Source organism: Rana temporaria, chromosome 3 (genome assembly GCF_905171775.1).
Source record: "Rana temporaria chromosome 3, aRanTem1.1, whole genome shotgun sequence".
Classification (NCBI taxonomy): Eukaryota; Metazoa; Chordata; class Amphibia; order Anura; family Ranidae; genus Rana; species Rana temporaria.
The window spans coordinates 462,091,890-462,152,837 of NC_053491.1; the positions used below are offsets into that span (position 1 = coordinate 462,091,890).

The 60,948-nt window shown below is 48.9% G+C and overlaps 1 protein-coding gene and 8 non-coding genes across 10 annotated transcripts; 3 read left to right on the forward strand and 6 right to left on the reverse strand.

Annotated features, from left to right (window-relative positions):
- Window positions 1-7,513: 7,513 nt before the first annotated feature.
- Window positions 7,514-7,595, reverse strand: TRNAL-AAG. The gene has a single exon. It is a non-coding gene; the product is annotated as a tRNA-Leu (tRNA).
- A 3,832-nt stretch (window positions 7,596-11,427) lies between these two features.
- Window positions 11,428-11,509, reverse strand: TRNAL-AAG. The gene has a single exon. It is a non-coding gene; the product is annotated as a tRNA-Leu (tRNA).
- A 210-nt stretch (window positions 11,510-11,719) lies between these two features.
- On the reverse strand, window positions 11,720-11,801 carry TRNAL-UAG. Its single transcript has one exon. It is a non-coding gene; the product is annotated as a tRNA-Leu (tRNA).
- A 1,425-nt stretch (window positions 11,802-13,226) lies between these two features.
- On the reverse strand, window positions 13,227-13,308 carry TRNAL-UAG. The gene has a single exon. It is a non-coding gene; the product is annotated as a tRNA-Leu (tRNA).
- Window positions 13,309-14,704: 1,396 nt separating this feature from the next.
- Window positions 14,705-14,786, reverse strand: TRNAL-AAG. Its single transcript has one exon. It is a non-coding gene; the product is annotated as a tRNA-Leu (tRNA).
- Window positions 14,787-15,186: 400 nt separating this feature from the next.
- TRNAL-AAG lies at window positions 15,187-15,268 on the reverse strand. The gene has a single exon. It is a non-coding gene; the product is annotated as a tRNA-Leu (tRNA).
- An 11,066-nt stretch (window positions 15,269-26,334) lies between these two features.
- Window positions 26,335-51,766, forward strand: TRAPPC1 (trafficking protein particle complex subunit 1). Of its 2 annotated transcripts, none has more exons than XM_040346787.1 (5): window positions 26,335-26,390; window positions 29,094-29,192; window positions 32,599-32,669; window positions 35,208-35,346; window positions 51,075-51,766. In XM_040346787.1, exons 2-5 carry the CDS (start codon window positions 29,094-29,096, stop codon window positions 51,201-51,203), a joined length of 438 nt encoding a protein of 145 aa, XP_040202721.1. In that variant the 5' UTR covers window positions 26,335-26,390; the 3' UTR covers window positions 51,204-51,766. The 2 variants fall into 2 exon arrangements, with proteins under 2 accessions (XP_040202721.1, XP_040202722.1); XM_040346788.1 differs by having other exon boundaries at window positions 26,368-26,401.
- On the forward strand, window positions 39,465-39,546 carry TRNAL-UAG. The gene has a single exon. It is a non-coding gene; the product is annotated as a tRNA-Leu (tRNA).
- On the forward strand, window positions 41,286-41,359 carry TRNAT-AGU. Its single transcript has one exon. It is a non-coding gene; the product is annotated as a tRNA-Thr (tRNA).
- Window positions 51,767-60,948: the final 9,182 nt, after the last annotated feature.

Below are 60,948 nucleotides of genomic sequence, written 5' to 3' on the forward strand. Positions count from 1 at the left end.
TTTAAAATCTTCATAGGCGACGTTTAAAAAAATTCTACAGGTTGCATAATTTAAGTTACAGAGGAGGTCTAGGGCTAGAATTATTGCTCTAACGATCACGGTGATAAATCACATGTGTGGTTTGAAGACCGTTTACATATGTGGGCGCTACTCACGTATGTGTTCGCTTCTGCGCGTGAGCTTCTGGCTCCTAACTTTTTTAGCTGGCTCCTAGATTCCAAGCAAATTTGTCAAACCCTGCCTTAGGTCCCTTTCACACTTGTACAACTTCAAAGTCGTGGGAATCTGCCGCGATTTTACCGCGATTTCGCATCAGTACTACTTTGCCACAACTTTGGCATTAACCAACGAAAACATACATGGTGTGAGGCAATTCCTTTTCCCGCCTAAGTTGTTTCCAGTTCTTGTTTGCTTCCTGCTTGTTGTGGTGTGTTGTGTTTGACAGAAAATGTTTTCTACTCAATATATTGCCACAGCAGTTGCCATTGCTGCTGCAGCAGTAGCAGTGCATGAGGAAGAAGAAGAGGAGAAGCATAGGACAAGGACAACTCTTTTTTTGGGCTGTTTGGAGCACATTGTTCCTGAGGGAATAACCAGGAAGTGAATGTGTGCTAGAAAAATGTGCTTGGGAGCAGAGGCGTAACTAGAAACTTCAGGGCCCCAGTGCAAGAAATCATGAAGGGCCCCCCCATCAGTGGCAGCGGTGGTGTTGAAGGGGTGGCAGCGGTGGAGTTGGGGGGGATAGAAGCGGTGGTGTTGAGGGGGGGTGGCAGCGGTAGTGTTGGGGGGTGGCAGTGTTGAGGGGGGTGACAGCGGTGGCGTTGAGGGGGGTGACAGCGGTGGCGTTGAGGGGGGTGACAGCGGTGGCGTTGAGGGGGGTGACAGCGGTGGCGTTGAGGGGGGTGACAGCGGTGGTGTTGAGGGGGGTGACAGCGGTGGTGTTGAGGGGGGTGACAGCGGTGGTGTTGAGGGGGGTGACAGCGGTGGTGTTGAGGGGGGTGACAGCGGTGGTGTTGAGGGGGGGGTGGCAGCGGTGGTGTTGAGCGGTGGCAGCAGTGGTGTTGAGGGGGGTTGGCAGCAGTGGTGTTGTAGGGGGTTGGCAGCAGTGGTGTTGTAGGGGGTTGGCAGCAGTGGTGTTGTAGGGGGTTGGCAGCGGCGGTGTTGTAGGGGGTTGGCAGCGGCGGTGTTGTAGGGGGTTGGCAGCGGCGGTGTTGTAGGGGGTTGGCAGCGGCGGTGTTGTAGGGGGTTGGCAGCGGCGGTGTTGTAGGGGGTTGGCAGCGGCGGTGTTGTAGGGGGTTGGCAGCGGCGGTGTTGTAGGGGGTTGGCAGCGGCGGTGTTGTAGGGGGTTGGCAGCGGCGGTGTTGTAGGGGGTTGGCAGCGGCGGTGTTGTAGGGGGTTGGCAGCGGCGGTGTTGTAGGGGGTTGGCAGCGGCGGTGTTGTAGGGGGTTGGCAGCGGCGGTGTTGAGGGAGTGGCAGCGGCGGTGTTGAGGGAGTGGCAGCGGCGGTGTTGAGGGAGTGGCAGCGGTGGTGTTGGGGGTGGCAGCAGTAGTGTTGTGGGGGGCAGTGGTACTCGAGGGGGGGTGGTAGCAGTGGTAGTGCCATCATCAAACCACCACCACCTCTGCCTCTTACTGATCCCATCCCCCACCACCACTGACCTCACCCCCCCCCCCCCACCTCTGTTGTAGTGATGATGGGGGGGATAGGGATGAGATCTGCGGTGGTGGGGTGATGGGATCGATTGCAGTGCAAAATGGCACTTGACAGGACTTACCAGCAATCAATCGATTCCCCCTCAGAAATCTGTCACTGTGCCTCCTCCAGGAATGCCTTGCCTCATGGGTACGACGGGACAGGTAGTCGATGCAGTCGCAGAGGGGAAAGCTCCTCCCCCGCCTTCACTCAATAGGTGTTTTTCAGTGTCCGCCCCCTTCATTCTCTCTGTCTCTGGATAGGCGGGGACGGGCGGTACACAGTCTCTCAACGCTGTGCTGCCTCTGCCTTCTCTCTCTCTCTCTCTCTTCCCTCAGCGGGCGAAAGCCCCCCTTCCAGCGGCGGAACAAACCACACAGTCAGGCGGGCACCTCACGCGGGCAAACAGCCGGACGTCGGGCCCCCCTGAAGTGGCGGAACTACAGGGCCCAGTCGCAAGTGCGACTGTTGCGACACTGATAATTCCGCCACTGCTTGGGAGGGGCTACTATGTTGAAAGGATTGGGTGGGACAAGGGTCAAAAAGCTGCTTGTGCTTACAAAGTCATACTGAAATCATGTCTATTATTCAGGTACGATTGGAATGCTACTTGAGGGTTTAACATTTAGGTCTATGGACATCAACTCGCATGGAAGTTGGACCAAAGTAGTGCAGGGACTACATTGAATCGGCACGACTTAAAGTCGGGCCAATATGAATGGAAGTCATTGAAAATCATGGAGAATGACTTGTCATGCGATTTTGCAGTCCGAAATTGTGGGACAAGTCGTATAAGTGTGAAAGGGGACTTAGGCCCCATTCACACCTGAGCATAGCGTTTTCAGGCAGAAAGTCGTGCAATTTTACCGCAATTTTACACAGGTCAAAAAGGTCACCAAATGTAAAAAGCAGAAAAATGCCCAAATCTGCCTAAAAAAAAACTTGTTTGAGCTTCAGGCGTTTTGGAGTGGAGATGTGAACCATCTCCATAGAGAACAATTGATTTTTTCCTCCTCCTGCATTTTGTAGCTTCAGGCTTCAAGCTACAAAACGCTAAGGTGTGAACGGGGTCTTAGGCCATATTTGAACGTGGCAAATACAAATAAAATGTTAAACTGGATAGCATTTATAGAAACCACCATTTTGGAAACTTATACTGGCTGCACACATGACAATTGTGTCAAATCATGGATTTACTTTATAGAGAAGAAACAGAAGATGAGCCTAGGGCTCCCCCTGCTGGTTGCAATTATAGATTGTGCATGTCAATCATATAATAAACCTAGCCAAGATCCATTTAAACCTAAACATAAGTTTATAGAACCGTGGCCAAAAGTTTTTAGGACACAGATATTCATTTTCACAAAGTCTGCTGCTTCCGTGTTTTTAGACCTTTTTGTCAGATGTTACTATGGTATACTGAAGTAATAACAAGCATTTCATAAGTGTTAAACGCTTTTATTGACAATTACCGTACATTAAAGAGGAGTTCCACCCATAATATAATGTTTACATCAATCAGCAGCTTTCTGCATGAACAACATTTGGGACAAATTTTTTTATACTGAAGCTGATAAACTGACATTTTTGGGAGTTTGGGCGTGGATGTAAACCCATTTTATATATATTTTTTTTATGTCACAATGTACAGTATAAGATTTCCTATCATCTGTGTCCAGTCCTGCCACCCAGAGTTAATCCAGCTCTGAGCAATCCTCTTTTATTGTTCAGAGAAAAACCTTAGTCCGCGGAAGATCCACGTCTGGAGTGCCCCATTTCAGACACAGACTCTGAAACACATCCGGGTTTAGCAAAAAAATCTCCTTGGTCTAGCGACTTAGGTAGTCGGCCTGCCAGTTCTGTACCCCCAGAATGTACACGGCCGAAAGAGCCGGAATGTTCTTTTCGGCCCACCGGAGGATGTGAGCGACTTCCGCCGCTGCAGCTGAGCTCCGTGTGCCCCCTTGATGATTGACACACGCCACATCTGTGGCGTTGTCCGACTGGATCCTGACCGGGCGGCCCTGCAGTCTCAGAGACCACTTGGAGAGGCACAGCCTCGTTCAGTAAGTGTCTGCGACACTAGAGCCCGGCCAAAACCGGTCTTACCGCCGACCCCACCACTGAATATGGAGCGGGCCACAGCCTCAGCTTTCCTATCTGCGGGGTCCTTAAAAGCGGAGCCCCTTCCACAGGCAACGTGGTCGCCTTGTTCAGCCTGGACACAGGGGGGTCCACTGACGGAGGAGAGGTTCACTTTTTCCTCCTCAAAAGAATAACGGACTGCAAAGCATTTCGGAACAGAATTTTAATTTTTTTTCCCTTGTACACATTTTTTTCCAGATAAGGAACACAAGGAAACACTTTTGGAGTGTGGGCCGGCTTACGGAACCCAAAAGGGACCGACAACTCAGATGTCTCCGCCGAATCCTAAATTTTTTGAGTATCCCGCACCGCAGTGATAAGAGCTCCCACTAGCGCTCCATCATGCGCTGACCCTGATGCAGAGTCATCCTCACTGTCCGTGTGGACTAGGCCTGCATCCTCCGACACCACGGAACCAGGGGCGGAAGCAGTAGCAGGGCCCGATTCTGTGTCAGAGGCATCCCCAAAAGAAGGCGGGGGGCACTTTTTACCCCCCTCTCTGGCCACGCGCCGCTTCAATCCTGGCAACAAACGCCTCAAGGACTGCCGTCATAGGATCCACAGAGACCGCAGGAACAGGGGCACTAAGGGTTAATTCTGGCATGTCTGGGTGAGAAGCATCCGGTTCGGACACCATGCTGACCCACGCAATAGCCGCCCTTGGACTGCAAGGCAAGATCCACAGGCCACCCTCCCAGCCGCAGCAGAGAACAGGGGACCCCCCAGAAAAGGCTGTACTGCTGCTGTCTGCCTCAGAGCACTGTCCGTGCTGTGCCGTCCCTTAGGAAGTGTGTTGGAGCCGTTTGCGCCGTTATTCTAGCCACTAGAGGCAAAAACCCCATCCAAAATGGCTGCCGACATGCAAAAACAGCATGCGGGCTTCAAGAAAATGGCCGCCGATCACCAGGGACCCCCGGGCAGGCCCCCCCCCCACCCCCCACACACACACACACGGTAGTAATAAAAACAACACAGCACACCCGATAGCAGCCACAGGATGGAGCCCCCCAGGCGGACCCCCTCACCTCATGGCTGACCACCCAGAACACAGGGAAGGAGGGAGAGGAAGGGAAAGAGGAAAGCAGGGCAGACCCCCAATCGACCTCCCCAGGAATGCACCAGCCGCGCCACCCTGCCCAAGCGAGGGGACTGCTACTTACCCGTCCTGCGACCACCAGCTGGAGACATCCCAGAAAGAACCAACGTCCGCGCAGTTACGGCATGGCTGTCGGCCCGACACACAGACATAGAGCCCGGTCATATGTGTGCCCTGGAGCGTATAGCTCACCAGCCACCCCTGGAGCAACGGGGGAAGGAAGTGGACGGCCCAGCACGTAGCTAAAGGCCAGTACACACTCAATGGCTGAACATAGGGGGACTACAAGGATCGAGGATCCAGCCTGTCACCCAGTCGGCAGTTGATTGTAGATCTCAGGATCCAAAAATGCAGGAAAAACGAAAAGAAAAGCAAGAAAATCGCAAAAAAATAAAAAATCCAGAGCACATGGGCCCAGAGGAGCCATGTCATCTCCTTGCTAGGCAGAAAAAAACTGGGGCTGCAGAGCAGAGGATGGGGGGGATGTACCCGGAGGAACCGCCCCCTGTGAGGTACTGTACTGTGTGGAGTTTAACACTTAACATTAGGGTTGTCCTGATACCAATACTAGTATCGGTACCAAGCATTTGTGCGAGTACTTGTACTCGCACAAATGCTCCCGATGCCTGATCCGATACCCGGAAGTCAGCGGACGGAGAGAGGGTGTGGAGCCAGTGGGGTAGCGTGGACGGCGCCGGGTGCATACATTTAGGGGGATGCCAGGCAGGGTGCGTCACTGCCGGATTCGTCCCCCTAATGTTCCTGTGAATGTTCCTGTGAATAGTGTGTACCGGGGCCGGCGGGCGGGGTTATCCGTGATCACGGCGGAGCTGGTGCCGCCTCCTTCTAGCCTCCGGACGATATTCTGTCTTCCCATCCTCCAGACTCCCCCTCTCCTCCGGACACCCTCTCTTCACCTCCTCCAGGCTGATTGAACACACAAGCTGCAGGTTAGACTGTCAGCCAGAGAGAGAGGTTAGACAAGTCAGTATATAGTGTAGTGGACAGAGCAGTGGTCAGCAGTGCCATCCGTCAGTGCCCCCCCGTCAGTGCCATCCACCCGTCAGTGCCCCCTGTCGTGCCCATTATTAAAATTATCACATGACATTAAAAAAAGTTTGAAAAAAAGTATTGGTACTTGTACTCGGTCTTAAAAAAGTGGTATCGGGACAACCCTACTTAACATGCAGTTTTTTCTGCCTAGTCAATCTCCTAAAAGGGAGGATAATACCCTAAGGTCAATTGCTGCTGTGTCCGTCCATGAACGGGAGAGAAAACACATTAGAACTGCTGTTTTTTGCTACCGGTACTTGTAATGTAACCTGAAATGCCAACAGCCACCACAAGATGGCCACTCATAGGATTCCTTCTGCAGGCCTCAGCCTCAATTACCGGCAGGCGCGCCGCGACCGCAGCTTCGCGGCCTTCAGCTGCCCTAAGCTTCCCCAGGTCACAATTTCTTGTCGCAATTGCGACCTGGCGCCCGGATTCAGTTGAGGACTGCTTTAACCCCCCCGTCCATACCGGTGTGTTTTGTCAGTTTCAAACTGCTCCCCATTGTCGGCAATAGAACCATTCAGATTGTCGCGACTCATGTTGCAGCGACTTCGAAAAAGGTTCCTGCACTACTTTATGCAGATTTCATTGCGACTTGCATAGACTTCTGTTGTATGAACTTGCAAGCCACAATGAAGTGTGTGGACGGGTGCTTAACCACTTTAGCCCCGGAAGAATTTACCTCCTTCCTGGCCCGAGCTTTTTTTTGTGATTCGGCACGGTGTCGCTTTAGCTGACAATTGCATGGTCGTGCGACGTGGCACCCAACCAAAATTGACGTCCCCCCCTCACAAATAGAGCTTTTGTTTGGTGGTATTTGATCACCTCTGTGGTTTTTAATTGTTTGCACTATAAACAAAACAAAAAAAAAACAAAAAAAAAAAAAAAGCATTAATTCAAAAAAATATTGCTTTTTTTTTTTTTTTTTTCACACACACAAACAAACACACCCACAAACACCCCCACACAACAACAAATAAATATCCCCCAAAATATATAGCAATAATTGCTTATTGATTTGTAGACGCTATAACTTTTGCGCCAACCAAATAGGGGATAGATTCATGGCATTTTTGTTTTTTTTTTTTACTAGTAATGGCGGCGATCTGCGATTTTTAAATCGGGACTGCAATATTATGGCGGACACATCGGACACTTTTTTGGGACCATTGTCATTTATACAGCGATCGGTGCTATAAATAGCCACCGATTACTGTATAAATGACACTGGCAGGGAATGGGTTAAACACTAGGGGGCAATCAAGGGGTTGAGTGTGGGAGCGATTCTGTGGGAGAGGGGGGGGGGGGCTACCACTGACATGACAGCACGCGTGCCCGCACGGCGCCAAATTCAAAGGGACATACAGGTACGCCCATTTGCCCGTACGAGCCCTTCTGCCGACGTACATCTGTGTGCGGTGGCCGGCAAGTGGTTAAGGTGAACAGGTTTTGTTTTGAGCACAATATTAATGATCAGTATAGTCACAGGACTTCGGTACCCAAAAAATTAAAAATAAAAATACTTGGCAGCGGTGGGATTTGAACCCACGCCTCCGAAGAGACTGGAGCCTTAATCCAGCGCCTTAGACCGCTCGGCCACGCTACCACCTTGACAGCATCCAATAGGAAGCCAGTATAGGTTAGCAAGCTCAAAGCAAAGATTACCTGTATTTCTGCGGATCACGTGGTGTGCCGATCCGCATATGGTGACCCGTCAGGATCATGGATCATTAGCTGGGTGTAGTAAGATGTCTGCATGGGTGTTCTATCAGAACACTGCTGCACAGAAGATCATAAAGCATGTGGACCGCATCGCGCATTCGAAGTAAGAATTTTAATGTTTGGAACGTCACTTCCGTTGTACAATCAAATGGGTAGCGGTAATCTGATAAACAGCAGGTTTAGATTGGGGTATCATCTTTTCCAGGGCTCGACAAATCCCGGTCTCCAGGGCGACTAGAAATAGCGTCCTGGCGACTTGGCTTGGAAGGTGGGCAAAAAAAAAAAAAAAAAATGTTGTTCCATCGGACCGGCGCTCCGCGGACTAGGCCGAAGTCGCGGCCTCACCTAAGACATCCTGCCCGCCACGATCCTGGGAAAAGGCCGCGAGCAGCATCTGACGCTCGTGGCCTTTTCCCAGGATCGCTGCGGGCAGGATGTTTTAGGTGAGACCGCGGCTTCAGCCTAGTCCGCGGAGCGCCTTTTCCCCAGGATCGCGGCGGAATAGGCCCCCACCTCCCCCGCCGCTCGATCGCGGGGAGCCCGTCATGTCCGGTAATTAAGGCCGCGGCTTTGCAGCCTTGTGAAGTCCCCAGCTCTTCCTTGTGTGAGCTGGCGCCATCTGGTGGTGGCCGTTGGTATTACAAGTTAAGCATTACAAGTTAAACAGCAATTCTAAATGTCATTTTTCACTATTTTCACTGCCATCTTCCCTCTAATTAGAACCCCCAAACATTATATATATTTTTTATCCTAACACCCTAGAGAATAAAATGGCTATTGTTGCAATACTTTGTCACGCCGTATTTGCGCAGCGGTCTTACAAGCGCAGTTTGAGAAAAAATTACACTTTTTTAATTAAAAAATAAAACAGTAAAGTTATCCCCATTTTTTTTTTTAATATCATGAAAGATAATGTTACGCCAAGTAAATTCATACCCAACATGTCACGCTTCAAAATTACGTCCGCTCGTGGAATGCCGACAAACTTTTACCCTTTAAAATCTTCATAGGCGACGTTTAAAAAAAAAAAAAATCTACAGGTTGCATGTTTTGAGTTACATTACAAATTATTGCTCTACCAATCGCGGCGATACCTCACATGTGTGGTCTGAACACCGTTTACATATGCGGGCGCTGCTTACGTATGTGTTCGCTTCTGCGCGCAAGCTCGTCGTGACGGGGTGCGTTCTCTGGCTCCTAACTTTTTTAGCTGGCTCCTAGATTCCAAGCAAATTTGTCAAACCCTGATCTTTTCAGCATCATCATCAACCACACCTACAGGAGCATCATCACCCTAACATCATCGTAGCTTTAATCGGTAGGATCATCGTATCACCACATCACCATCAGCCTTTTCCCACCATGCTCATCATTAAGTACTCAGCTGACACCCTCCGCAGTCTAAGAAATATCGCCTCAACTCTACCAACCTCCACTCAAAAACACTACGGAAAGAACTACCAAGAATCAACTGTCAATCAACCACCAAAAACAGGAAGTCACCGCTTTAACTACAACATCTATCATGCACCCTGATCAACACAAGATCTGCAGTCAAGCAGAGACAGGAAATCCACAACTTCGATTCCCTGTTTATCACATAAAGTTGGCGAACACCTGACTGTAACTCCATCCTAACAGAATTAGTGACTGAGAACTATTGCATCCTAACCGAGCAAAGAATAGGACAAAGAGGAGGTCACTCTGCAACTTCAAACTACACCTGAAGAAACCGTCCACATACTGCTATGCTACAGACCCCCGGGACCAAAGACGCATCTCCTCATACCTTTCAAATTCATCTCGACATATACCTTGAAAAACCAAAAACCTGCTGCTACTCGGGGACTTCAACCTCTGGGCCAACTCAACCAATGACCCCATCGCCTGCTTCGACCAACTCGAAAAATTAGGTCTGCATCAACTGATATACTCCCACGCATGTGTCAGGTCACATTCTTGACCTCATTTTCATCTTCAAACAAAATATGGACATCAACACACTGGACAACAGGCCTTTACCATGGACGGACCACCACGCAATCAAATTTATATTACCCACCAACACCACCCTCCAAAAACAGAAACTCTCAATAATACACTGGACAAGATCACACAAGAAACTACACTCGGAACTCTTCAAAACCACACTATCGATCAAACTAGAAGTGCCAAATCAAAACCACTCAAATGAACAAACACTCAACGCCTTAAACAAAGCATTACTACAAACAGCAGACACAGTCGCTCCGAAACGCAGCTCTTATCCGCAAAAACAAATCGGGCTGGTTTAACGACACTCTTACTCTACTGAAACAAGAACGCAGAATTGCGGAAATAGCCTGGAGGATAAACCCATCAAAAGAAAACCACACAAACTACAAAGCCCTCAACAAGAATTACCACAAAGCAATCTTCAAAAAAGAAAAAAAAGGAAGAACACTTCTCAAACATCATCTCAAAAGCCCTAAACTGTCCCTCTTATGGTGATGACACGCAACTTTACTTTCCAATCACCAACAAAAAAGACCAATATCAGGAACTAGGAAAATGCCTCACTCTGATCGATTATTGGATGACGTAAAGATCCCTCAAACTCAATGGATCCAAAACAGAACTTCTTATCCTTCGCGCAAATCGAAAAGCTAACTCTAGGACCACATGGACACCACCCACAATCCTTGGACAAACCATCACCCCAAGCAACAAAGTCAAAAGCCTCGGAGTCATCTTTGATTCAGACATGACGCACAAATAGGAGCAGTAGTCAGCGGTTCTCACCATCTTCTCCGCCTGCTGCGTAGACTCATCCCCTTCATCCCGGAAGAGGCTACAGCAGTAGTGGTTGGAACAAGCATCAATTCCTGACTCAACTACGCAAACTCCATCTACCTAGGGCTACCCAGATTTTGCGTCTACAAGTCGTCCAGAACACTGCAGCCAGACTGGTAACAGGTAAAAAACCGTGGGAACCAATCTCCCGGGTCTTGAGGTCCCTCCACTGGCTAGCCATAAAGGATCAGTTCACATTCAAGACGCTCTGCCTCACTCACAAATGCTCACAAGGAAACGCTCCTCAATACTTAAGCGAGAAAATAAAACCCTACGTCACCAGTCGCATCCTCCGGTCAACCAACCAAAACCTCCTCCAAATCCCGCTACAAATCTAAGGGAGAACGAAGATTTGCAGTCCAAAGACCTCGGCTCTGGAACGCTCTACCCACGACCATCCGCATGGAAGAAAACCATCGGACTTTTAGGAAAAAACGAAAGACCTACCTCTTCTGAAGGATCAGGACGATAGTGGATGCAAAAAGCGCCTTGAGGCGATTTAGCTCGCATTTGTAGCGCTATACAAGTTACTCACTCACTCAGAACACCAGTCCTTCAGATAAAATTACTAAGTTCATGTGATGAACAAAAAAATTAAAAAAAAGTAAAAATATTTTTTTTTTTTTTCCCTTTAAAAATGTTTCCTTTTTTTATGGTTTTGGTATTTTTACCTCTATTTAGCAAAAAAAATAAAATTAAAACCCAATAGTTATTACATTTTAAGAAAAAAGTTCAATCCACCCAAAATAAATATTTTGGGTACATTGTTGCATGAAAGAATAATTGTCAGTCAAACCATTTACAGCACTGAAAAATTTCCCCGGAAAGGACAAGACTAGTCCCAACGTTGTTAAAATAACAGCATTATACCACTAAAAATATCTTGGCAGCGGTGGGATTTGAACCCACGCCTCCGAAGAGACTGGAGCCTTAATCCAGCGCCTTAGACCGCTCGGCCACGCTACCACCCTTAGCAGCTGACTGTGACACCAACTAATGTAACATATTACCAAAAGTAAACTTACCCATTGTTGACTATCCCATAGCTCAGTCACTTTTACATGGAACTGGCCTCCACAAAACTTTCAGCCAGTGGCTCTTTTGAAGCTCATAACATAAGGATAAGAACTAGTCCTGAAGTTGTTAAAGGGTAGAATTATACCACCCAAAACATTTTGGCAGCGGTGGGATTTGAACCCACGCCTCCAGAGAGACTGGAGCCTAAATCCAGCGCCTTAGACCGCTCGGCCACGCTACCATTTAACTGTCCAACCAACCCATCACCTGAGTGGCTCCGTACCTTGTAAACACTCGGAAAAGGCAGAGGACAGCTCGGCTGAACTCAGGAACTGAGTATTTCCTGGATTTTCCGAGCATTTCGGAATGGCTCCAATGCCCCCCAGCTCAGGCCAAACACAGTATTGCACACCGCTCTGGCTTGAATCCTGCTCATTTTGAGAGACACTAAATACAGTGGCCTGGATTCAAGAAGCAATTGCGCCTGTGTAACCATAGTTACACAGCGCAATTGCTTACTTGCCCCGGCGCAATGAATGCTCCCGATTCAGGAACCTCGTTACGCCGACTGCAGCCTAAAATATGCGCGGCATAAGGCTCTTATGCCCGCATATCTTAGGCTGCATTCTTGCGATGGCCGCTAGGTGGCGTTCCCGTTGTGCTCAGCGTATAGTATGCAAATTGCATACCAACGCCGATTCACAACGTTACGCGAGCCCTGCGTACGCAGTTTACGTCGTTACCGTACGGCGTTTTTCGCGCAAGGCTGCCCCTGCTATTAGCAGGGGCAGCCAATGTTACGTATACCCGTCGTTCCCGCGTCGCGAAATTTCAAATTTACGTAGTTTGCGTAAGTGATTCGTGAATGGCACTGGACGCCATTCACGTTCACTTTGAAGCAAATGACGTCCTTGCGACGTCATTTGCCGCAATGCACGTCAGGAAAGTTTCCCGACGGAGCATGCGCTCTACGATCGGCGTGGGAACGCGCCTAATTTAAATGATTCCCGCCCCCTACGGGATCATTTAAATTGCGCGCGCTTACGCCGGGCATTTTGCCGGCGCGCCCACGCAATTTACGGAGCTACTGCTCCGTGAATCAAGGGCAGCGCAGTAAATTTGCGGGGGCGCAGGGCAAAAACGTTGCCCTGCGCCTCCGTAAAAAAAGCGCAATTGTACCTGAATCTAGCCCAGTGCTCGTATTGCAAAACGCTTGTTAAACAGCAATCCGAGGTTCCAATATTTATGTGTTTATCCATATGGTCTGATATGGATGGGACACCCCCACCATGCCACAATTTGAAAAAAAGAAAATGGCATTGGGCCCCCCCCCCAATCTATACCAGACACTTATACAAGCATGTAGCCCAGAAGGTCAGGAAAGGGAGGGGGACGAGCTCTGTACCCTCCCCCACCCCAAAGCACCTTGCCCCCCATGTTGATGGGGATAAGGGCCTCTACCCAACAACCCTGGCCGGTGGTTGTCAGGGTCTGCGGGTGGGGGGGCTTATTGGAATCTTCTCCCTCCGAAGACTTCTCCCGGGCCGTCTTCTTCCTTGCAGCCAATAACCTGCTAAAAACAACAACAAAACAAAAAAGTCCGCTCTTGTCCTGATGCTGTGGTTTCAGTGGCTCTATAGAAGCTTATAACAAAAGTAAAATATCTTGGCAGCGGTGGGATTTGAACCCACGCCTCCAGAGAGACTGGAGCCTAAATCCAGCGCCTTAGACCGCTCGGCCACGCTACCATTTGGTGGTTTTACGCCATGTGAATGCTATTATTTTTCTCCAATGCTACATATGTACTTGATGAATTCTAAATAAATACTTTTAGATTTACGCATTATTAAAAAAATATATATATAAAAGTCTCCATTCCCAAGTCGATATACCTTCCCTACATTGCCATTTATCATGTGCAATACCAGGAAAAAAAAAAACTGCCCCCCCAGTGTTTATAAATGCCACCACAAAATAAATAAAATCTATTTGGAGTACAGTGTTGCACGATGGAGTCATTTGTCAGTGAAACCTTTGCAGCACTGAACAATGACCTGATAAAGAAGAAGACGTATAATGGGCGGGTTCACATCGCCTCCAGCTTGTAGAAGAGAAGTATGAGCAGCAAGTGCTGACAAAGCATGTGCAGAGCTTTCTCGCTGCTTTGTTGAACCTTTAACCACTTAAAGGGGTTGTAAAGGAAAAAAAAAAAATTCATAATAAGCATCCTTTACCTGCAGACATTCCTCTTTTCACTTCCTCATTGTTTGTTTTTGCTCAGAAGTTGCTCTATTTCTTCTCTGTTCACTTCCTGCTTGTCTGATTTTACTGACCACCGTGAAGGGAGGCTTTACTGTGGTGGTCAATAAGGTGCTCACCCCCTCCTGGGAACTACATCTGTGTGGCAGGACGCTCTCTACGTGTTAGAGACTTCAAGGAGGTGTGAATTACTGGGCGTGCCGCAATGCATACTGGGAAATGTAGTTCTTACATGAACGAGCGATGCAAACCAGGAAGTGAATGAGAGAACAGAAACTAGAATGCCGGAGGTGATATAGATGAAGGAATTGAATAGGTATTTACTAGTTTTTTTAACAGAATCATTACACTATTCTGTCTGTCTACCTTGCAGACATTCATTTTAGGCAAACATTTTTTTTCCTTTAGTGACCCTTTAGGCAGGTAAAGGACCTGGCCAGTTTTGGCGATTCGGCACTGCGTCACTTTAACGGACAATTGCGCGGTCGTGCGAAGTGGCTCCTAAACAAAACGTGTCCTTTTTTCCCCACAAATAGAGCTGTCTTTTGGTGGCATTTGATCACCTCTGCTGTTTTTATTTTTTGCGCTAAAAAACAGAAATAGATCGACAGTTCCTCTTTAACAACACCCCAAGCACAGTGCGTTTGCCTGCGCCAGATTGCATGGTACAAAACGACTATGCAATCCAGTTGAAGTGCATCTCCAAAACAAAAAGGCGCATGCATGTCTTTGGTGCTATTTGAGCTCATTCAAAAATAGTGATAGGCTCAAATTGCACCACACTGAATTGCATAGGAATGCGTTGCATTTCCTGTGCGACTCACGTTGGGTTCCTAGGTGTGAACCAAGGCTTATGTACAACACCAGAACCAAGAAAAAACATTTTGGCAGCGGTGGGATTTGAACCCACGCCTCCGAAGAGACTGGAGCCTTAATCCAGCGCCTTAGACCGCTCGGCCACGCTACCACTTTAGTAGTCCCAGTCCCTGGGACACTAGCATTCATTCATAGCCCCCCATACTTATCTGAGCCTCTGATGGGAGAACATCAGATAGTCTCTGCCGCTAGCGACGGCTCTGGTAAGTGGCCGAGATGACCGGGACATGGCGGGGGGGGTATGCGCACCTCTTCCGCCACCGATAAAAGTGATCTTGCGGCAAATCCGCCACAGACACCACCTTTTTTCTGAAAGCGGACAGCCCGTCGTTTCCCCCCCCCCAAATACCCGGGTTATGGCCGACATTACAACGTCAAAGTACCGACGTATAACGACAGCAGGTGGTCCAGAAGTAACTACATTTTGCAAAACAAAGTAAAAGGCAGACAAACTAACCACAAAAGCCACTGTTCTGCCCAAAAAAACAACTTGGCAGCGGTGGGATTTGAACCCACGCCTCCGAAGAGACTGGAGCCTTAATCCAGCGCCTTAGACCGCTCGGCCACGCTACCACCTCGAGAACAACACACAATCTATAGAAGAGTGTTTGCACTGTAAAATGGAACTTCACCCAAAACAATTTGATAAAAAATAATGTTCTTTAACAGGGAACAAACATTCCACATTATTATTTATACTACCAACATTAGTGTGTATGCTAGGGTTTGCCATCTCATCCCTTTAAACCTGAATTACACAGGTTCGGAGGCTGATTTAATGCAGATAAGACACCAAGCAAGTTTAATTACCATCTTAAAGCGGAGGTTCACCCATGGAGAACACATTTTCCCCATAGCTGGATGCTCGTTTTGTCTAGGGGAATCGGCTATTTGTTTTAAAATATGAGCAGTACTTACCGTTTACGAGATGCATCTTCTCCGTCGCTTCCGGGTATGGGCTGCGAGAATGGGCGTTCCTTCTTGATTGACAGTCTTCCAAGAGGCTTCCGACGGTCGCATCCATCGCGTCACGATTTTCCGAAAGAAGCCGAACGTCGGTGCGCAGGCGCAGTATAGAGCCGCACCGACGTTCGGCTTCTTTCGGCTACTAGTGACGCGATGGATGCGACCGTCGGAAGCCTCTCGGAAGACTGTCAATCAAGAAGGAACGCCCAGTCCCGAAGACCCATACCCGGAAGCGACGGAGAAGATGCATCTCGAAAACGGGTAAGTACGGATCATATTTTAAAACAAATAGCCGATTCCCCTAGACAAAACGAGCAGGAAGCTAAGGGGAAAACAGGAAAAAAAAACCACAAATGGGTGAACTCCCGCTTTAACCACTTCAGCCCCAGGCCATTTGGCTGCCAAAGGACCAGGCCACTGCATGCGATTCGTCGCTTTAACTGACAATTGCACTGTAATGAGACGTGGCTCCCGAACAAAACTGACGTCCTTTTTTCCCTCCACAAATAGAGGTTTCTTTTGGTGGTATTCGATCACCTCTGCGGTATTTATTTTTTTGGGCTTTAAACAAAAATAGAGCGACAATTTTGAAGAAAAAAAAAAAAAGCAAATATTTTTTACTTTTTTCTATAAAAAAATCCCCCAAAAATATATAGTTTAGGCAGATACGTATTCTTCTTCTACATATTTTTCGTAAAAAAAAATTGCAATAAGCGTTTGATTGGTTTGCACAAAAGTTATAGCGTCTACAAAATAGGGGATAGTTTTATGGCATTTTTATTAATTAATTAAAATATATATATATATATATATATATATATATATATATATATATATATATATATATATATATATATATATATATATATATATATATATATATATATATATTTTTTTTTACTAGTAATGGCGGCGATTTGCTATTTTTATTGTGACTGTGACATTATGGCGGACACATCGGACACTTTTGATGCCATTTTGGGACCATTGTCATTTATACAGTGATATAGAAATGCACTGATTACTGTGTAAATGACACTGGCAGTGAAGGGGTTAAACACTAGGGGCGATCAAGGGGTTAAGCGTGTCCTAGGGAGCGATTCTGTGTGGGGGCGGGGATTACTGTGACACAACACTGATCACTGCTCCCGATGAGAGGGAACAGACGATCAGTGACTTGTCACTAGGCAGAACAGGGAGATGCTGTTTACACCGACATCTCCCCGTTCTTCAGCTCCGTAAAACGATCGCGGGTACGCGGTGGACATAGAGTCCGCAGGTCCTGCTGGCACAGTCACGGAGCTTGCGGCAGGTGCGCGGCGGAAAATTCAAAGTGACGTACGGGTACGTTACTTTGCGCAACCGTGCCATTCTGCTGACGTATATCTGCAGGAGGCGGTTAGCAAGGGGTTAAAGAGGAAGTAAACCCTGATGGGTTTTACTTCCTCTATGTGTCCCTGCAAAGGTAAAGCATAATGGGCATCGCATAGTAGCCCATTATGTGACACTTACCTGCAGGAGAAGCCCGCAATGTCACCGTCTTCCACGCTGCCAGCGAGCATCCATTCTCCCCCCCCCCTCTTCTTCCGTGGGCCGCGCACTCCGGCTCTGACTGGCCTTTAGCGGCATTACCCCAGCTTGAAACGGCACAGCGTGCCCTTTCAAGGCGGCGCATGCGCTGTTAAAGGTGTGGCTCGGGGAAATTGCAAATATCTCTGAGACCGTGTAGGTTTCAGAGATATTGCAAGCACCTACAGGTAAGCCTTAATCTAGGCTTACCTGTAGGTGCAACTTGTCCCTGAGGGTTTACAACCACTTTTATCAGTCACAGAACCTATGTAATTCATACGTGTTCGGGGTTAAAGGGATGAGGTGGCAACCCTAGTGTGTGCTGTAAATTGCCCTGTTTCTTCTTGCTGGAGGCCACCATTTTGCTGAAGCCCAGAGCCCCTGAGCAGCAGCAAATCCTAAAACTGAATGAAACCCATTGATTTAACAGTGTTAAAAAAAAAAAATAACAATTACACCTCCTCTAGCAGTGTGGAGGAGCAGGTGATCAGGTAATGAAATCTCTTCTATACCCCCCCCCCCCCCCCAGATCTATATGAGCAATAAACCCTTGCAGTGCAGGCACAGCCCAACTGGAAGGGATCATTTATGGGGTTCCCAGAGCTGGGATTTAGGTTGTGCGGCAGAGACGTCTAGGCGAGAATACAATTGCATTTCCAGGGTCTCATCACGCATGCCTACCGCCAGATAACACACATGCACAGAAGTGCCAAAGAGCTCCCCCCCCCCCCCCCCCCCCCGGCCTTCAGAGAACTTCAGTACATCCGCACATGCGTGCCAGTTAGGGAGATTCCGGATCACAAGTAGTCTGCGCATACGCAAAGAATATAATAATCACCCAGCACTCTCGTCTTTGTATATAGAATATAATACAATACTCACCCAGCACTCTCCTCTCTGTATATAGAATATAATACTCACCCAGCACTCTCCTCTCTGTATATAGAATATAATAATCACCCAGCACTCTCCTCTCTGTATATAGAATATAATACTCACCCAGCTCTCTCCTCTCTGTATATAGAATATAATAATCACCCAGCTCTCTCCTCTCTGTATATAGAATATAATAATCACCCAGCTCTCTCCTCTCTGTATATAGAATATAATAATCACCCAGCTCTCTCCTCTCTGTATATAGAATATAATACTCACCCAGCACTCTCCTCTCTGTATATAGAATATAATACTCACCCAGCACTCTCCTCTCTGTATATAGAATATAATACTCACCCAGCACTCTCCTCTCTGTATATAGAATATAATACTCACCCAGCACTCTCCTCTCTGTATATAGAATATAATACTCACCCAGCACTCTCCTCTCTGTATATAGAATATAATACTCACCCAGCACTCTCCTCTCTGTATATAGAATATAATACTCACCCAGCACTCTCCTCTCTGTATATAGAATATAATAATCACCCAGCACTCTCCTCTCTGTATATAGAATATAATAATCACCCAGCTCTCTCCTCTCTGTATATAGAATATAATACTCACCCAGCACTATCCTCTCTGTATATAGAATATAATACTCACCCAGCACTATCCTCTCTGTATATAGAATAATAGGATTTTTTGTACTCACCGTAAAATCCTTTTCTCTGAAGTCCATGGACGGACACAGCTCCTTAAATCTTGACAAGTGGTTATGTTCCCTGTTTACAGGAGAGGACTAGGCAGAAACATGTTAAATAGTTAAATACATGTTACATTAACAGAGTTGAACAGCCCCGCCCAGGGGGCGGTCCCTCCAGACATAACCCTCCTCACTGCAGCTTGCAGCCTCAGTTCGTAACAAGCAGTACAAACCTAAAAAGGAGGGGTGGGAGCTGTGTCCGTCCATGGACTTCAGAGAAAAGGATTTTACGGTGAGTACAAAAAATCCTATTTTCTCTTATCGTCCATGGACGGACACAGCTCCTTAAATCTTGACAAGTGGGACGTCCCCAAGCAGTGTCAAAAAACGAGGGGTGGGAAATATATCAGTAAAAACAATTTTAACTTCACCCCAAAACAAGCAGAGCTCCTCAACGGAGGAGGTGCAACTTTAAACAGCCGCCGGCAAAAACTAGCGGCTGAAAAAAACATCATAAGATGCACTCACAGCAACCATGTAAATTCTGGAAAAAGCGTGAACGGACGAGCAAATCGCCGCCTCGCACACCTGTGAGACCGACGCATGATGTCGGGAAAAAAAAAAAAAAAAAAAAAACCCAGGAAGCACCAATTGCCCTGGTCGAAAGTGCCGTGACCGGAAAGGGGGGCCCGCCCTTAGGAGCATAGGCCTGTATGACGGCCTGCCCGATCCACCGAGAAATGGTGGTCGACGAGACCGCCAGGCCCTTTTGTGGACCAGACACCGACACAAAAGAGAGTCAGAAGCTCCGAAATGGAGCCGTAGTAGGCTGGTATACCCGCAAAGCGCGTACCACGCCTAAAGTATGAAAGGCCGAAACCTCCTTCGGAAGAAGGGAAGGTCGCGGGCGCACCATCACCTAATCCTTATGGGGGATCAAGCATGGCGGCTTGCAAGACAAGACCGCCAACTCAGAAACCCCTCTAACAGAGGTAAAGGCCACTAAAGGGGCCACCTTCTGAGATAGTGTCAAGAGAAAATCTCTCTGATGTTTCCAAAAGGAAGGTTCCTGAAGAACCGAGAGCACCAGAGTCAAAACTCATGGGGGAAGAGATGGGCCAAGAGGGGAAAGTATATGACAAACCCCTTGCACACAAAAAAAGGGGACCCACCAGGGAACGGGCCGCAAAAAGGCCACTAAAAGAACACAGCCAAGGCTGAAATCTGCCCCCAAACGGTGCTTTAAGCAATTTTTAGATCCAATCCAAGCTTTAAAAACAGCAGGACCCTGGACATTGAAAGTACGCCCGTGGACGTCACTCCATCCCTTCGCACCAAGAGAGGTGCGACGGTAGATCCTCCGGAAGAAGACTACGGTGCCCTGTTGAGATGACCGAGTCAGACAGACCCTGGTCACCTAAAGTCTGGCTTCCAATAACCATGTTAAGCAAGTCAGTGACTGTACAACAGGAGGAAGTATGGGACCTTGAGACAGGAACCTCCTGCCCTGGCAATCGCCAGGGTGCCTCCGCTACCAGGCGCCCGATATCAGCGTACCAAGGACGCCGAGAGTAATCTGGAGCGATTAGAATCATCGGGATCTCCTCAGCATCCACTCTGTGGAGCGGCCGAGGAAGCAACTACCATGGAGGAATGGCAAAAAATCACCGATACAGACCCCACAGGGCCACCAGCGCGACTGACGCGTCTGTACAAGATCACTAGACCTGGCCACTAACTGACACCCTTGCGGCGGAGACAAGCTGCCAGGAGATCCATGCCATGTGAGGCTCACCTCCTGCAAGGGAGCCGAAACACCCCAAGCACAAAGACCAGTCGCCCTGGTCCAGCATCTGGCGACTCCAGTAGTCTGCCTGCCGGCATACCTGATGGTAGACTGAAGCCACGGCCGTGGCGTTGTCCGGCTGAAACCAGATTGGTCGACCACAAGGAGAAGCATAGCCTGATCGCCTAAAATAGTAGGACAATGAACAGTAGACAGCACCTGGTATTCCCAGGCGGTCTTCCACCAGGCACTAGCCAGGCCCGACCCTGGGTAGCTACCGAGACCAGACACATTCAAGGAGGTGTGGTCATAGGTCCACGCAAGTCCAGCGACTCAGGGCCGACTGGACCCCCCAGTTTTGTGAACCTCCAGGTTCACAACCCGTGAGCTGGCATTCGTCGTAAACACCGACCACTGGAAGGAAGGAACAACTTCCCGGACCGAAGAGTCGGGAATCTCTGTCACCAACTCAGAGAGACTCTGACTAGGTGGCGCACAGGAATCTAATGATTTCAGAGACAAGAGATTTTTACCACCTGGACAGTAGTTCCACTGGAAAACCAGGGTGTGGAACTGGGAATACTGTACCACCTTGAAGTAGGCTACCCACAGACCATGAACCAGCAGGCGCCCGGAGAGAAGACCGATTGCGTGATGCCAATACCTTCTCCGCAGACTGAAGAGTCTGCAATTTCTCCAGGGGAAGAAGGACCTTTGCCACTGAGGAGTCTGGATCAACACTAGATACTCCAACGCTGAGTCGGAACCTAGCATGCCCATAATTTGAACCCTGGGTCGCACACATGTAGGGCAGGCTTGCTGCCACTGAGCTACACTTTCTGGCCTAAACGTTTAACATCCACCCGAATCTTCGGAGGGTCTGAATGGGAATAACCTATCCACTAGGTCGGAGACAGAAGCTGCTCTCAGAAGAAAGTCGTCAAAGTAGCCAATGAGGCAAAGCCTCGCTGTCCCAACAAAATTCAAATAAGTGCGAGCTCCTAGCTGAAAACCCATGGTGCTGACGCCAGATCAAAAGGGAGGGCCACAGGCTGACAGAGACCCTTCTCTCATCACGAAGCACAGAAAAAAACACTGTGACATGTGCAAAACGGGACATGCATGTATGCGTCCCTGATGTCCGAGGACGTCAGGACATCCCCCGGATGAAGCGCAGCTACCACCGAACAAATGGATTCCATGCGGAACTACCCGACGTTCACAAAGGTATTTAGGGCCTGAGGCCCATAGAAAACCCCAAAACTCGTCCTGCAGGAAAGGTAAAATTACCTTGCAGCTTAGCAAATCCCACACTGCCCAAGGCAGACCGACGTGCCGGGAGGGGAAGACACAAGGACAGAACTTTGTTCTGTGGATAGGAGGAAACCCTATCTAGTACTCCGAAGAGACCACCTCGCAGACCCACTAGTCGTAGAGCAGGGAGGTTTCACTGAATTGTGAACCTGCAAGCCGCCCCTCCCACCTAGAGACAGGGAGGGAAGGCTATATACATTGGCAGGATTTGGGTGCCGGCGTGATCGGCTTATGCACCCAGGGACAGATTAGTCCCCCAGCTGGGCCTTTGACGGCCTGGGAGGGTTGCCCCTAAATAATACACACACACATAGTGTGTATGTATATTATGTAGGTGTATGCACACATGTCTTTGGAGGAAACCGGAGTACCCGGAGGAAACCCACACAGACACAGGGAGCGACAATGCAAGCTCCAGGCAGATTGGCGTCAGTGTGCAGATTTGAACCAATGACTCTTTTGCTGCCAAGTAATGGAGTTAAGCACTACACCACCGTGTGCACAAAACCATTCTGAAACAGACGCCCTGGATAACAAGGGCGCAGCATTCAATGAAGCATCACAGACCTATATGAGGCCCTGGACCAGCTGGTCCGCTAGGCTAATAACCTCAGGAGAGAGTCGGTGCTCCTCCACTGTCTGGTGCAAAATGCTCACTCTGTGAGTTGTATACAGCACTAGGGGTCAGGACTACTCCAAGATGGCCGCCGAGCGTTCAGAACGCGGCCACAGGAAAAAGGCCAGCACAATGTAAGCTGCGCCATAGCGTGGCTACGACAAAATGGGCGCCAATGGGAGTTTTCAATGTAATTGAAAAATCTCCCAAAAAAAATAGCGCCCGCGACCACTGAGACCCCAGTGTAGTGGCCACAATAGGCCGCAAGCCAGACCCCAGCATGGTAAACATGGAACGGGTCAGTACTTCGGATCTTCTATCAGTCAGATCCATACAAGTAGGGGTTCCCGCCCGGCGGTGAGGGACTACAAAAGCCCTCAGTGGCTTTTCTCATTCCGCATCTCAGAAGTTATCAAAGAAGGGCACAGAAGGAAAAAACCTACACAGCGGTCTGATTTGTGTGATCCAAAAAAGACCGAGCCCTCGGCGGAAACCCAGCTGCACTATGCAGCTTAGGAGAGTCCCTTGCAGCAGTAAAAAGCGCACCCATAAATGCCTTATTCTGCCTTTTTTTTTTTTTTTTTAACTAGGTACCTAGTCCATGGCTCCATAACAGAGCATTCCCCAGGGGATAACGGGGGAAGGGGGCACTCTTTTACCACCCGCCCGCAGTCCACCCCCACCCTGGCACAAACTGTGTCCAGGACTAACAATAAAAACTCTGTGGGAATCACAGGTGCTAACACCTGCTGCCACCACCAGCATGTGGGGAAGGACACAGATACTGACTCCAATATTTACATAGTGTGTATTATAATATGCACACCTGTCCATACAAATAGACAAAAGCTCCTAGAGCCCCATACAGGGCCTCTCACTCACTTGCTGCGCTGACCAGGGGTAACCAGGGGACTCCCTCAGGAGGAGACTGCACAGCGCTGCCTGTGAGAGGAAAAGAACCGTGAGGTAACTTTTGCAGGGACCTGTGTTTAAACAGGAAAAGCCTCCTAGGGCTGTTTTATTTAAGGACAAGTCACAGATACAGCATAAAAAGCAAAACCATTACAGGTGTCACCAATCAGTCAGCGTCTGCTGAAGTATAATCATAAACATCTGTGCTCATCACAGGGCTTTTTACCTCACAGGAAAGCCCAATACAAAAAAGAAAAAGCACAGGCCAGATAACACAGTCCCCTCAGGAAGGCCCCCTCCCCCCTGACAGCGGCAATGTTAGCAATGCAGCAAGGGAAAGGAGCAGGGAAGTAAGGGGAAGGGACCCCCGAACCCCAGGAATGCCCAGCTGTACCAACCCACCGAAGCAGGAGGGACTGTACTTACCCGTCCGAGCGAGGACTCGCTGACGCATTCCTGACAGACCTACAACCGCAATGGAGGTAGCTGTCGGCCCGGTCCACTGTGATTGAGACAACACCACAGCTCAGTCATATGTGGACCTCGGAGCAAAGCTCACCGGCCACCTCAGGAGTCATGAGGTATGGCGTGGCAGACCAAGCCTCTTTGCAAAGGTGTGCCCACGCTTGCTGGTCGGACTGAGTAGACTACAAGGATCTATAATATCCAGCCTGTCTCTCAGCCAACAGTTGAAAGAAGATTCTTCAAGAAAAAGTAAAGTAAAATAAAATAAAATTTCTCCTCAGGGCGCTGGGCCCAAAGGGAGCCATACGTCCTTCTCCTTTGCTAGGCAGAACGAAACTGAGGCTGCAAGCTGCAGTGAGGAGGGTTATGTCTGGAGGGACCGCCCCCTGGGCGGGGCTGTTCAACTCTGTTAATGTAACATGTATTTAACTATTTAACATGTTTCTGCCTAGTCCTCTCCTGTAAACAGGGAACATAACCACTTGTCAAGATTTAAGGAGCTGTGTCCGTCCATGGACGATAAGAGAAATAATAATCACCCAGCTCTCTCCTCTCTGTATATAGAATATAATAATCACCCAGCTCTCTCCTCTCTGTATATAGAATATAATAATCACCCAGCTCTCTCCTCTCTGTATATAGAATATAATAATCACCCAGCTCTCTCCTCTCTGTATATAGAATATAATAATCACCCAGCTCTCTCCTCTCTGTATATAGAATATAATAATCACCCAGCTCTCTCCTCTCTGTATATAGAATATAATAATCACCCAGCTCTCTCCTCTCTGTATATAGAATATAATAATCACCCAGCACTCTCCTCTCTGTATATAGAATATAATACTCACCCAGCACTCTCCTCTCTGTATATAGAATATAATACTCACCCAGCACTCTCCTCTCTGTATATAGAATATAATACTCACCCAGCACTCTCCTCTCTGTATATAGAATATAATACTCACCCAGCACTCTCCTCTCTGTATATAGAATATAATACTCACCCAGCACTCTCCTCTCTGTATATAGAATATAATAATCACCCAGCTCTCTCCTCTCTGTATATAGAATATAATACTCACCCAGCACTATCCTCTCTGTATATAGAATATAATACTCACCCAGCACTATCCTCTCTGTATATAGAATATAATAATCACCCAGCTCTCTCCTCTCTGTATATAGAATATAATAATCACCCAGCTCTCTCCTCTCTGTATATAGAATATAATAATCACCCAGCTCTCTCCTCTCTGTATATAGAATATAATAATCACCCAGCTCTCTCCTCTCTGTATATAGAATATAATAATCACCCAGCTCTCTCCTCTCTGTATATAGAATATAATAATCACCCAGCACTCTCCTCTCTGTATATAGAATATAATACTCACCCAGCACTCTCCTCTCTGTATATAGAATATAATAATCACCCAGCACTCTCCTCTCTGTATATAGAATATAATAATCACCCAGCACTCTCCTCTCTGTATATAGAATATAATAATCACCCAGCACTCTCCTCTCTGTATATAATAATCACCCAGCTCTCTCCTCTCTGTATATAATAATCACCCAGCTCTCTCCTCTCTGTATATAGAATATAAAAATCACTCAGCACTCTAATATAATATAAAGTGCTCTCCTCCCTGTAAATATCATATAATATAATGCAATGTCTTATAAATGCCGCTCCAGCACTCACATCTCTGTAAATATTATATAATAAATGCAACGTAGTATAATATAAATCTCCCTCCAGCACTTTCCTCTCTGCATATACAATATAATAAATGTAATATAAATCCTCCTCCAACTCTCTCCTCTCTATAAATATCAAAATATAATAAATTCAATGTAATATAATAAAAATCTCCCTCCAGCACGTTTCTCTCTGTATATACAACATAATAAATGTAATATAATAAAATATAAATCCTCCTCCAGCTCTCTCCTCTCTGTAAATACCATATACTATAATAAAGTCAATGTAATATAATATAAATCTCCCTCCAGCACTCACCCACCTCTCTTCCCCTCTCACTGTTGACAATGTAACGTCTTTTTCCTCTTTAAAACCCGCCTGTAGGGCCGCCGCTTGACGTCATTTTTGTGCGTCGGCCGCCGCCAACAGCTTCACCATGGCAACCCTTGTCGCCGCTGCCATCTTTGTACGCCCTCGCCGCTCCCCTTTCCCCCGCTAGCATAGTGTGTGTTAAAAAAATAAAAGTGAGACAGTTGGAGAAAATAAACTGGAATTCTGATTTTAAAAAAAAAATTGTATATATATATATATATATATATATATATATATATATATATATATATATATATATATAAAAAAAAATCTGAGTTTCCCTTAAGTAACACATTCGTCGCCATCTTTACTGATGGCACGATTGCCAGGAAGGAAGTGGAGGGGAGTCACGTGGGAGGGTGGGCGTGTCTAGTTCCCGGAAGAGCGGAGAGAGTTTGGAGGGTGAGCTGACTGTCAGTGTGATTATTAGGATATAAATATTAAATATTACTAATGATTGGGGCACTGGGGATGTTCATTTGTTAGCCATTTATTGTTATTTTACTGACGTGGTTTTATTTTCTTCTCACCTCTGTGCCACATTTACTGTTTCCCCCCTAATGTACTGAATGTTGTATTTATTTACAATCTGTTAAAGCGCATTGAGGAGATAGTTATCCCTATGGGGTCTGCTGGTGATACAGGTTCCTTGTCTAACCATGGAAACTAGCGAGACCAGGCGTGGGAAGCCGCGGCGACTAGCGAGACCAGGCGTGGGAAGCCGCGGCGACTGGCAAGACCAGGCGTGGGAAGCCGCGGCGACTGGCGAGACCAGGCGTGGGAAGCCGCGGCGACTAGCGAGACCAGGCGTGGGAAGCCGCGGCGACTGGCGAGATCAGATTTTGGAGGCCATGGCGTCTAGCGAGACCAGAGTTTGGAGGCCATGGCGTCTAGCGAGACCAGAGTTTGGAGGCCATGGCGTCTAGCGAGACCAGAGTTTGGAGGCCATGGCGTCTAGCGAGACCAGAGTTTGGAGGCCATGGCGTCTAGCGAGACCAGAGTTTGGAGGCCATGGCGTCTAGCGAGACCAGAGTTTGGAGGCCATGGCGTCTAGCGAGACCAGAGTTTGGAGGCCATGGCGTCTAGCGAGACCAGAGTTTGGAGGCCATGGCGTCTAGCGAGACCAGAGTTTGGAGGCCATGGCGTCTAGCGAGACCAGAGTTTGGAGGCCATGGCGACTAGCGAGACCAGAGTTTGGAGGCCATGGCACCTAACGAAAACAGACATTCTTACTACCAATGCAATAGTGGCTTCCTCTGCCAGTTCGCCAACCTTTACAAGTCTCACCAAAATCCAGATACCATGTGCTGTGTTGAATTGTCCTTACTAGTCAGAAAATCCTCTCTGTGTGCCCCTCTGAAACTAATTTCACCTCAGAGCATGGCTGTCTGCACAGTGCTGTCTGATAGGAGGAACCTACCTGTTACCCATCTAGGGGTGGAGCCGGTAGATAAATGTTCCGACTCCGACTCCTCAGTTTTATGTACTTCCGACTCCGACTCCTCTGTATTAATATGCAAATGTATTTTATAGATTCCTTGAGGGAAAGAAACGCAACCTACCACAGGACTACTGGCTGGGAAGCCAACAGTCTACTGTATTGCACAGTTTAAGCAAAAGACAAACACAATGAAAACAATCAAGTGGCTGGATAGTAGCAGCAGGCATAAACATCAGGAACAGGATCTTTACCAGTTCAAAAATACAAACCACATTATTTGGTTGTTTTAGAACAAAAACAAAGCTTATCAATAATGAACCAAAAACAAAATCTTTAAAACCTAGAAATGGTTTATATTAATCTTGAAATGTAGTTATAGGCTTAGCAAATGCAAATCAATTCAATGTAGAGTTCTAAGGAAGAGAATTGCCTCTGCCAGATCCTCTTTCATAGAGGCTCTTAAAGCGGGGGTTCACCCTATTAAAAAAAAAAAATAATTTTTTTTTTCTTCTAGCATAAAATTCTGCATAGTAGCGCGAGCTACAGTATGCCTGTCTTAATTTTTTTATCCCCGTACTCACTGTTATATCGTACATAGAAGATTCCGACTGCCCACGGGTAATGGGCGTTCCAATCCAGACGGAAGGTGATTGACGGCCGGCTCTGGCGCGTCACGCTTCTCCGGAAATAGCCGAAATAGGCTTGGCTCTTCATGGCGCCTGCGCATAGTCTGTGCGCAGGCGCCGTGAAGGGCCGAGACCGACTCTGGCTGTCTTCGGGGAGCGTGACGTGCCAGAGCCGGCCGTCAATCACCCTCCCTCTTGAAAGGAACGCCCATTCCCCGCGGTCAGTCGGAATCTTCTATGTACGATTACACTGTGAGTACGGGGATAAAAAAATTAAGACAGGCATACTGTAGCTCGCGCTACGATGCCTAATTTTATGCTAAAAAGTTGTTCTGCAGGGTGAACCACCGCTTTAAGTCAGACTATTATTTATAGGGCTGAAAATAATCTTTCGACACTGACTTGGGTGGGTGGCATTGCAGTAACTATTCTGGCCACATCACTAACGATCTCTGGATAAACAAGGATGGCTTCTTCAACAGTAAGTTTTGATGAGCGATCATACTTTTCAACTTCTTTTAGTGCTTTATAAAACTCCTGTTGGAGCTTTTTTATTTGGACACTTACTGGTTCTCTAAGATGCGTTCCCTGTAAAAGCAGAACACAACACTATGGAAAGTATAAGTATTGCCGCTCCTAATTGTGCGTTGCGTGCCATATAGTGAAGCACATGAAAAGCATGCTTCTTCACGGTCACTTAACGTGTTCGTTTTGCGGTTACGTGAGGCACTGCATGCATTGGTCTTTATTCTTACAGTAGAGAAGTCATTAATTATAACTTTTTGTGAATTGGGACATTTAAACTTGCTTTTTTTTTATTCCAATCTAAATTTAGTAGGAGTCGGAGTCGGTGCATTGTTTGCCGACTCCAGGTACCCAAAATTTCCCCCGACTCTGACTCCTCGACTCCGACTCCACAGCCCTGGGTGGAGCCATGTGTATTACACAGCATGATGTCATAGCAATACTACATTGTTTTTGTTTATTTTTATTAATTGAGGTTTCTTCACCTTTTCCCCGATTCCTCTTCCCTGCCAGATGACTATTCACAACCTGTACATATTTGACCGGAATGGCATCTGTCTACACTACAGCGAGTGGAACCGCCGCAAACAGGCCGGCATATCCAAAGATGAGGTGGAGTCCTAGTAATCTGCTGTTTATTTTTTCTCCCCCCTCTCACTTTTTGTCTCTCCTTCTCCTATCACTTTGTCACTCATCCTGTTCTCTATCTCCTCTCTCTATTTTATCACTCATCGTCTGACTCCCTGTATCTCCCCTCCCTCCTTTCACTTAGTGTCTCCTATCTCTCTCTCTTTTCTTTATCTCCTCTTGCTTTCTCTCTCCCCTCCCCAATCTATTTCTGTCCTCCACTTGCTCTCTCTCTCTAATCTCATGTTCTGTCTCTCCTCTCCGCTCGCTCTGTTTGTCTCTCCTCTCCGCTCGCTCTGTCTGTCTCTCCTCTCCGCTCGCTCTGTCTGTCTCTCCTCTCCGCTCGCTCTGTCTGTCTCTCCTCTCCGCTCGCTCTGTCTGTCTCTCCGCTCGCTCTGTCTGTCTCTCCGCTCGCTCTGTCTGTCTCTCCGCTCGCTCTGTCTGTCTCTCCGCTCGCTCTGTCTGTCTCTCCGCTCGCTCTGTTTGTCTCTCCTCTCCGCTCTCTCTGTCTGTCTCTCCTCTCCGCTCTCTCTGTCTGTCTCTTCTCTCCGCTCTCTCTGTCTGTCTCTCCTCTCCGCTCTCTCTGTCTGTCTCTCCTCTCCGCTCTCTCTGTCTGTCTCTCCTCTCCGCTCTCTCTGTCTGTCTCTCCTCTCCGCTCGCTCTGTCTGTCTCTCCTCTCCGCTCGCTCTGTCTGTCTCTCCGCTCGCTCTGTCTGTCTCTCCGCTCGCTCTGTCTGTCTCTCCGCTCGCTCTGTCTGTCTCTCCGCTCGCTCTGTCTGTCTCTCCGCTCGCTCTGTCTGTCTCTCCGCTCGCTCTGTCTGTCTCTCCTCTCGCTCTGTCTGTCTCTCCTCTCGCTCTGTCTGTCTCTCCTCTCGCTCTGTCTGTCTCTCCTCTCGCTCTGTCTGTCTCTCCTCTCGCTCTGTCTGTCTCTCCTCTCGCTCTGTCTGTCTCTCCTCTCGCTCTGTCTGTCTCTCCTCTCGCTCTGTCTGTCTCTCCTCTCGCTCTGTCTGTCTCTCCTCTCCTCTCGCTCTGTCTGTCTCTCCTCTCCGCTCGCTCTGTCTGTCTCTCCTCTCCGCTCGCTCTGTCTGTCTCTCCTCTCCGCTCGCTCTGTCTGTCTCTCCTCTCCTCTCGCTCTGTCTGTCTCTCCTCTCCGCTCGCTCTGTCTGTCTCTCCTCTCCGCTCGCTCTGTCTGTCTCTCCTCTCCGCTCGCTCTGTCTGTCTCTCCGCTCGCTCTGTCTGTCTCTCCGCTCGCTCTGTCTGTCTCTCCGCTCGCTCTGTCTGTCTCTCCGCTCGCTCTGTCTGTCTCTCCGCTCGCTCTGTCTGTCTCTCCGCTCGCTCTGTCTGTCTCTCCTCTCGCTCTGTCTGTCTCTCCTCTCGCTCTGTCTGTCTCTCCTCTCGCTCTGTCTGTCTCTCCTCTCGCTCTGTCTGTCTCTCCTCTCGCTCTGTCTGTCTCTCCTCTCGCTCTGTCTGTCTCTCCTCTCGCTCTGTCTGTCTCTCCTCTCGCTCTGTCTGTCTCTCCTCTCGCTCTGTCTGTCTCTCCTCTCGCTCTGTCTGTCTCTCCTCTCGCTCTGTCTGTCTCTCCTCTCCTCTCGCTCTGTCTGTCTCTCCTCTCGCTCTGTCTGTCTCTCCTCTCGCTCTGTCTGTCTCTCCTCTCCGCTCGCTCTGTCTGTCTCTCCTCTCCGCTCGCTCTGTCTGTCTCTCCTCTCCGCTCGCTCTGTCTGTCTCTCCTCGCTCTGTCTGTCTCTCCTCGCTCGCTCTGTCTCTCCTCTCCGCTCGCTCTGTCTGTCTCTCCGCTCGCTCTGTCTGTCTCTCCTCTCCGCTCGCTCTGTCTGTCTCTCCACTCGCTCTGTCTGTCTCTCCTCTCCGCTCGCTCTGTCTGTCTCTCCGCTCGCTCTGTCTGTCTCTCCGCTCGCTCTGTCTCTCCTCTCCCTCTCTCTGTCTCTCCTCTCCTCTCGCTCTCTCTGTCTCTCCTCTCGCTCTCTCTGTCTCTCCTCTCGCTCTCTCTGTCTCTCCTCTCCTCTCGCTCTCTCTGTCTCTGTCTCTCCTCTCGCTCTCTCTCCTCTCGCTCTCCTCTCGCTCTCTCTGTCTCTCCTCTCGCTCTCTCTGTCTCTCCTCTCGCTCTCTCTGTCTCTCCTCTCGCTCTCTCTGTCTCTCCTCTCGCTCTCTCTGTCTCTCCTCTCGCTCTCTCTGTCTCTCCTCTCGCTCTCTCTGTCTCTCCTCTCGCTCTGTCTGTCTCTCCTCTCGCTCTCTTTGTCTCTCCTCTCGCTCTGTCTGTCTCTCCTCTCGCTCTGTCTGTCTCTCCTCTCGCTCTGTCTGTCTCTCCTCTCGCTCTGTCTGTCTCTCCTCTCGCTCTGTCTGTCTCTCCTCTCGCTCTGTCTGTCTCTCCTCTCGCTCTGTCTGTCTCTCCTCTCGCTCTGTCTGTCTCTCCTCTCGCTCTGTCTGTCTCTCCTCTCGCTCGCTCTCTCTGTCTCTCTCTCTCTGTCTGTCTCTCTCCCCTCTCGCTCTCTCTCTCTCTGTCTGTCTCTCTCCCCTCTCGCTCTCTCTCTCTCTGTCTGTCTCTCTCCCCTCTCGCTCTCTCTCTCTCTGTCTGTCTCTCTCCCCTCTCGCTCTCTCTCTCTCTGTCTGTCTCTCTCCCCTCTCGCTCTCTCTCTCTCTGTCTGTCTCTCTCCCCTCTCGCTCTCTCTCTCTCTGTCTGTCTCTCTCCCCTCTCGCTCTCTCTCTCTGTCTGTCTCTCTCCCCTCTCGCTCTCTCTCTCTGTCTGTCTCTCTCCCCTCTCGCTCTCTCTGTCTGTCTCCCCTCTCTCTCTGTCTGTCTCTCTCCCCTCTCGCTCTCTCTGTCTGTCTCCCCTCTCGCTCTCTCTGTCTGTCTCCCCTCTCTCTCTCTGTCTGTCTCTCTCCCCTCTCGCTCTCTCTGTCTCTCTCCCCTCTCGCTCTCTCTGTCTCTCTCCCCTCTCGCTCTCTCTGTCTCTCTCCCCTCTCGCTCTCTCTGTCTCTCTCCCCTCTCGCTCTCTCTCCCCTCTCGCTCTCTCTCCCCTCTCGCTCTCTCTGTGTCTCTTCTCTCGCTCTCTCTGTCTCTCTCCCCTCTAGCTCTCTCTGTTTCTCTCCCCTCTAGCTCTCTCTGTCTCTCTCCCCTCTAGCTCTCTCTGTCTCTCTCCCCTCTAGCTCTCTCTGTCTCTCTCCCCTCTAGCTCTCTCTGTCTCTCTCCCCTCTAGCTCTCTCTGTCTCTCTCCCCTCTAGCTCTCTCTGTCTCTCTCCCCTCTAGCTCTCTCTGTCTCTCTCCCCTCTAGCTCTCTCTGTCTGTCTCTCCTCTCCTCTTGCTCTCTCTGTCTGTCTCTCTCCCCTCTAGCTCTCTGTACTGAATCCTTTCTAATATCTTTTCTTTTCTTCCTCTAGGAGTACAAGCTCATGTACGGCATGCTGTTTTCTATACGCTCATTTGTCAGTAAAATGAGTCCGGTGGACATGTATCCTTTACTAAGATCTTTGTTGTAGATGAATTTGCTGGATAGACAACACAGTCGGGTAGACAGCTCTAGACTGGCAGTCTATGAAGTCTGACATCCTCCATATGGTGTTCTGTGCACTTCCTGCGACCATTGCACACAGTTTTCTACTAGTGTTTGCACAGTATTAGTAAATAAACATTATTATAAAGTACAGTTATCCCGTTTGCTGAGCTCCCCTGATCAAAGTAACTCGCCTCCCACTGTCCCAGGTGCCTACTTGCCTATCCTACAGCCATTCTGCAATCCTCACATCCTGTGGCTGCCATTTTCTTGCCAATGGTCATTTCTGTGCAATGTTTTTTCCATAGACTTCTACAGGACCATCTCACTAAACAGAAAACAATCTGTGTTTCCATGTCTGTAAATATTAAGCTGAGGCTGGTCACAATCATTAGCTTGTATTTCCTTCTCCTCACTGATAGGAAGTAAGAGGAAATCAGAAAAAGGCCCCAACCTTTCTCCACTGAATGTCCCTGTAATCTATCTTTCAGGACGTTGTTTCTCACTGTGTTTTAATGCCTCTTAACATCCTCCGTGAGCTCCCAGACCTCTCCATTTCACTTTTACTTCAGTTTGTTGGAATGAGCAGTGAACGTTAGTTGCGGTCACATAAAAAAGGGATTCACTCCAGATCAAGTGGTGGTTGTGTGTGGATTATTTTTGGAGAGTAGGGATTTTGTTTAGTGTCACTTTAAATTGTAGAGGTAATGATATTCCCTGAGTCATTCTGGAAAATGAACAATACAGTGGTGTTGAGTTACTAAAACGAAAGAAACTGCAAAATCTGGTTGAATGAATGAAAGACTTGTATAGCGCAACTCATGCGAACTGAATCGCCTCTGGGCGCTTTTTCCAGCCAGAGTCTGCTTGGCTGGTGCGGTCATTTTACCCCGTAGGATTACGACACGCTGGGACACACAGTCATACACACAGATATACATATATATATACTGGGCCAATTTTGGACAAGATCCAATTTACCTACCAGCATGTCTTTGGAGTGGTTCAGTGGTGCATGGTAGCCAGTCAACTTCAAACTTATACAATTACTGTGTATACTTGTGTATAAGCTGACTTTTTCAGCCCGTTTTTTTTATGCTGAAAAAGCCCCCCTTGGCTTATACTCGAGTGAGGGTCTCCCGCTGTGTCATGCAGTCTTAACTGTTCGGCGGCCGTCCACTGTAACAAAGCCCCGCTGCCTCCTCATCTGTGATAGGCGGAACACTGATACAATGATGGGAAACTAAATCAGTGTTACGTCTATCATGGACAAGGAGGAGGCGGGGCTTTGTTACAGTGGACGGCCGCCGAACAGTTAAGACTGCAGTTGCATGACACAGCGGGCGGCCCGGGCTGTTTGTAATCAAAGGTACATGAGGCTGAAGATGGGCACTGATGATACAGGTGGCCACAGTGAGGCTGCAAATGGGCAAAGTGAGGCTACAGATGGGCACTGATGATACAGGTGGACACAGTGAGGCTGCAGATGGGGGTCAGTGAGGCTGCAAATGGGCAAAGTGAGGCTACAGATCGGCACTGATGATACAGGTGGACACAGTAAGGCTACAAATGGGCACAGTGAGGCTGCAGATGGGCACTGATGATACAGGTGTGCACAGTGAGGCTGCAAATGGGCACAGTGGGGCTGCAGATGGGCACTGATGATACAGGTGTGCACAGTGAGGCTGCAGATGGGCACTGATGATACAGGTGGGCACAGTAAGGCTGCAGATGGGCATTGTTGACCCTCTTTTCCAATTACAGAGCTAACTTAGGCCCCTTTCACATGTGCGGACCGTATGTCCGCATTTTCATCCATCCGTTGCGGATGAAAACGGGACATACATTGGTCCCTATGTGATTGCGGGTGTCAGCGGATGACTATCCGCTGACACCCATAATCACCTGCCTCCACAAAGCTCCGATTTTTTGGACGGAAGAAAATCCTATTTTTCTTTCGTCTGGCGGATCAGATCGGGTGAACACGGACCATCCGATCCCGCCTTAGGGGAGAGCGGAGGAAAGACAGGGCGGTCCCTTCACAGTGTGCGGGGACCGCCCTGTCAGCCGACGGCTCAGCGGGGATTTTACGGAGGATCCCCACTGAGCTTTACGGACACACAGAGGTGGATCATTACTGATCCGCCCCGTGTGAAAGGGCCCTTACTGTTTTTCTTCAAAATAAATATTCAAAAACATTTAACCTACTGATGCCTCAATTAATGTAATTTTATTGGTATCTATTTTTATTTCTGAAATTTACCAGTAGCTGCTGTATTTCTCACCCTAGGCTTATACTCGAGTCAATCAATTTTGCCAGTTTTTTTGTGGTAAAATTGGGTGCCTCGGCTTATACTCGAGTATATACGGTAAGCTTTGACAATAAAAATCTAGAAGCTGATTGGTTTCTGTGCAGAGCTGATTTTGTACTCTCCAGTTTTAGTAAATCTCACCCATAGACCTGAAGCATTATCTTCCTTAACTGCCTGTCTGCAGGAAAGACGGCTTCCTCTCCTTCCAGACCAGCAAGTACAAGCTGCACTACTACGAGACGCCGAGCGGTCTAAAGATGGTGATGAACACAGATCTGAGTGTAATTAACGCGCGGGATGTCCTGCACCAGATCTACAGCACGGTGAGAGCACTTCAACTACTGGGGGGAGAGAGAATACAGAAACACATATGGAATTGGTTAGACAGAGACATGGTCTGGTTTGGTTATACTGCCGCCTACAGGAAGATTGGACGCTAGCAAACAACAAAGTTTGTAGGCCAACCCAGGATCACCAAGACTGGGGTTTGGCCTCATCTATTGTCAGATTCAGGCGGCTCCAGAGCTGCTTTTTCCAGTTTTTAGATGGCGTGTATTTGATGTTGTTTACCTCCTTAGTTGGATGTTGCAAGGCTTTCTGTGCTCTTTTGCTGCCAGAGCCGTTTTTGCAGGTTTTTTTTTTTTGCGCACATGCTTGAGAAAATTATTTTAGGCCTGAAGATTATATAAACCCCCTAAAACCTTCAGGCCCGGATTCACAAAGCACTTGCGCCGACGTATCTCGAGATACGCCGCGTAAGTGCAAATATGCGCCGTCGTTTCTATGCGCCGGACTCAGAAACTAAGATACGCCTGAAAATAGGCTTCATCCGGCCGACGTAACTTGCCTACGCCGGCGTAGAGTGGGCGCATATTTACGCTGGACGTATTTGGCGCTTCCATTGATTTTCTATTCACATATGCAAATGAGGGAGATACGCCGATTCACGAACGTATGTCCGTCCGACGCCTTGCGTGTAAAGTCATACGTCCGGCGTAAAGTTATGCCCCATAAAGGAGGTGTAACTCAGCAGCAGACATGCAAAGGGCTGCACCAGGAAACACAAGCCGACGTAGTTTACGTAGGACGTGAATATGACTAGGCGTAGGTTACGTTAACGCCGTAGGCAGTGATCCGACGTATCTAAGGCAGTTGTTCCGACGTGATTGTGAGCATGCGCACTGAGATGCGCCCACGGGACGGCGCATGTGCAGTTGGCGATACGTATCTGTCTGGCGCTCGGCCCAACATTTGCATGGGGTCACGCCTCATTAGCATGGCTCACGCCTACTTACGCCTGAGAACCCCAGCGCAGATTTGGGAGGAAGTGCTTTGTGAATTCAGTGCTTGCCTCTCTGCGCTGCGTCGGCGTAGCGTAAAGGAGATACGCTACGGCGGCATAAATATGCGCCAGTGTCTGTGAATCCGTGCCTAAATATTTTCTGAATGCAGACACCCCAGAGCAGGGTTTCTCAACCAGGGTTCCCTCCAGAGGTTGCTAGGTGTTCCTTGAGCAATGAGAAAAGTCAGCCTCCAGATAAGTTCCCACTCACACCATTGATCCTTTGAGTTATCTATAAGGGGGCAATTCTTCCCAATGACCACACTTCTCACACTAATGCATCATGAGTTGTAGATGTAGTCATTTTTAGCAGGGGTTCCCTGAAATGTAATGTGATTCCTCTGTGTTAAAAAGGTTGAGAAAGGCTGCCCTAGAGAAAAAAATAGTGCTAGTTCCAATTTTTTTTATGTCACACAATATTAGCGTAAAGGTTTAGGAAATGTAAAAGTTCAGTAAAAATATACACGAAAGTTAATTTTAGGACACACAAACCAATTTTTGGTAAAATATAAAAGATGAGGTTGCACCGAATAAATAGATACCCAACAGGTCAAACCTTAAATTTGCGTGTGCCTGTGAAAAGGCGACAAACTTCAGTGCCCTATATTTTCCATAGGTGACACTCTAACCACTTCAGCCCCGAGCCTGTTTTTCAGACTCGGTGTTAAAAACACGTTTTTTTTTTTGCTATAAAATTACTTGGGAACCCCCAAACATTATAAAAAAAAATATTCTAACACCCTAGAGAATAAAATGGCGGTCATTGCAATACTTTCTGTCACAGCTTGTCGGGTGGGGGGGCTTTAAAAAAATATTTATTTTACTTGATTTTATTTGTTTTTACACTGTTTTAAAAATAAATAAATTGGGTCACTGTTATTCCTATTACAAGGAATGAGGTCGAAAAGACCTCAGATCTCATATATGGACTAAAATGCAATTAATAAAAAATGTCCCTTTAAGAGCTATGGGTCGGAAGTGAAGTTTTTACGTCGCTTCCGCCCCGCTATGGTATGGAGACGGTTGGGGGCCATCTTGCCCTCACTCGTATCCATACCACTGGTGTGACAGGACCCGATCGCCTCTGCCGCTACCGACGGCTCTGGTAAGCGGTGGGGGGCCTCTCCTGCCATCGATAACGGTGGTCTTGCGGCGAATCAGTCGCAGAAACCACCATTATCGTTGACTGAACCGCCTCGGTTCGATGGAAGCCTCGGTTCTAGCATGAGCTGCTGCCATTACCGAGATATCCCACTTCTAACGTATATAGTCATGCAGTGGTCGGTAAGTGGTTAAAGCCCCCTACAGGTCATCGGTTTAGTGTTACGGAGGAGGTCTGATGCTAGAATTATTGCTCTCACTCCGGCGTGCACGAGATATGTGACATGCGTTTTGCAATCTGCGTTTTCATGCGTAGGTGCCCCAGATACATGCGTTTGTGCGTGTGTGTATATGTGGGGGGACCGCAAAGTTTTTTGGCGGAGGGAATCTTATGTGTTTGGGTGTAACTTAACCACTGCCGCGCGACGATATACGTCGACAAAATGGCACGGCTGGGCACAAGGGCGTACATGTACGTCCCCTTTAAGAACCCAGCCGTGAGTCGCGCAGCGCGCCACCGGTCCTCTCCTCCGTGACCGTGCTGTGGGAACAGCGGTCCCGATCGCCGACGCTGTCCCGCGATCAGGTCACAGAGAGGAAGGACAGGGAAGTGTAAACAAATCTTCCCCGTTCTTCCTAATGTGGCTGTCACTGATCGTCTGTTCCCTGTGTTGGGGAACGACGATCAGTCACGTCACACGCACAGCCACGCCCCCCCCCCCAGAGTAAGAACACTCACTTAGTACACACTTAACCCCTACAGCGCCCCCTCCTGGTTAACCCCTTCACTGCCAGTGTCATTTTCACAGTAAACCGTGCATTTTTATAGCACTTTTCGCTGTGAAAATGACAATGGTCCCAAAAATGTGTCATAAATGTCCGATGTGTCCGCCATAATGTCGCAGTCACACAAAAAAAAAACGCTGATCGCCGCCATTAGTAGTAAAAAAAAAAAAATTACTAATAAAAATGCCATAAAACTATCCCCTATTTTGTAAACGCTATAAATTTTGCGCAAACCAATCAATAAACGCTTATTGTGATTTTTATTTTATTTTTTACCAAAAATATGTAGAAGAATACGTATCGGCCTAAACTGAGGAGAAAAAAAAATGTTATCTTTTTTGGGGATATTTATAATAGCAAAAAGTAAAAAATATTGATTTTTTTTTTTCAAAATAAAAACTCTAATTTTGTTTATAGCGCAAAAAATAAAAACCGCAGAGGTGATCAAATACCACCAAAAGAAAGCTTTGTTTTTGGGAAAAAAAGGACGCCAATTTTGTTTGGGAGCCACGGCGCACGACCGCGCAATTGTCAGTTAAAACGACGCAGTGCCGAATCGCAAAAAGGGGCCTGGTCTATAACCTGCATATTGGTCCGGGTCTTAACCGGTTAAATATTTACAATCTAAAAACTTTTTTTTACTTTTTTTTTCATCATCAAGTGACGATTTTTTGGTGACGGGTTCTAAAAGACTCTGCCTGTCTCCCCTGTGCTCCACTGAATATATTGCAGTGCGGATCGCATTACCTTCTTTCCTGGCCATGCTGGCTGTGGAAACTGAGATGGGATCCCAGAAGTGACATAAAATCCTTTTCTGGCACCAAGGACTCGCGTTTTCACTGCTCCCTCCTGTCTACCCTGTGGCACCCACTATGTTGGTCCCGAGCCCACTGATGGGCAAGTAGAGCCTGAGATACAGGGTGGGGGGTGTGGGGGGCGTACAAGGGTTGGCCATTACTGGGGGTGTGTGGAAGCACTCAACTGGCAGCGGAGCCACCCAAATGCTTCCACCTGATAGGCAGGCGTCTGATTATCAGATATACACCCATTCCTGGTGGTTGTAGTCAGTCGGAATGTGTGTAATACTTCCCTCTATCAGTTCTGTATGATGTGAGGACCAGGCAGCAAAAGGGTTAATGGATGAGGAGGAAATAGACATAAATTCCTTGTCTTGGCGAGACGGAGAAATGTGATTCTAAAGGTCTTCAGTAAGGTAGCGTGGCCGAGCGGTCTAAGGCGCTGGATTTAGGCTCCAGTCTCTCTGGAGGCGTGGGTTCAAATCCCACCGCTGCCAAGTACATTTTCTTGGGGCAGAATGGTGACTGTTGTGGTAAGCACTTCTGTCTTGCAGCACTAGGGTCATTGGTTTCAACCACATCACTATCTGCATGGAGTTTGCATGTGCTGGCAGTGGGTTTCTTCTAGGTACTGTGATTTGGTAAAGTCACATGACTCCAGAGATCACGGAGCTCTCTCTGTGTTAAACAGAACTCACTGTAGCCCTGAATGGGTGGTAAGTTGGGGGGCACGGTTTATGTACACCAGCGTAATGTAATAGAGAGCAGATAGCAATGTCCACCCTCTCTTTTTATAAGTGAGACCCCTTTTTATTCTTTTTAAATTATCCCTCCTGGTCTTTTAATCACCGGTCCCTGATCCAGTTAGACTTTTGGCTATGAGGTCTCCTCGGCCCCAAACTGACAACATTTTATTGACCTGGGCCTGTATGTGCGCGCTGCACCAGGTCCCCCTGTGTGCCTAGTATGCACCAGACCCCCCTGTGTGCCTAGTATGCACCAGACCCCCCTGTGTGCCTAGTATGCACCAGACCCCCCCGTGTGCCTAGGATGCACCAGGCTCCCCCCGTGTGCCTAGGATGCACCAGGCTCCCCCCCGTGTGCCTAGGATGCACCAGGCTCCCCCCCGTGTGCCTAGGGTGCACCAGGCTCTCCCCCCCGTGTGCCTAGGGTGCACCAGGCTCTCCCCCCCGTGTGCCTAGGGTGCACCAGGCTCCCCCCCCCCCCCCGTGTGCCTAGGGTGCACCAGGCTCCCCCCCCCCCCCGTGTGCCTAGGGTGCACCAGGCTCCCCCCCCCCGTGTGCCTAGGGTGCACCAGGCTCCCCCCCCCCCCATGTGCCTAGGGTGCACCAGGCTCCCCCCCCCCGCCCGTGTGCCTAGGGTGCACCAGGCCCCCCCCCCCCCGCCCGTGTGCCTAGGGTGCACCAGGCCCCCCCCCCGCCCGTGTGCCTAGGGTGCACCAAGCTCCCTCCCCCCCCGCCCGTGTGCCTAGGGTGCACCAGGCTCCCTCCCCCCCCCCGCCCGTGTGCCTAGGGTGCACCAGGCTCCCCCCCCCCCCCCCGCCCGTGTTCCTAGGGTGCACCAGGCTCCCCCCCCCGCCCGTGTGCCTAGGGTGCACCAGGCTCCCGCCCGTGTGCCTAGGGTGCACCAGGCTCCCCCCCCCCCCGCCCGTGTGCCTAGGGTGCACCATGCTCCCCCCCGCCCGTGTGCCTAGGGTGCACCATGCTCCCCCCCGCCCGTGTGCCTAGGGTGCACCATGCTCCCCCCCCCCGTGTGCCTAGGGTGCACCAGGCTCCCCCCCCCGCCCGTGTGCCTAGGGTGCACCAGGCCCCCCCCCCCCGCCCGTGTGCCTAGGGTGCACCAGGCTCCCTCCCCCCCCGCCCGTGTGCCTAGGGTGCACCAGGCTCCCCCCCCGCCCGTGTGCCTAGGGTGCACCAGGCTCCCCCCCCCCGCCCGTGTGCCTAGGGTGCACCAGGCTCCCCCCCCCGCCCGTGTGCCTAGGGTGCACCATGCTCCCCCCCGCCCGTGTGCCTAGGGTGCACCATGCTCCCCCCGCCCGTGTGCCTAGGGTGCACCAGGCTCCCCCCGTGTGTCTAGGGTGCACCAGGCCCCCCCCGTGTGCCTAGGGTGCACCAGGCCCCCCCCCCCCCCCGTGTGCCTAGGATGCACCTTCCCCCCCCCCCCCCGGGTGCCTAGCATGCAAAGGACCTTCTGTTGCATTATACAGCTACAAAGTGGTGCTGTGGCTTAGTTGGTTAAAGCGCCTGTCTAGTAAACAGGAGATCCTGAGTTCAAATCTCAGCAGTGCCTGCCTTTTTTAATTGTATTAGAACTGCATTGTTTTATTGTCCCATATCGTGTATATGCCTAATGTGATATTGTAATTAATGAATGTTAAAGTGATCCTGTTGCGTCTCTAAAATTACATATCTTGTATCTGTAGCACACTCCTATGTGCTTATCAAATACTATGTGCAAAAAACAGCCTAAGGGCATAAATCTTGTAAATGTTACAGCCCAAAAAGGCTTCAACAAAATGGTGTCCGTCTGCACACAGACACCAACTCCCTGTTGCATAAATGTAATGTAGAGGCCTCCATGATTATGCACAGAAAAGGGTGAAATGCGTCTGAGGAGTTCTCTACGGGTGATGAATAGGAGGTAAAGCCATCTTTTACCCCCCTCTGCGGTGCCACAATCTTCCCCTGCCTCCAATCTCCCCCAGGCCCCCTGCCTCCATCGTCCCCTGCCTCCATCCCCCTCGACAGTGCCACCAACAACCCCTGTCTCCATCCCCCAACCTCTGCGCTGCCACCATCACCCCCTGCCTCCAATCACCCCCTGCCACTAACACCCCCTGCCTCGGATCTCCCCCTGCCTCCAATCTCCCCCAGGCCCCCTGCCTCCATCGTCCCCTGCCTCTATCCCCCTCAACAGTGCCACCAACAACCCCTGTCTCCATCCCCCACCCTCTGCACTGCCACCATCACCCCCTGCCTCCAATCACCCCCTGCCACTAACACCCCCTGCCTCGGATCTCCCCCTGCCTCCATCCCCCTCTGCGGTGCCACCGCAGCCACCATCACCCCCTGCCTCCATTGCCCCCTGTCTCTATCCCCCTCTGCGGTGCCACCATCACCCCCTGCCTCCAATCACCCCCTGCCACTAACACCCCCTGCCTCCATCCCCCTCTGCGGTGCCACCACAGCCACTATCACCCCCTGCCTCCATTGCCCCCTGTCTCCATCCCCCTCTGCGGTGCCACCACAGCCACCATCACCCCCTGCCTCCAATTACCCCCTGCCTCCAATCTCCATGCGCAGTTCCAAGCCGAACCGATCTCGGCTATTTTTACTGGCACATTCCCGCAACCACGGACATTTATGAACGGTGCCCGTTTTTACAAACTGTCCGTAAATATATGGACGGTTGGCAATACTGCATCCCAGAGGCACAGCTACAGTGACCGAGCAGCCTGAAGAAATCTATAAGAGGCTGAAAGCTGCTGTGTCTGGACACTGGACCGAATGGTACTAACATTTATGGAAGTGTTCTCCCAGTATTGAATGCCCAGGGTGCAGGAAGTCTGCATTCTGGGCATTCGTCCCCGGGCGCATACAGCCCTAAATATTAGTACCACTCAGTACAGCGCCCAGCACCATCCAGCCGCAAAACTTTTCATCCTCTCATAGACAGGCTGCTGGCAGAGGCCTGTGCTTTGTGCTTTCTGGAATCTCAGGCACTGGGGCAAACCTCTTCATTGGGTGCACCCAGGGAATGGGCACTCGGCACAGTAATGTGTTTACATGCACCTGCATATATATGGCCTCTTGACGTTAAAGCCCACCAGCCGAGAGGCCGTATATGAGCGTACTGACGGTGGGAAGTGATTCGGATTACACAGGTGGGCGCTTCTAAGTGAAGCAGATTAAATCATTTATTAGTAAAAAATGGAAATTAGCCACTCACATGAAGTAGGAATAAAAGCGTATATCAAGCTAAAAGCCGTCATCCATGAGGACCTGGGTTGTCTGAAGCAGGTGGGCGCAACACCACAAGTGTTAGGAGATGCACGCACTCACAACCAGAGGATACACCGGCTCAGGCGCCAGTATGACAACATGGGAACATGGCCTAAGACATCTGTATAGATACCCCGAGTATGAGAGGGTTTAAAGTAGTTTAGGACATTCCATTCCCAAACACCAAGGCAGCTACCGACGCTCCAGTTAAGCGAACAAGAAACCCATACAAATAATTCTCTCCCAATTACGAGACGAGACTCTGTATGAGCTTCAAGCAGGAATCGCAATCTTTATTGAAAGACTACAGGCTTATATACAGTAAAAGAGAAGGTGCATACATTTCTTTATCGTACATCACGGGACACAGAGCGGCATATTCATTACTATGTGGGTTTTATGGAGTACCTTCAGGTGATGGACACTGGCAATCTCAAACAGGAAGTCCCCTCCCTATATAACCCCCTCCCATAGGAGGAGTACCTCAGTTTTTTCGCCAGTGTCTTAGGTGTTGGTCATGGAATAGCTTTGCCTCCACATCCTTGGGATCAAGGCGGGCTAACCGGATCTGTCCAAGGTGCCTCAGAGCCAAAGTGGACAGTACTCGGGCCCCTAACTAGGGGGTTTTGCCCATAATGCTTCTCTTTCAGAGAGCTGGATCCTGGGCCCAGGACTTAGAACCTTTTGGGGTGCCTAAAGTCCCTGTTTGCCAGGATGCTATATGGGTCCAGGACAGTGGGTTCCTTCAAAGGACCCCAGGGCCTGAAGGTCTAAACGCCACCCACAGAGATGGGGGAAGATTGGACCACTTGCTGTGCAAGGTCCTGCGGCATGGAGCAGGTAAGAAGGGGGGCCTGCGGGACTTGGTTTGTCAGCAGGCTCTCCAGGGGGATCTTTTGGGGAATTTGCCTGAGTATGCTCCTGCATTGGCAGTCTGGGGCCACTATGTCTGTGTAAGACAGGATGGTCTGTGTTTTATTCCCCATATGTGTGATCTCCCTGGTCTATGTGTTGCAGGTTCTATCTGGCTGGGCGCTAGGTGGGGTATTAGTGTGTGCCTACTCTTTACCCTGAACTAGGGAGGTGTCTGGGCCTACCTGGAGGTTCTTACCTGGCCAGGTGCCGTGCGGATGTTTCCTCTGTGTCCTGTCCATCTCTCCAGCGTCCCTGCAGCATGCTGCCTCCACCATGGCCCCCCCGTGACACGGGCACGCGCGCGGGCGCGTGCACAGCGATATATAAAAAAAAAAAACGAAATTCGCGCCGTTTTCAGAGGGGGGGGCGGGACGTTGGATCTCATAAGAGGAAGGGGCGGCCCTTCCTCTGTGCTGTATTAGCTCAGTTTGTTTCTGAGCTCAGGAGAGGAGGACACAGAGCGGCAGCGGTGCAAGCCTGATGCACAGTGGCACCCGGTGGCGCAAGGGAGTATTGCAGTTCTGACAAGCAGAACTAGCTTTTCAATCTAGCCTAAACAATTCCTTACAGCAGGTGGATTCTTGCAATTTCTCTTGTGGGGAGACAATGTGATTCCGTAGAAAAAAGGAGGAAAAAAAAAACACATAAAAAAAAAAAATATATATATATATATATATATGTATCTAATTGAAAAAAAAAAAGGGGAACACATACTGATCTCCCCATTGGGTTTTCTGGGCATTAGTTGTTAACTGCTGTCCCCTTAAAACCGCATAGTTTTTTCTCCTACCTACATCAGTCGGTTGTTGTAAGTAGGGGTACCTCGGTATTGTACCATGGCTTCCAAAACATCAGGATCAGGGGAAATGGCAAGAGGTGCCAGAGAACAAAAGGGTTCCCCCTCAGATTCTGAAGGTTCGAGTCGGGAAATGCCTGTACTCTCCCCACAAATTATTCCAGTAGTGGGTGCCTTGGTTGAGCCATTAGGGGGATCTGGTGCTGAGGCTAGATCAGATCCACCCAACCCTGTGTTTGTCACAGAGGGAATGCTAGCCCTTTCCTTAGGGGGACTAGAGAAGAGATTGGCAACTATGATAGTCAATTCCATGTCGGGCAAGAAGCGGGCTAGGTCTCCATCACCTGGGGGTGTACCCCCAGATACTGAGGTTCTCTCCCTTGGAGAATTAGAATCTCAGGAGAATCATTCAGACCAGGACCATGAGGGTTCAGGGAATGAGGAGTCTACTTATGAGGAGCCAGTCTCGGCCTCCCATGCGGAGAGCTTGTGGATTCAGTCATTGACAGACATGGTCCACCTGGCATTTAAGTTGCCCTTACCGGAGCCTCAGGCTTCGGCGGTATCATCCTTAGGTTCATTGAAAGCGCCTTTGAACAACGCTGTTTTTCCGGTCCATCTTCTTTTAGAGGAACTGATCTTTCAGGATTGGATACGACCAGATAGAATCTTTTTACCACCTAAAAGATTTTCCATCATCTACCCTATGGAAGAAAATTTTTCCAAGAAGTGGGCTCTCCCAGCTGTGGATGCCGCCATCTCTTGTGTAAATAAATGTTTACCTTGCCCGGTGGAAAACATACAGATGTTTAAAGAGCCGGTGGATAAGCGTTTTGAGACACTTTTAAAGGCATCCTTTGCTACGGCAGGTGCAGTGATACAGCCAGCAGTGGCTGCTATTGGGGTTTGTCAGGCGTTAACAGACCAGACAAAACAGATGCTTAAAGACATTCCTGCCCAGCAGGCAGAAGAATTATCGGATATTCCTAGAGCTCTGTGCTTTGCGGTGGATGCTATAAAGGACTCCATTCAGCAGGCGTCTCGTTTGTCACTATTTTTAGTACACATGAGAAGGCTCTTATGGTTAAAGAACTGGGCGGTTGAGCCCCCATGCAAAAAGCTTCTGGCAGGTTTTCCCTTCCATGGAGGTCGACTCTTCGGAGAGGATCTAGATAAATATATTCAGACTATATCGAGTGGCAAAAGTACCCTTTTACCAGTCAAAAAGAAGTTTCGGGGACCTGCGTTCAAAAGGCAGCTCTCCCCTGTTCCGGGGCCCTCCAATTCCAGGCAGTATCGACGGCCTCCTGCGAGATCAAACTTTAACAATAAGTCGCAGGGACAGGCCTCTGGGGGCAAGAAGCAGTGGTATCGTAAGCCAGCAAAGCCAGCCCCTAAATCTGCCTTATGAAGGGGCGCCCCCACCTACAAAGGTGGGGGGAAGGCTTCGTCTTTTTGCGGAGGTTTGGGAAGCCGATATCCCCCACAGATGGGTCCGGTCTTCCGTGGCCACAGGCTACAGATTAGAGTTTCTAAAGTTTCCTCCACCTCATTATCAGGAGTCAAGGGTACCGAACGATCCAACAAAAAAGGCCTCTTTACTGGCGGCGTTGGATCATCTGCTTTGCCAGGGCGTGATAGTAGAGGTACCAGCCCAAGAGCAAGGGCTAGGGTTCTACTCCAATCTGTTTACCGTTCCAAAGCCCAACGGCGATGTCAGGCCAATTTTGGACCTAAAGGGTTTAAACATTTACCTAAGGGTTCGTTCTTTCCGGATGGAATCTGTTCGGTCAGCAGCCGCCGCACTCCAGAAAGACGACTTTCTGGCGTCCATAGACATAAAGGATGCTTACCTTCATGTGTCAATTTTTCAGCCACATCAAAGATTTCTCCGCTTCACGGTGGCCCAGCGTCATTTCCAATTTGTGGCGCTCCCTTTCGGGCTGGCTACGGCCCCCCGGGTATTCACAAAGGTCCTAGCTCCGATCTTAGCCAATCTAAGGGTCCAAGGGGTCACGGTCCTAGCCTATCTGGACGACCTCCTAGTCATAGATCACTCGTCTCCTTGCCTGGAACGAGCAGTGGCCCTCACGGTTCAGTACCTCGAGAGGTTCGGTTGGATCCTAAACCGAGAAAAATCAGCATTCCAACCCACAAGACGGTTGGAATACCTCGGCATGACGTTAGACACAGAACAGCAAAGAGTGTTCCTGCCTCTGGTAAAGGCCGAGGCCATCAAAGACTTGATACATCTGGTTCTAAGCAAAAGAGAACCAACTATTCGCCTATGTATGTGACTACTAGGCAAGCTAGTGGCCACGTTCGAGGCGGTACCTTACGCTCAAAGCCACACTCGCATCCTACAGGCAGCCATTCTGTCAGCATGGAGCAAGAGGCCACAGGCCTTGGAATTTCCTTTACCACTCTCATCAAGAGTCCGGCAAAGTCTGTGCTGGTGGTTAAATCCTCAGAATCTACTGAAGGGAAAATCTTTCAGCCCCGTGGCCTGGAAGATAGTGACCACAGATGCCAGCCTGAGGGGCTGGGGAGTGATCTTGGATGGTTGCACTCGCCAAGGTACTTGGGCACAGGCGGAGAGGCAGTTGCCCATCAATATCTTGGAGCTCAGAGCTGCTCGGCTAGCCCTCGAGGCTTGGACAGCCAAATTGCAGGGGTTCCCGGTGAGGATACAATCGGACAATGCCACAGCTGTGGCATATATAAACCACCAAGGGGGAACCAAGAGTCAGGCAGCTCAGAGAGAGGTGAGCTTGATTTTCCTGTGGGCAGAAGCTCATGTGCCCTGCATATCGGCAATATTCATTCCCGGGGTGGACAACCTGCAGGCGGACTTCTTGAGTCGTCAGACTCTGTCGCCAGGGGAATGGTCTCTGCATCCGCAAATTTTTCAGATAATCTGCCAGAGGTGGGGAATGCCGGACGTGGATGTCATGGCATCGAGATTCAACAAGAAGCTAGACAGGTTCATGTCCCAGACACGGGACCCTATGGCCTGCAGAGCCGATGCGTTGGTTTGCCCTTGTCATCAGTTCAAACTTCTATATGCCTTTCCCCCGCTACAGTTGCTACCCCGCCTGTTACGCAGGATCAGGGTGGAGCACAAACCAGTCATCCTGGTAGCTCCAGCATGGCCCAGGAGGGCATGGTACTCACTAATCCTAAAGATGGCAGTGGGAGACCCTTGGACGCTTCCTCTACGGCCAGACCTACTCTCGCAAGGCCCGATCCTCCACCCTGCATTACGGCGTCTAAATTTGACGGCCTGGCGGCTGAATCCCTGATTCTCAGGGGTAGAGGGCTGTCTAGGCAGGTAATCTCTACCCTGATCAGGGCTAGAAAGCCGGTCTCCAGGGTGATTTATTACAGGGTCTGGAAGGCCTACGTAGGCTGGTGTGAGTCCAAGAAATGGCTTTCCCGCAAGTATACCATTGATCGAGTGTTAAGTTTTCTCCAGCTAGGAGTGGATAAAGGCCTGGCATTAAGCACAATCAAAGGACAGATTTCAGCTTTGTCAGTGTGGTTTCAGAGGCCGCTGGCCACCCACTCGCTGGTTAAGACCTTCATTCAGGGGGTCTTACGTATTAATCCTCCGGTTAAGTCACCACTTTGTCCGTGGGACTTGAATCTTGTTCTGTCAACTCTACAGAAACAACCTTTTGAGCCGTTGGCTGAAGTTCCTTTGGTTTTACTAACAAGGAAGTTGGTATTTCTGGTCGCCATAGTTTCCGCCAGAAGAGTGTCAGAATTGGCAGCCTTATCTTGTAAGGAGCCATATCTTATTCTGCATAAGGACAGGGTGGTTCTCCGTCCTCATCCTTCCTTTTTACCAAAGGTTATATCCAGTTTTCACCTGAACCAGGATTTGGTATTACCATCCTTCTTTCCGAAGCCCACTTCCAGAAAGGAAGGGTTGCTGCATACCTTGGATATTGTCAGGGCCATGAAGGCCTGTCTTAAAGCTACAGAGAAGATTCGGAAAACAGATGTGTTGTTCATTTTGCCAGATGGGCCCAAGAAAGGGCAGGCAGCTGCAAAATCCACCATCTCGAGATGGATTAAACAGTTAATTACTCAGGCCTACGGCTTGAAGAGGTTGCCTCCTCCTTTGTCAGTAAAGGCTCATTCTACCAGGGCCATGGGCGCCTCCTGGGCAGCACACCATCAGATCTCTATGGCTCAAGTATGCAAGGCGGCAACCTGGTCTTCAGTCCACACGTTTACAAAATTTTACCAGGTGGACGTAAGAAGGAACACAGATACAGCCTTTGGGCAGGCAGTGCTGCAGGCTGCGATTTAAGACCCTCAGAATCGGGGGCACCCTTGAGTTAAAATTTAAATTTAAGTTTAATTTTTCTCGACTAAGTTGGATTTATTATTATTATTTGAGTATACCTCTAAATTAAATCCTTTTGTCTTGGGAAGATGTCTCCCTCCCCTCATTAAAAGCATTGCTTTGGGACATCCCACATAGTAATGAATATGCCGCTCTGTGTCCCGTGATGTACGATAAAGAAAAAGGGATTTTTAATACAGCTTACCTGTAAAATCCTTTTCTTGGAGTACATCACGGGACACAGAGCTCCCACCCCTCTTTTGGGGACCATTTTGGGAGGCATACTGCTTGCTACAAAACTGAGGTACTCCTCCTATGGGAGGGGGTTATATAGGGAGGGGACTTCCTGTTTGAGATTGCCAGTGTCCATCACCTGAAGGTACTCCATATAACCCACATAGTAATGAATATGCCGCTCTGTGCCCCGTGATGTACTCCAAGAAAAGGATTTTACAGGTAAGCTGTATTAAAAATCCCTTTATCCTGCTCATATTACTCTGGAAATACACCTGTGACCAGACATAATTACATGAGCTAATTAACCAATCCTTTAAGCAGCCAAGATGACTCAGATACATGACTTTTAGGCTAGACTTGCCGTCTTGTAGCTCAGAAGACACAATCAACATTATCACCAATCAACACAGAACTCCTTCACACAATTACAGGGTCAATTAGCACAAGCCACAATGAAAGACCCTTAGAAGTTATCCTAGACTCATTTACATTATAACAGACAGACAGGTGCCTGGAGGCGATGACATTAGCATCTCCTTATGCCGCGTACACACGATCATTTTTCGGCATGAATAAAACAACGTTTTTCGGCATGTAGAAAAAACTTAGTTTTTTCCAACTTCATCATTAAAACGACGTTGCCTAGACACAAACGTTTTTAAAAAATGCTCTAGAAAAGCGCGGTGACGTACAACACATACGATGGCGCTATAAAGGGGAAGTTCCATGCGAATGACGCCACCCTTGGGGCTGCTTTAGCTGATTTTGTGTTGGTAAAAGACGATTCACACTTTTCTGTCTGTTGCAGCGTGATGAATGTGCCTACTCCATTATGAACGGTAGTTTTACCAGAACTAGCGCTCCCGTCTCATAACTCGCTTCTGAGCATGCGCAGGTTTTTAACGTCGTTTTAGCCTACACACAATAATTTTTTTACAACCCGAAAAACGACATTGTTTAAAACGTTGTTAAAAAATGCAGCATGTTCGAAAAAAAATTGTTGTCGTTTTTCAGAACCCGAAAAATTATGTGAAGCCCACACACGATCATTTTAAATAACATTTTTTTAAAACGTCGTTTTTTTCATGCCGAAAAATGATCGTGTGTACGCGGCATTACAATATATGTCCCAACAGTATGAATGAGTCACTCTTTCTAATATGGCATATATCATGGGAGATATTGTGGATAAATTTCACTGTCCCATTTTAAGTAATCCAAGACATATTCTTAATGTCCATTATTTTCTTCCTCACCCAGTGCCCCTAATAGACACAGGGCGACCTAGATATAAGAGGTGCATGGGGGGCTGAAGCAAGGGTATCCCATACTTTCTATGGGGTTCTGGGTTCCACGGGCCCTCCCGTTACAACATCTGACCCAGGCAGCATGGCTACGCGTTTCAAGGTAGCAATGCGTCTTTCTCAAGCCTCTCCAGCGCCCTCTTGTGTCTCCTTTACATTACTACAGATATTCCTTCTGTCTGCTGAGAAGCTGCATTAAGTTGTATGAAGCCAGCTGCTATACCTCATTTGGGATTATGAACTATTCAGCTAGGACTCCACTGTGGAGTCTACTGGCTTGTTTATTTGTGTTAGAACGGATTTTTACCTATTAGTTGTTACAAAGACTGACTGCATTACAAGAATAGCCATTTGTATCAGAAATGATGACATCACATTCTCTTTGTCTTTGTCACAGATTTACGTGGAATATGTGGTGAAAAATTCCCTGTGTTCTCTCAACGAGCCAATCCAAAGTGAACTTTTCAAGAGCAAACTAGACACGTTCGTCCGCAGCCTGCCGTACTTCTCTGCCCGCGCTGGTTAGGGATGATCGTTATTTTCCTTCTACCCAATCGCTTCCTCCGACACATAGGGTCTGATCTGCAGGACGTGGGTCTGTCAGAAATCCTGAAGCATGTCAGCTCTTGAAGAACTACAGCTCCCAGCATGCCACATCAGGCTTTTTTTAGGAGCTGTCATTCCTCATCTGTCGATGGATTTGAAGGGTCTCTGCCTGTTTCCTCCATTATACTGAATACTTTCTGTATGTCTGTTCCTAATTCACATTTTACAAGACTCCCTTCAACTATTACATCCAAGGGAGGATCAAGATGGAAGGAACTGAGCACCTTTACACCTAGAGAAGCACCTTGAGCGCTCTGCAAAACTGCCACTGGCCCCTAAAGTTCTGAGCACCCTAATTGTCCAGAACTTCCTTATAGTGTAGAAGGTTGCTGCGCATCCTCCTGCCTGCCCCGTTTCCCCATTGGTCAATATGAACAGCCTTATTGACCAATAAGAAGGCACAGCAGGCATTAAAGCGGAGTTCCACCTAAAAATGGAACTTCCGCTTAACCCACTCCTCGCCCCCTTACATGCCACATTTGGCATGTATTTTTTTTTTGGGGGGGAGTGGGGGCTTCAGGAGAAGGGGACTTCCTGTCCCACTTCCTCCTTCCGCCGAGGGTCTGGAAAGACGATTAGCTTAATCGCCTTTTCACAGCCCCTCCCTGTAGGCGAGCGCCTGTCCAATCGGACCGCGCCGCTCGCGCATGCGCACTGCCACTCGCGCATGCGCAGTGGGTGCCCGGCCGTGAAGCCGAAAGCTGTCACTGCCGGGTGCCCACACTAGGAATGAAGACGCCGGCCGGCGAGGGGGGGCGAGGAGCGGAGCCCCGGCCGGCGCGTCGCTGGAGCCGTGGAGCAGGTAAGTGTCTGTTTATTAAAAGCCAGCAGCTACACTTTTTGTAGCTGCTGACTTTTAATAAACGTGTAAAAAAAGGTGGAAAACTCCTTTAAGGAATGCGCCAGCCTTTGAAACTATCATGAAGTATTAAAGATGGTGACCTGGTGGTTTTGCAGTGTGCTGAAGGTAATTCCATTACAGACAAGTGCTCAGTGATTTTTTTATTTATTTTTTTTCTTCTTCTTTTTTTATGGTGATGCATCAACTTTGTCCAGGAGTACATTGGAACCTTGGTTTATAAATAATGTGGTTAACGTGCATTTAGATTAACGAGCAACTTAAAAAAATCCTGACTTAGTTTGCGAGTGTTGTCTCACAAAACAAGCAGATTTCATGCTAATGGGGTGTGCAGTACCAAATTTTACCAGAGGTGTGGGGGGGCGCTGGTGACACTCTGGGAAACACTCCATTCCTGAGTGTTTCCGAACCTTTCCGAGATCAGCTGAGCTGTCCCTGAGGCTCTCCGGCGCCACCCCCCTACCTCTGGCCACAAGTGGTATTGCATGCCATCGGAACAAATTATCTTCGTTTCCATTGACTTCTATGGGGAAACTCGCTTTCGTATGCGAGTGCTTTGGATTACAAGTATTCTCCTGGAACGGATTATGCTCGTAATCCAAGGTTCCACTGTATTAAAAAAAAAAAAAGAATGTTTTGCAAGCACTGCAAGGCCTAACTTCTTTTTTTTTTTGCTTAGGGTACTAGTAAAAAAAACTGCTTTACTTCCCTTACCCCTTGCTCATGCTTTGCCAAGTCCCCGAAGCCTCGCCTCCTTCAGTTCTTGGTCGGTTGCACTGTGACATCATCGCATACAATGCAGGACCAGCAGACCTGCATTGTAAGTGGGGTTGCCAAGGGCCTGTCTCTAACCTGGGAAGAGGAGAGCGCCACCAGGGAGGAAATAAATATGGTAAGTAAAGTGCGTTTTACTGGGACCCTAGGCATAAAAAATGATTTAACCCTCACAATGCAAGGACAACCCCACTGAAAGGGTATTTTTTATATATATATATATATATATATATATATATATATATATATATGGAGATTAGCTTTAATATTCTAAGGTAGGTCAGAGAATTCATCCACTTTTAAATAAAGGGTTAGTGTATTTCTTCAGGTATGTCTGCCTGCGGTCTTGAAGCCTCTGTCATACCCAACTGCAGATATTCAATGAACTCTTGTGGCTGAGGGGCGTGGACTTGGTGACCCTGTGAAGTAGGGTTGCCACCTCATCCCTTTAAAACAGAACACATATGAATTACACAGGTTCTGTGGCTAATTAAGGTGGTAATTAGACTCATTTGGTGCCTTACCTGCATTAAATTAGCCTCAGAACCTGTGTAATTCATATGTGTTCTGTTTTAAAGGGATGAGGTGGCAACCCTACTGTGAAGTGTTTAGAGCATGATGTTCCCCATTAATACAGTCCGGTTAGTTGTATTGATATCAGATATTGCTGTTTTTTCTTATTGACTAAAACAAAGACAAATGGGCCATGTTGGTGGAACTGCATACAAAACTCCTGTTTCACATATTGTTATGCCTTCTGTTGTCATTTTATAGATTCAGCAAAATGATTACAAGAAAGGGAGGTGGCAGAGCTATGTACAGTATATAGAAGTGTTTTGTTTTGCTCATCTTAATAAATGTATTTAAATGAAATGTTTATGTACTTGTCTAGACAAATGTGATACACAGGTCTCAGTCTTGCCCCCCGCAGGGTGATACAGACAGAAGGGGCTATGAGTCTGTCCTCCTCCTGCAGGGTGATACAGACAGAAGGGGGCTATGAGTCTGTCCTCCTCCTGCAGGGTGATACAGACAGAAGGGAGCTATGAGTCTGTCCTCCTCCTGCAGGGTGATACAGACAGAAGGGAGCTATGAGTCTGTCCTCCTCCTGCAGGGTGATACAGACAGAAGGGGGCTATGAGTCTGTCCTCCTCCTGCAGGGTGATACAGACAGAAGGGGGCTATGAGTCTGTCCTCCTCCTGCAGAGTGATACAGACAGAAGAGAGCTATGAGTCTGTCCTCCTCCTGCGGGGTGATACAGACAGAAGGGAGCTATGAGTCTGTCCTCCTCCTGCAGGGCGATACAGACAGAAGGGAGCTATGAGTCTGTCCTCCTCCTGCAGGGTGATACAGACAGAAGGGGGCTATGAGTCTGTCCTCCTCCTGCAGGGTGATACAGACAGAAGGGAGCTATGAGTCTGTCCTCCTCCTGCAGGGTGATACAGACAGAAGGAGGCTATGAGTCTGTCCTCCTGTAGGGTGATACAGACAGAGGGGGGCTATGAGTCTGTCCTCCTGCAGGGTGATACAGACAGAGGGGGGCTATGAGTCTGTCCTCCTCCTGCAGGGTGATACAGACAGAAGGGGGCTATGAGTCTCTCCTCCTCCTGCTGGGTGATACAGACAGAAGGGAGCTATGAGTCTGTCCTCCTCCTGGAGGGTGATACAGACAGAAGGGAGCTATGAGTCTGTCCTCCCCCTGCAGGGTGATACAGACAGAAGGGAGCTATGAGTCTGTCCTCCTGCAAGGTGATACAGACAGAATGGAGCTATGAGTCTGTCCTCCTCCTGCAGGGTGATACAGACAGAATGGAGCTATGAGTCTGTCCTCCTCCTGCAGGGTGATACAGACAGAAGGGAGCTATGAGTCTGTCCTTCTCCTGCAGGGTGATACAGACAGAAGGGAGCTATGAGTCTGTCCTCCTCCTGCAGGGTGATACAGACAGAAGGGGGTATGAGTCTGTCCTCCTGCAGGGTGATACAGACAGAAGGGAGCTATGAGTCTGTCTTCCCCCTGCAGGGTGATACAGACAGAAGGGAGCTATGAGTCTGTCCTCCTCCTGCAGGATGATACAGACAGAAGGGAGCTATGAGTCTGTCCTCCTCCTGCAGGGTGATACAGACAGAAGGGGGCTATGAGTCTGTCCTCCTCCTGCTGGGTGATACAGACAGAAGGGAGCTATGAGTCTGTCCTCCTCCTGCAGGGTGATACAGACAGAAGGAGGCTATGAGTCTGTCCTCCTGTAGGGTGATACAGACAGAGGGGGGCTATGAGTCTGTCCTCCTGCAGGGTGATACAGACAGAGGGGGGCTATGAGTCTGTCCTCCTCCTGCAGGGTGATACAGACAGAATGGAGCTATGAGTCTGTCCTCCTCCTGCAGGGTGATACAGACAGAATGGAGCTATGAGTCTGTCCTCCTCCTGCAGGGTGATACAGACAGAAGGGAGCTATGAGTCTGTCCTCCTCCTGCAGGGTGATACAGACAGAAGGAGGCTATGAGTCTGTCCTCCTGTAGGGTGATACAGACAGAGGGGGGCTATGAGTCTGTCCTCCTGCAGGGTGATACAGACAGAGGGGGGCTATGAGTCTGTCCTCCTCCTGCAGGGTGATACAGACAGAAGGGGGCTATGAGTCTCTCCTCCTCCTGCTGGGTGATACAGACAGAAGGGAGCTATGAGTCTGTCCTTCTCCTGGAGGGTGATACAGACAGAAGGGAGCTATGAGTCTGTCCTCCCCCTGCAGGGTGATACAGACAGAAGGGAGCTATGAGTCTGTCCTCCTCCTGCAGGGTGATACAGACAGAATGGAGCTATGAGTCTGTCCTCCTCCTGCAGGGTGATACAGACAGAATGGAGCTATGAGTCTGTCCTCCTCCTGCAGGGTGATACAGACAGAAGGGAGCTATGAGTCTGTCCTCCTCCTGCAGGGTGATACAGACAGAAGGGAGCTATGAGTCTGTCCTCTTCCTGCAGGGTGATACAGACAGAAGGGAGCTATGAGTCTGTCCTCCTCCCGCAGGGTGATACAGACAGAAGGGAGCTATGAGTCTGTCCTCCTCCTGCAGGGTGATACAGACAGAAGGGGGCTATGAGTCTGTCCTCCTCCTGCAGGGTGATACAGACAGAAGGAGGCTATGAGTCTGTCCTCCTCCTGCAGGGTGATACAGACAGAAGGGAGCTATGAGTCGGTCCTCCTCCTGCAGGGTGATACAGACAGAAGGGAGCTATGAGTCTGTCCTCCTGCAGGGTGATACAGACAGAAGGGAGCTATGAGTCTGTCCTCCTCCTGCAGGGTGATACAGACAGAAGGGAGCTATGAGTCTGTCCTCCTCCTGCAGGGTGATACAGACAGAAGGGAGCTATGAGTCTGTCCTCCTGCAGGGTGATACAGACAGAAGGGAGCTATGAGTCTGTCCTCCTCCTGCAGGGTGATACAGACAGAAGGGAGCTATGAGTCTGTCCTCCTCCTGCAGGGTGATACAGACAGAATGGAGCTATGAGTCTGTCCTCCTCCTGCAGGGTGATACAGACAGAAGGGAGCTATGAGTCTGTCCTCCTCCTGCAGGGTGATACAGACAGAAGGGAGCTATGAGTCTGTCCTCCTCCTGCAGGGTGATACAGACAGAAGGGGGCTATGAGTCTGTCCTCCTCCTGCAGGGTGATACAGACAGAAGGGGGCTATGAGTCTGTGCTCCTCCTGCAGGGTGATACAGACAGAAGGGAGCTATGAGTCTGTCCTCCTGCAGGGTGATACAGACAGAAGGGAGCTATGAGTCTGTCCTCCTCCTGCAGGGTGATACAGACAGAAGGGGGCTATGAGTCTGTCCTCCTCCTGCAGGGTGATACAGACAGAAGGGAGCTATGAGTCTGTCCTCCTCCTGCAGGGTGATACAGACAGAAGGGAGCTATGAGTCTGTCCTCCTGCAGGGTGATACAGACAGAAGGGGCTATGAGTCTGTCCTCCTCCTGCAGGGTGACACAAACACGTGAGATGTATGGTAAGGAATATTCTGCCCTTTTTGTTTACAAGTTACAGATTTTTTTGGGATTAGAAAAGTATACAGGGAATTTAACAGTTAACCCATATTCTTAGCAACCACAAGATGGCGCTCTGTGCCTTCCCATTCACTTTGCATAGAGATGCATACAAAGCCATATGTGGGGGGGGGAATAATCTGCAGAGAAATATGTTTTCCAAGGCACGTTGAAAGAATTATCAGATCTCAGACTGACAGCAGAGGAGTTATATGGTTTACTGAGAGAAGGCAAGGACCAGCAGGAGCGCACACGATCATATTGAGAAATTATAGAAACCAGCAGATACGTAGAACCAAGAATAAAACAACTTGAGTTTATGTACACAGACTCCGCTGTTATCTGATCATATTTTATAAGGGAAGTTCAGTGATATGTGCTCATGAAAGAAAAGATGTGGGTTTCTTTTACTGACCAGCTTTTGCACATGCTGAGCGCCTGGCTGTCACTGTCGATCAAGCTAATCTTTGATATCGCTGTGATCTCCAGAGAGGGGCTACAGAGTGTTGTGGGGGGACCTAGCGCCTGCAATTTGCATTTTCTTTAATGCTGCAGCTTGTCTGTTTTGAAGCTGAAGTCCAGGAATGGATTTTATCGCATAGTTGGATATGTAACGTATCTGTGGGACCCCTGTGGAAGCGGAGAATCAGTGTAGTAGTCAACGCTACTACAGTGATCGCTGTCTCCCAGGTCCAAGTGGCAGCACTTCTTTATAGGACCCAGAAGTAGGTCACCAGCTCAGCATAGAGACGCCATTCACAGAATAAAGAAGGAAAAGGGCACACAGCCGCCCTAGTGTAATACTGTTTATTGAAAAAAATACCGTATTTATCGGCGTATACCGCGCACTTTTTTTCCCTTAAAATCAGGGGGAAATCGTGGGTGCGCGATATACGCCGATCCCCGCTGTCTCTCCGAGAGCCAAGCCGAGTGTACTGCGCACTCGGCTAGGCTCGGCTCCGCCCGCCGCAGCCTAGAGCCGAGCCAAGTGTACTGCGCACTCGGCTAGGCTCGGCCGCGCCCGCAGCCACGCGAGAGAAGCAAAACACGCAGGAAATCTGGCTTCTCTCAGCTAGCGCCAAAATCAAACACCGGACACACTCACCTGGATGGAGGCCGCAGACGGACAAGCTGGACGGAGACGGACACCTGGATGGAGGCCGCAGACGGACCCCGCGCAAGGAAGCCGCACGCCGGACACAGGGCAAAAATGTAAGTTTTGTTTTTTTACCTTGCTAAGCTTGGGGTGCGCGTTATACGCCGGGGCGCGGTATACCCCGATAAATAAGGTAATAAAAGCTATCCATAGATAGCACACATTTTCAAGCAGAAGTGAAGGCATATAGTACTCATGTTCTCCTCTCCTGGATTACCACTATATTACCACTATAAGGGGTGTGAAGTGGACGGGGAACATCCAACCTCCCCAATGCCAAATGACCGCTCACAGGCCACCCAACGTAACCTCCGGCGTATTATATTTCCTCCTTCACGGGCCCCCCTCCCCATGACTTCACTATTAATATCAACAACACAACCATTGGTCCCTCCACACATGCCAGGGTGCTGGGTGTAATCCTTGACTCTGACCTCTCTCCTTCAGCCCCCATATCCAATCACTGGCTAAATCCTGCCGCCTTAACCTCCGCAACATCTCCAGAATTCGACCCTTTCCGACTAATGACACCACAAAGCAACTTATTCACTCCTTGATTTTTTCCCGCCTTGACTACTGCAACTCTCTCCTTTATGGCCTACCCTTACATAGACTATCCCCCCTTTCAGGGCTCAAGTCCTGTAGGGAACGGAGTTCCTGCACTTTTTTCACAGCAGGAACGCAGTTCCCTTTGCAGGACTAGAGCAGCCGAGCCGCCCGAGCCAATCCTTCACTGAGCGGCGATGCCCAGCTCGAGTCACTGTCAGGGGCAGGCGAACCTTAGTAATCCTTTATGTTACTGGCCGCTTCCTGTATATGGATTCATCGGGTAGTGTGCGGGTATTCCGTCACTTCCTCGATGCCGCAATGTCTCCTGGGAGCTTTTGTCATTGTTCCCAGGAGACATTGCGGAGGTCTGCCGCGAGTTATCGCGTGATTTAGAAAGAACTTGCGGTTTAGTAATTATGCATATGAGCGTATCAAATTTTATTTTTGGTGGGGCAGTGGATCTTGGGTGGGAGTTCCCACACTTTATTACCCAGGACTTGACCCCTGCCCCCTTCAGTCTATTATGAATTCTGCTGCTAGACTAATACACCTCACTAACCGATCCATGACTGCTGCTCCTCTCTCCTTTTACTGGCTTCCCCTACCCCACTGTATAAAATTCAAAATGCTAACCACAACATACCAGGCCATTCACAATATTCGCCCCCATCTACATCACCAACCTCCAATGCAGATATCGCCCAAATTGTCCGCTCTGCTCCTTCCAGGACCTCCTGCTCTCTAGCTCCCTTCTTACCTCCTCTCATGCTCGCCTTCAGGACTTCTCTCGAGCCTCTCCCATCCTCTGGAACTCCCTGCCCCAGTATGTCAAATCAGCCCCTACCCTGTCCACCTTTAGGAGATCCCTGAAAACTCATTTATTTAGGGAAGCCTTCCCCACACCCACCTAACATCTGTCCCAGAGCCACCCCCATCAAATCATTCTCTGCAGCTATTACCTTTTGTACCACTACTCCCTCCCTTTAGAATGTAAGCTCTACGAGCCGGGCCCTCCTGTACCTTCTTTATTGTGCTGTCCCCCCTACATTGTAAAGTGCTGCGTAAACTGTTGGCGCTATATAAATCATGTATAATAATAATAATAATATACTTACTGTACATCCTTTAGCATGGCAGTTCTTTACCAATCCCAAGAGCAAAGGTATCTCCCTATTCTATTTTCTTCTGCAGGACAAGCTGGTCTTCTACAAATGTTCACCAATGATTCAGTGGGAGCGTGACCTACATCAGTGGTTCCCAAACCTGTGCTCAAGTACCCCCAACAGACCATCTTTTGGGAATTTCTCTCATGCCGCGTACACATGTTTTTCGGGTTGTAAAAAATTAAGTTTTTAATGGTCTAGAAAAAAACCCGATCAATAAAACGGCCTTGCCTACACACGATCGTGAAAGTTTGGTGAGAGACGATTCGCGCTTTTCAGTCTGTTACAGCGTGATGAATGTGCTTACTCCATTACGAACGCTAGTTTTACCAGAATGAGCGCTCCCGTCTCATAACTTCTGAGCATGCATGTTTTTTTCACGTCGTTAAAGCCCACACGCGACCATTTTTTACGACGTTAAAAACGTCATGAAAAATTAGAGCATGTTCGAAATTTTTAATGCCCATTTTTTACATTGTGAAAAATGCTCTGGGGACCACACGCGATCGTTTTTAATGACATTTAAAAAAAACTTCATTTTTTACAACCCTAAAAACGGTTGTGTGTACGCGGCATCAGATAAAATAGCTGTCAAAAATACTAAGCCATTGACTCTGATTTAAAGAACCTGTGCAAGATAAAGGAAAACCTGCAAACATGGCCTGTTGGGGGTACTTGAGGACAGGGTTGAGAACCAATGACCTTCATCACACTTTTACTGATGATCAATGGATAAGTGCCATCAGAATATCCCAAAATGTTACCCACTGTATCAATCATTGGGAACTATCGCAATTTTTTTTTTATCGCATCGATATCTGACTCCGAGGCGCTTGGCAACATTTTCCCCTGACAACCCCCCTCTCTGCTGGAGAGGATGCGGTCACTTTGGTACCCTCCATGTCCTCTGGGAATGTAAGGGCTTAACCAGCTTTTGGAATAAAGCTTTTCAGTTATAATTATGAAACCTGATCCGGCACTAGCTCTATTATACCTGGATATAGAGTGTTTGCTCAAGCAATTTCAAACGGTCATTGTGTTTATTCTTTTAGCTTTTAGCTCTTTTAGCTTTCTTTTAGCATTTTTTATCATTGATTTTTATCATTATCAGAGCTCATATTTTAGCA

What these genes read in the sequence shown, in the direction of transcription:
- TRAPPC1 (XM_040346787.1), top strand. Translation starts at nt 29,094, where the DNA reads ATGACTATTCACAACCTGTACATATTTGACCGGAATGGCATCTGTCTA. An exon ending in CCGGCATATCCAAAGATGAG is followed by an intron (nt 29,193 to 32,598) that starts GTGGAGTCCTAG and finishes TTCTTCCTCTAG; the next exon opens with GAGTACAAGCTCATGTACGG. An exon ending in AAAATGAGTCCGGTGGACAT is followed by an intron (nt 32,670 to 35,207) that starts GTATCCTTTACT and finishes GCCTGTCTGCAG; the next exon opens with GAAAGACGGCTTCCTCTCCT.